Below are 72,089 nucleotides of genomic sequence, written 5' to 3'. Positions count from 1 at the left end.
CTTACTTCGGGCACCTTTTCAACCCCTAAAACGACTATCCGAACGTCTACAGTATCCTTGATGTATTGGGCCTACATTATTGTACGCAGAAAAAAATATCAGGTTCTATATAAAATATTGACGTTTCGGAGTCTTGACACACGACTAATCGTTGGTCAAAGTATGGAAAAAACACTAAGTTTTTTCAAACAAAACTTACTATTGGGCACCTTTTCAACCCTAAAACGACTATCCGAACGTCTACGTATCCTTGATGTATTGGGCCTACATTATTGTACGCAGAAAAAAATATCAGGTTCTATATAAAATATTGACGTTTCGGAGTCTTGACACACGACTAATCGTTGGTCAAAGTATGGAAAAAACACTAAGTTTTTTCAAACAAAACTTACTATTCGGGCACCTTTTCAACCCTAAAACGACTATCCGAACGTCTACGTATCCTTGATGTATTGGGCCTACATTATTGTACGCAGAAAAAAATATCAGGTTCTATATAAAATATTGACGTTTCGGAGTCTTGACACACGACTAATCGTTGGTCAAAGTATGGAAAAAACACTAAGTTTTTTCAAACAAAACTTACTATTCGGGCACCTTTTCAACCCTAAAACGACTATCCGAACGTCTACGTATCCTTGATGTATTGGGCCTACATTATTGTACGCAGAAAAAAATATCAGGTTCTATATAAAATATTGACGTTTAGGAGTCTTGACACACGACTAATCGTTGGTCAAAGTATGGAAAAAACACTAAGTTTTTTCAAACAAAACTTACTTCGGGCACCTTTTCAACCCTAAAACGACTATCCGAACGTCTACGTATCCTTGATGTATTGGGCCTACATTATTGTACGCAGAAAAAAATATCAGGTTCTATATAAAATATTGACGTTTCGGAGTCTTGACACACGACTAATCGTTGGTCAAAGTATGGAAAAAACACTAAGTTTTTTCAAACAAAACTTACTTCGGGCACCTTTTCAACCCTAAAACGACTATCCGAACGTCTACGTATCCTTGATGTATTGGGCCTACATTATTGTACGACAGAAAAAAATATCAGGTTCTATATAAAATATTGACGTTTCGGAGTCTTGACACACGACTAATCGTTGGTCAAAGTATGGAAAAAACACTAAGTTTTTTCAAACAAAACTTACTATTCGGGCACCTTTTCAACCCCTAAAACGACTATCCGAACGTCTACGTATCCTTGATGTATTGGGCCTTACATTATTGTACGCAGAGAAAAATATCAGGTTCTATATAAAATATTGACGTTTCGGAGTCTTGACACACGACTAATCGTTGGTCAAAGTATGAAAAAACACTAAGTTTTTTCAAACAAAACTTACTTCGGGCACCTTTTCAACCCCTAAAACGACTATCCGAACGTCTACGTATCCTTGATGTATTGGGCTTACATTATTGTACACAGAAAAAAATATCAGGTTCTATATAAAATATTGACGTTTCGGAGTCTTGACACACGACTAATCGTTGGTCAAAGTATGGAAAAAACACTAAGTTTTTTCAAACAAAACTTACTTCTGGGCACCTTTTCAACCCTAAAACGACTATCCGAACGTCTACGTATCCTTGATGTATTGGGCTTACATTATTGTACGCAGAAAAAAATATCAGGTTCTATATAAAATATTGACGTTTCGGAGTCTTGACACACGACTAATCGTTGGTCAAATGTATGGAAAAAACACTAAGTTTTTTCAAACAAAACTTACTTCGGGCACCTGTTCAACCCCTAAAACGACTATCCGAACGTCTACGTATCCTTGATGTATTGGGCTTACATTATTGTACGCAGAAAAAAATATCAGGTTCTATATAAAATATTGACGTTTCGGAGTCTTGACACACGACTAATCGTTGGTCAAAGTATGGAAAAAACACTAAGTTTTTTCAAACAAAACTTACTATTCGGGCACCTTTTCAACCCCTAAAACGACTATCCGAACGTCTACGTATCCTTGATGTATTGGGCCTACATTATTGTACGCAGAAAAAAATATCAGGTTCTATATAAAATATTGACGTTTCGGAGTCTTGACACACGACTAATCGTTGGTCAAAGTATGGAAAAAACACTAAGTTTTTTAAAACAAAACTTACTTCGGGCACCTTTTCAACCCCTAAAACGACTATCCGAACGTCTACGTATCCTTGATGTATTGGCTTACATTATTGTACGCAGAAAAAAATATCAGGTTCTAAATAAAATATTGACGTTTCGGAGTCTTGACACACGACTAATCGTTGGTCAATGTATGGAAAAAACACTAAGTGTTTTCAAACAAAACTTACTTCGGGCACCTGTTCAACCCCTAAAACGACTATCCGAACGTCTACAGTATCCTTGATGTATTGGGCCTACATTATTGTACGCAGAAAAAAATATCAGGTTCTATATAAATATATTGACGTTTAGGAGTCTTGACACACGACTAATCGTTGGTCAAAGTATGGAAAAAACACTAAGTTTTTTCAAACAAAACTTACTATTGGGCACCTTTTCAACACCTAAAACGACTATCCGAACGTCTACGTATCCTTGATGTATTGGGCCTACATTATTGTACGCAGAAAAAAATATCAGGTTCTATATAAAATATTGACGTTTTGGAGTCTTGACACACGACTGATCGTTGGTCAAAGTATGGAAAAAACACTAAGTTTTTTCAAACAAAACTTACTATTGGGCACCTTTTCAACACCTAAAACGACTATCCGAACGTCTACGTATCCTTGATGTATTGGGCCTACATTATTGTACGCAGAAAAAAATATCAGGTTCTATATAAAATATTGACGTTTCGGAGTCTTGACACACGACTAATCGTTGGTCAAAGTATGGAAAAAACACTAAGTTTTTTCAAACAAAACTTACTATTGGGCACCTTTTCAATCCATAAAACGACTATCCGAACGTCTACGTATCCTTGATGTATTGGGCTTACATTATTGTACACAGAAAAAAATATCAGGTTCTATATAAAATATTGACGTTTCGGAGTCTTGACACACGACTAATCGTTGGTCAAAGTATGGAAAAAACACTAAGTTTTTTCAAACAAAACTTACTTCGGGCACCTTTTCAACCCCTAAAACGACTATCCGAACGTCTACGTATCCTTGATGTATTGGGCCTACATTATTGTACGCAGAAAAAAATATCAGGTTCTATATAAAATATTGACGTTTCGGAGTCTTGACACACGACTAATCGTTGGTCAAAGTATGGAAAAAACACTAAGTTTTTTCAAACAAAACTTACTATTCGGGCACCTTTTCAACCCTAAAACGACTATCCGAACGTCTACGTATCCTTGATGTATTGGGCCTACATTATTGTACGCAGAAAAAAATATCAGGTTCTATATAAAATATTGACGTTTCGGAGTCTTGACACACGACTAATCGTTGGTCAAAGTATGGAAAAAACACTAAGTTTTTTCAAACAAAACTTACTATTCGGGCACCTTTTCAACCCTAAAACGACTATCCGAACGTCTACGTATCCTTGATGTATTGGGCCTACATTATTGTACGCAGAAAAAAATATCAGGTTCTATATAAAATATTGACGTTTCGGAGTCTTGACACACGACTAATCGTTGGTCAAAGTATGGAAAAAACACTAAGTTTTTTCAAACAAAACTTACTATTGGGCACCTTTTCAACCCTAAAACGACTATCCGAACGTCTACGTATCCTTGATGTATTGGGCCTACATTATTGTACACAGAAAAAATATCAGGTTCTATATAAAATATTGACGTTTCGGAGTCTTGACACACGACTAATCGTTGGTCAAAGTATGGAAAAAACACTAAGTTTTTTCAAACAAAACTTACTTCGGGCACCTTTTCAACCCCTAAAACGACTATCCGAACGTCTACGTATCCTTGATGTATTGGGCTTACATTATTGTACGCAGAAAAAAATATCAGGTTCTATATAAAATATTGACGTTTCGGAGTCTTGACACACGACTAATCGTTGGTCAAAGTATGGAAAAAACACTAAGTTTTTTCAAACAAAACTTACTTCGGGCACCTTTTCAACCCCTAAAACGACTATCCGAACGTCTACGTATCCTTGATGTATTGGGCCTTACATTATTGTACACAGAAAAAATATCAGGTTCTATATAAAATATTGACGTTTCGGAGTCTTGACACACGACTAATCGTTGGTCAAAGTATGGAAAAAACACTAAGTTTTTTCAAACAAAACTTACTATTGGGCACCTTTTCAACCCCTAAAACGACTATCCGAACGTCTACGTATCCTTGATGTATTGGGCCTACATTATTGTACACAGAAAAAAATATCAGGTTCTATATAAAATATTGACGTTTCGGAGTCTTGACACACGACTAATCGTTGGTCAAAGTATGGAAAAAACACTAAGTTTTTTCAAACAAAACTTACTTCGGGCACCTTTTCAACCCCTAAAACGACTATCCGAACGTCTACGTATCCTTGATGTATTGGGCCTACATTATTGTACGCAGAAAAAAATATCAGGTTCTATATAAAATATTGACGTTTCGGAGTCTTGACACACGACTAATCGTTGGTCAAAGTATGGAAAAAACACTAAGTTTTTTCAAACAAAACTTACAATTGGGCATCTTTTCATTCCATAAAACGACTATCCGAACGCCTACGTATCCTTGATGTATTGGGCCTACATTATTGTACACAGAAAAAAATATCAGGTTCTATATAAAATATTGACGTTTCGGAGTCTTGACACACGACTAATCGTTGGTCAATGTATGGAAAAACACTAAGTTTTTTCAAACAAAACTTACTTCGGGCACCTGTTCAACCCCTAAAACGACTATCCGAACGTCTACGTATCCTTGATGTATTGGGCTTACATTATTGTACGCAGAGAAAAATATCAGGTTCTATATAAAATATTGACGTTTCGGAGTCTTGACACACGACTAATCGTTGGTCAAAGTATGGAAAAAACACTAATTTTTTTAAAACAAAACTTACTTCGGGCACCTTTTCAACCCCTAAAACGACTATCCGAACGTCTACGTATCCTTGATGTATTGGGCCTACATTATTGTACGCAGAAAAAAATATCAGGTTCTATATAAAATATTGACGTTTCGGAGTCTTGACACACGACTAATCGTTGGTCAAAGTATGGAAAAAACACTAAGTTTTTTCAAACAAAACTTACTATTGGGCACCTTTTCAACCCTAAAACGACTATCCGAACGTCTACGTATCCTTGATGTATTGGGCTTACATTATTGTACGCAGAAAAAAATATCAGGTTCTATATAAAATATTGACGTTTCGGAGTCTTGACACACGACTAATCGTTGGTCAAAGTATGGAAAAAACACTAAGTTTTTTCAAACAAAACTTACTATTGGGCACCTTTTCAATCTATAAAACGACTATCCGAACGTCTACGTATCCTTGAGGTATTGGGCCTACATTATTGTACACAGAAAAAAATATCAGGTTCTATATAAAATATTGACGTTTCGGAGTCTTGACACACGACTAATCGTTGGTCAATGTATGGAAAAACACTAAGTTTTTTCAAACAAAACTTACTTCGGGCACCTGTTCAACCCCTAAAACGACTATCCGAACGTCTACGTATCCTTGATGTATTGGGCTTACATTATTGTACGCAGAAAAAAATATCAGGTTCTACTATAATATATTGACGTTTTGGAGTCTTGACACACGACTAATCGTTGGTCAAAGTATGGAAAAAACACTAAGTTTTTTCAAACAAAACTTACTATTGGGCACCTTTTCAACACCTAAAACGACTATCCGAACGTCTACGTATCCTTGATGTATTGGGCCTACATTATTGTACGCAGAAAAAAATATCAGGTTCTATATAAAATATTGACTTCTCGGAGTCTTGACACACGACTAATCGTTGGTCAAAGTATGGAAAAAACACTAAGTTTTTTCAAACAAAACTTACTATTGGGCACCTTTTCAATCCATAAAACGACTATCCGAACGTCTACGTATCCTTGAGGTATTGGGCCTACATTATTGTACACAGAAAAAATATATCAGGTTCTATATAAAATATTGACGTTTTGGAGTCTTGACACACGACTAATCGTTGGTCAAAGTATGGAAAAAACACTAAGTTTTTTCAAACAAAACTTACTATTGGGCACCTTTTCAATCCCTAAAACGACTATCCGAACGTCTACGTATCCTTGAGGTATTGGGCCTACATTATTGTACACAGAAAAAATATCAGGTTCTATATAAAATATTGACGTTTCGGAGTCTTGACACACGACTAATCGTTGGTCAAAGTATGGAAAAAACACTAAGTTTTTTCAAACAAAACTTACTTCGGGCACCTTTTCAACCCCTAAAACGACTATCCGAACGTCTACGTATCCTTGATGTATTGGGCTTACATTATTGTACGCAGAAAAAAATATCAGGTTCTATATAAAATATTGACGTTTCGGAGTCTTGACACACGACTAATCGTTGGTCAAAGTATGGAAAAAACACTAAGTTTTTTCAAACAAAACTTACTATTGGGCACCTTTTCAATCCATAAAACGACTATCCGAACGTCTACGTATCCTTGAGGTATTGGGCCTACATTATTGTACACAGAAAAATATATCAGGTTCTATATAAAATATTGACGTTTTGGAGTATTGACACACGACTGATCGTTGGTCAAAGTATGGAAAAAACACTAAGTTTTTTCAAACAAAACTTACTATTGGGCACCTTTTCAATCCATAAAACGACTATCCGAACGTCTACGTATCCTTGAGGTATTGGGCCTACATTATTGTACACAGAAAAAATATCAGGTTCTATATAAAATATTGACGTTTTGGAGTCTTGACACACGACTGATCGTTGGTCAAAGTATGGAAAAAACACTAAGTTTTTTCAAACAAAACTTACTATTGGGCACCTTTTCAATCCATAAAACGACTATCCGAACGTCTACGTATCCTTGAGGTATTGGGCCTACATTATTGTACACAGAAAAAAATATCAGGTTCTATATAAAATATTGACGTTTTGGAGTCTTGACACACGACTAATCGTTGGTCAAAGTATGGAAAAAACACTAAGTTTTTTCAAACAAAACTTACTTCGGGCACCTTTTCAACCCCTAAAACGACTATCCGAACGTCTACGTATCCTTGATGTATTGGGCTTACATTATTGTACGCAGAAAAAAATATCAGGTTCTATATAAAATATTGACGTTTCGGAGTCTTGACACACGACTAATCGTTGGTCAATGTATGGAAAAACACTAAGTTTTTTCAAACAAAACTTACTTCGGGCACCTGTTCAACCCCTAAAACGACTATCCGAACGTCTACATATCCTTGATGTGTTGGGCTTACATTATTGTACGCAGAAAAAAATATCAGGTTCTACATAATATATTGACGTTTAGAAGTCTTGACACACGACTAATCGTTGTTCAAAGTATGGAAAAAACACTAAGTTTTTTCAAACAAAACTTACTATTGGGCACCTTTTCAACACCTAAAACGACTATCCGAACGTCTACGTATCCTTGATGTATTGGGCCTACATTATTGTACGCAGAAAAAAATATCAGGTTCTATATAAAATATTGACGTTTCGGAGTCTTGACACACGACTAATCGTTGGTCAAAGTATGGAAAAAACACTAAGTTTTTTCAAACAAAACTTACTTCGGGCACCTTTTCAACCCCTAAAACGACTATCCGAACGTCTACGTATCCTTGTGGTATTGGGCCTACATTATTGTACACAGAAAAAAATATCAGGTTCTATATAAAATATTGACGTTTCGGAGTCTTGACACACGACTAATCGTTGGTCAAATGTATGGAAAAACACTAAGTTTTTTCAAACAAAACTTACTTCGGGCACCTGTTCAACCCCTAAAACGACTATCCGAACGTCTACGTATCCTTGATGTATTGGGCTTACATTATTGTACGCAGAAAAAAATATCAGGTTCTATATAAAATATTGACGTTTCGGAGTCTTGACACACGACTAATCGTTGGTCAATGTATGGAAAAAACACTAAGTTTTTTCAAACAAAACTTACTTCGGGCACCTGTTCAACCCCTAAAACGACTATCCGAACGTCTACATATCCTTGATGTGTTGGGCTTACATTATTGTACGCAGAAAAAAATATCAGGTTCTACATAATATATTGACGTTTAGAAGTCTTGACACACGACTAATCGTTGTTCAAAGTATGGAAAAAACACTAAGTTTTTTCAAACAAAACTTACTATTGGGCACCTTTTCAACACCTAAAACGACTATCCGAACGTCTACGTATCCTTGATGTATTGGGCCTACATTATTGTACGCAGAAAAAAATATCAGGTTCTATATAAAATATTGACTTCTCGGAGTCTTGACACACGACTAATCGTTGGTCAAAGTATGGAAAAAACACTAAGTTTTTTCAAACAAAACTTACTATTGGGCACCTTTTCAATCCATAAAACGACTATCCGAACGTCTACGTATCCTTGAGGTATTGGGCCTACATTATTGTACACAGAAAAAATATCAGGTTCTATATAAAATATTGACGTTTCGGAGTCTTGACACACGACTAATCGTTGGTCAAAGTATGGAAAAAACACTAAGTTTTTTCAAACAAAACTTACTATTGGGCACCTTTTCAATCCATAAAACGACTATCCGAACGTCTACGTATCCTTGAGGTATTGGGCCTACATTATTGTACACAGAAAAATATATCAGGTTCTATATAAAATATTGACGTTTTGGAGTCTTGACACACGACTGATCGTTGGTCAAAGTATGGAAAAAACACTAAGTTTTTTCAAACAAAACTTACTTCGGGCACCTTTTCAACCCCTAAAACGACTATCCGAACGTCTACGTATCCTTGATGTATTGGGCTTACATTATTGTACGCAGAAAAAAATATCAGGTTCTATATAAAATATTGACGTCTCGGAGTCTTGACACACGACTAATCGTTGGTCAAAGTATGGAAAAAACACTAAGTTTTTTCAAACAAAACTTACTATTGGGCACCTTTTCAATCCATAAAACGACTATCCGAACGTCTACGTATCCTTGAGGTATTGGGCCTACATTATTGTACACAGAAAAATATATCAGGTTCTATATAAAATATTGACGTTTTGGAGTCTTGACACACGACTAATCGTTGGTCAAAGTATGGAAAAAACACTAAGTTTTTTCAAACAAAACTTACTATTGGGCACCTTTTCAATCGATAAAACGACTATCCGAACGTCTACGTATCCTTGAGGTATTGGGCCTACATTATTGTACACAGAAAAATATATCAGATTCTATATAAAATATTGACGTTTTGGAGTATTGACACACGACTGATCGTTGGTCAAAGTATGGAAAAAACACTAAGTTTTTTCAAACAAAACTTACTATTGGGCACCTTTTCAATCCATAAAACGACTATCCGAACGTCTACGTATCCTTGAGGTATTGGGCCTACATTATTGTACACAGAAAAAAATATCAGGTTCTATATAAAATATTGACGTTTTGGAGTCTTGACACACGACTGAATCGTTGGTCAAAGTATGAAAAAAACACTAAGTTTTTTCAAACAAAACTTAGTTCGGGCACCTTTTCAACCCCTAAAACGACTATCCGAACGTCTACGTATCCTTGATGTATTGGGCTTACATTATTGTACGCAGAAAAAAATATCAGGTTCTATATAAAATATTGACGTTTCGGAGTCTTGACACACGACTAATCGTTGGTCAATGTATGGAAAAACACTAAGTTTTTTCAAACAAAACTTACTTCGGGCACCTGTTCAACCCCTAAAACGACTATCCGAACGTCTACATATCCTTGATGTGTTGGGCTTACATTATTGTACACAAAAAAAATATCAGGTTCTATATAAAATATTGACGTTTTGGAGTCTTGACACACGACTAATCGTTGTTCAAAGTATGGAAAAAACACTAAGTTTTTTCAAACAAAACTTACTATTGGGCACCTTTTCAACACCTAAAACGACTATCCGAACGTCTACGTATCCTTGATGTATTGGGCCTACATTATTGTACGCAGAAAAAAATATCAGGTTCTATATAAAATATTGACGTTTCGGAGTCTTGACACACGACTAATCGTTGGTCAAAGTATGGAAAAAACACTAAGTTTTTTCAAACAAAACTTACTTCGGGCACCTTTTCAACCCCTAAAACGACTATCCGAACGTCTACGTATCCTTGTGGTATTGGGCCTACATTATTGTACACAGAAAAAAATATCAGGTTCTATATAAAATATTGACGTTTCGGAGTCTTGACACACGACTAATCGTTGGTCAAATGTATGGAAAAAACACTAAGTTTTTTCAAACAAAACTTACTTCGGGCACCTTTTCAACCCCTAAAACGACTATCCGAACGTCTACGTATCCTTGATGTATTGGGCTTACATTATTGTACGCAGAAAAAAATATCAGGTTCTATATAAAATATTGACGTTTCGGAGTCTTGACACACGACTAATCGTTGGTCAAAGTATGGAAAAAACACTAAGTTTTTTCAAACAAAACTTACTTCGGGCACCTTTTCAACCCCTAAAACGACTATCCGAACGTCTACGTATCCTTGATGTATTGGGCCTACATTATTGTACGCAGAAAAAAATATCAGGTTCTATATAAAATATTGACGTTTCGGAGTCTTGACACACGACTAATCGTTGGTCAAAGTATGGAAAAAACACTAAGTTTTTTCAAACAAAACTTACTTCGGGCACCTTTTCAACCCCTAAAACGACTATCCGAACGTCTACGTATCCTTGATGTATTGGGCCTACATTATTGTACGCAGAAAAAAATATCAGGTTCTATATAAAATATTGACGTTTCGGAGTCTTGACACACGACTAATCGTTGGTCAAAGTATGGAAAAAACACTAAGTTTTTTCAAACAAAACTTACTATTGGGCACCTTTTCAATCCATAAAACGACTATCCGAACGTCTACGTATCCTTGAGGTATTGGGCCTACATTATTGTACACAGAAAAAATATCAGGTTCTATATAAAATATTGACGTTTTGGAGTCTTGACACACGACTAATCGTTGGTCAATGTATGGAAAAAACACTAACTTTTTTCAAACAAAACATACTATTGGGCACCTTTTCAACCCCTAAAACGACTATCCGAACATCTACGTATCCTTGATGTATTGGGCTTACTTTATTGTACGCAGAAAAAAATATCAGGTTCTATATAAAATATTGACGTTTCGGAGTCTTGACACACGACTAATCGTTGGTCAATGTATGGAAAAACACTAAGTTTTTTCAAACAAAACTTACTTCGGGCACCTGTTCAACCCCTAAAACGACTATCCGAACGTCTACATATCCTTGATGTGTTGGGCTTACATTATTGTACGCAGAAAAAAATATCAGGTTCTACATAATATATTGACGTTTAGAAGTCTTGACACACGACTAATCGTTGTTCAAAGTATGGAAAAAACACTAAGTTTTTTCAAACAAAACTTACTATTAGGCACCTTTTCAACACCTAAAACGACTATCCGAACGTCTACGTATCCTTGATGTATTGGGCTTACATTATTGTACGCAGAAAAAAATATCAGGTTCTATATAAAATATTGACGTCTCGGAGTCTTGACACACGACTAATCGTTGGTCAAAGTATGGAAAAAACACTAAGTTTTTTCAAACAAAACTTACTATTGGGCACCTTTTCAATCCATAAAACGACTATCCGAACGTCTACGTATCCTTGAGGTATTGGGCCTACATTATTGTACACAGAAAAATATATCAGGTTCTATATAAAATATTGACGTTTTGGAGTCTTGACACACGACTGATCGTTGGTCAAAGTATGGAAAAAACACTAAGTTTTTTCAAACAAAACTTACTTCGGGCACCTTTTCAACCCCTAAAACGACTATCCGAACGTCTACGTATCCTTGATGTATTGGGCTTACATTATTGTACGCAGAAAAAAATATCAGGTTCTATATAAAATATTGACGTTTCGGAGTCTTGACACACGACTAATCGTTGGTCAAAGTATGGAAAAAACACTAAGTTTTTTCAAACAAAACTTACTATTGGGCACCTTTTCAACCCCTAAAACGACTATCCGAACGTCTACGTATCCTTGATGTATTGGGCTTACATTATTGTACGCAGAAAAAAATATCAGGTTCTATATAAAATATTGACGTTTCGGAGTCTTGACACACGACTAATCGTTGGTCAAAGTATGGAAAAAACACTAAGTTTTTTCAAACAAAACTTACTATTGGGCACCTTTTCAATCCATAAAACGACTATCCGAACGTCTACGTATCCTTGAGGTATTGGGCCTACATTATTGTACACAGAAAAATATATCAGGTTCTATATAAAATATTGACGTTTTGGAGTCTTGACACACGACTGATCGTTGGTCAAAGTATGGAAAAAACACTAAGTTTTTTCAAACAAAACTTACTTCGGGCACCTTTTCAACCCCTAAAACGACTATCCGAACGTCTACGTATCCTTGATGTATTGGGCTACATTATTGTACGCAGAAAAAAATATCAGGTTCTATATAAAATATTGACGTTTTGGAGTCTTGACACACGACTGATCGTTGGTCAAAGTATGGAAAAAACACTAAGTTTTTTCAAACAAAACTTACTATTGGGCACCTTTTCAACCCCTAAAACGACTATCCGAACGTCTACGTATCCTTGATGTATTGGGCTTACATTATTGTACGCAGAAAAAAATATCAGGTTCTATATAAAATATTGACGTCTCGGAGTCTTGACACACGACTAATTGTTGGTCAAAGTATGGAAAAAACACTAAGTTTTTTCAAACAAAACTTACTATTGGGCACCTTTTCAATCCATAAAACGACTATCCGAACGTCTACGTATCCTTGAGGTATTGGGCCTACATTATTGTACACAGAAAAATATATCAGGTTCTATATAAAATATTGACGTTTTGGAGTCTTGACACACGACTGATCGTTGGTCAATGTATGGAAAAACACTAAGTTTTTTCAAAAAACACTTACTTCGGGCACCTGTTCAACCCCTAAAACGACTATCCGAACGTCTACATATCCTTGATGTGTTGGTCTTACATTATTGTACGCAGAAACAAATATCAGGTTCTACATAATATATTGACGTTTAGAAGTCTTGACACACGACTAATCGTTGTTCAAAGTATGGAAAAAACACTAAGTTTTTTCAAACAAAACTTACTATTAGGCACCTTTTCAACACCTAAAACGACTATCCGAACGTCTACGTATCCTTGATGTATTGGGCCTACATTATTGTACGCAGAAAAGAATATCAGGTTCTATATAAAATATTGACGTTTTGGAGTCTTGACACACGACTAATCGTTGGTCAAAGTATGGAAAAAACACTAAGTTTTTTCAAACAAAACTTACATTGGGCACCTTTTCAACCCCTAAAACGAGTATCCGAACGTCTACGTATCCTTGATGTATTGGGCCTACATTATTGTACACAGAAAAAAATATCAGGTTCTATATAAAATATTGACGTCTCGGAGTCTTGCTTGCAAGATAGTCATCGATTAGGTGATTGTAGGCTTTGAGGCTGGTACCCCTCTCCCGTGTATTCTCTTCGGCATCACATCCTAGCCATTTCACTAGGAACTCTTGGTGATCTTTTCTTGAGGCATGTATGACACGGTCGTTGAGGATGGCTTCTACTACCCTATTCCCAGTTGCTTGTGGGCCTCGAATACTGGGTATTGTGAGGTGGCTGCGTGAAGGGTCTTCTGTGTCTTCTCGAAAAGGCTTCAAAAGACTGACATGGAACACAGGATGTATCTTCCACCAAGCTGGGGTATCCACCCGGTATGCTACCTTCCCAATGCGCCTCTCAATGGACAGAGGGCCAATGTATTTTTGCAACAGGCGGGGGTCATGGACCCCTGCAAATAGGTATCTTTTTGGGATCTTGACCATCACCTTGTCCCCAACCTGATATTCCACAAAGCGACGATTCTGATCAGCATGTCTCTTCATCCGTTTTTGTGCCTTCACTAGATAGCTCTGCACTATCTCTAGATTCTGCTTCCATTCTTTCGAGAAGCTGGCGGCTCGTGGAGATTTGGCCATGTTTGGCGCATTCACAGTGTGTGGGAGGAGCGGTTGCTGCCCGGTAACAATTTCAAAAGCGCTCTTGTTTGTGCTAGAGCTCTTTTGTGAGTTGAAACACAGTTGGGCCGCATCCAATAGCTTCACCCAATTCTTCTGCGAGCCAGTAACAAAGTGCCGCAAGTATTCCTCCAACATGCCATTGAACCGCTCCGTCTGACCATCGGATTGCGGCTGAAAACTCGAGCTGTGACTCAATTTAGACCCCAAACACTTAAAGAGCTGGGTCCAAAAGTTGCTGGTGAAGCGAGAGTCGCGGTCACTAACAATATCCTTGGGCAGACCCCAATATTTGACAACATGGGTGAAGAAGAGTCGAGCTGTCTCCTCTGCTGATATATACTTGGGTGCTGCAATAAAGGTGGCATACTTAGAAAACCGATCAACCACGACCAAGATAGTCGTGAGATCTCCAACCTTGGGTAAGCCAGTGATGAAATCCAATGAGACACTTTCCCAAGGCCTCTTTGGGACAGGCAATGGCTCCAACAGGCCCGCTTGTGTCAAGCGGTCAGACTTATCTTTCTGACATACTAGGCAAGTCTTCACATACTGAGCGACATCATCTGCCATCTGGGGCCAATAGTATGCACGGCGTAGCAATGCCATGGTACGTTCTTATCTTGGGTGGCCTGCCCATAGAGTATCGTGACATTCCATCAGGAGAGTTCTCCGCAAATCCCCTCCTTTAGGAACATAGAGGCGGTTTCCTTTTGCCTTCAGGAAACCATCCTCCATGTAAAACTGGCGAGTTTTTCCTTGACCTGCTAAGTCGACCAAATACTGTGCCGAAAGGTCCTTGGTGAGAAGATCCTGGATTTGATCTTTTATGGTAGTAGCCACCTTGCTCCCCCTAAGGGTGGCAAGCAGGTACACCGATGCTAGATCGGCCCTTCGACTCAGTGCATCCGCAACATGATTGGTCTTCCCACTTCGGTATTCCTGATTGAAGTGAAATTCTGCTAGAAGCTCCTGCCATCTGGCCTGGCGACCATTTAGGTTTGGCTGGGTCGTGAAGTGACTAACAGCCGTGTTATCTGTCTTCACCACGAATGGGGATCCCATAAGATATTGCTTCCAAAGGCGCAAGCAGTGGACGACAGCCAATAATTCCTTCTCGTGAGCTGCATAACGCCGCTCTGCATCCTTCAATTTCCGACTCTCGTAGGCCACTGGGTGCCCTTCTTGTAGCAAGACTCCGCCCAAGGCGTAGTCAGAGGCATCCGTCTCTACTTCAAAGGGTTTGGTCAGGTCAGGTAGGGCCAACACGGGGCTACTAGACATAGCCACTTTTAGTGAGTTGAAAGCGTCTGCTCTCTTTGGCGACCAGTCCCAAGGTGTGATCTTCTTGAGGAGTTCTGTCAGTGGTAATGCAATGAGGGAGTAGTTCTTGACGAACCGTCGATAAAAGTTGCATAGGCCGAGGAACGCCCTCAAGGCATGGACATCCTTGGGCGGTGGCCAATCTGTGACAGCCTTGATCTTTTGTTGGTCCATCTTGATGCAACCTTCTTCCACAACATACCCGAGGAAGTCAATCTGCTTTTGTGCAAAGGAGCATTTGGACAGCTTTACGTACAATTCATGCTCTCGCAACCGAGTTAGGACTTTCCTCAGGTGCTCCAGGTGTTCGCCTAACGTTTTGCTATACACCACAATGTCGTTCAGGTACACTACCACAAATTCGTCAATGTACTCTCAAAAGACCTGGTTCATTAGCGTGCAAAACGTGGCTGGAGCATTGGTCAAGCCGAACGGCATGACCAGGAAGTCGAATGAGCCATATCTAGTCACACATGTCGTCTTGGACTCATCTCCTTCAGCAATGCGTACTTGCCAATAACCTGTCTTCAGGTCTATTTTGGTGAACACTGTGGCGCCGCCCAGTCTATCAAATAAGTCTGCCATTAATGGTATGGGGTACTTGTTCTTCACGGTGATCTTGTTGAGAGCTCGATAGTTAACACAGAGCCTTAGGGTACCATCATGTTTCTTTTGGAATAGTACAGGCGACCCATAAGGCGATTTGGAGGGCACGATGATCCCCGTGTCCAGCATCTCCGTCAATTGTCTCCGAAGCTCGGTGAGCTCGGGTTGTGACATTCTGTAGGGTGCGCGGGCAGGTGGCTTCGCACCCGGCACCAGTTCAATTTCATGATCGACCGTCCGCCTAGGCGGGAGTCGCTTCGGCATGTCTTGTGGCATGACATCCTCAAACTCTTTCATGAGATCCTTCACAGGCGTTGGAATGGGGCCTGAAGAAGACTCAATCTCCTCAACGCAAAGGGTAGCCAGGAACGTGGGTTCTTGTCGATGGACCCCCTTCTTCAGCTGCAATGCAGAGCTATTTCTTGATGCCATCTTTATGGTTGTGCACGGAACAATGCAAGGTTTGGCCCCGTTTGCTCCCATTATCAGAAGCATGTTCGCATAGGGTTTGGGGATGATGTTAGTTTGCCTCATGAATTCCAACCCCACTATCAAATCAAATCGTCAATGATCACTACCCGCAAGTCGAACTTGCCTTCATAAGGACCCATCTTTACCGGCACTCCTTTGGCTATTCCACCCACCAATTGGGGTGGCGAGTTGATGGCTTTGACACGACCCTTACCCTTTCCAACAACTAGGCCAAGGCGTTCTACTTCTATGGTGGCTAGGTAGTTGTGCGTAGCACCTGTGTCTATCATGGCCTTAATAGGTTTGCCATTTACTCTCGAGTCGACAAACATCAGGGTCTTCTCCTTTCTGGGAGGAGGCCCATTGCCTGCCTTTGTCTTTCCCTTCTTGGCAGTTGAGCTTGGGTCTTTCTTTTTGCATATGCCGGCACTGGTGCCTTTTACAACGTCGGAAATAGAACAAACAAGTGCATTGAAGGCACCTATTGGTTCTATCTGATCCGCATCATCATCATCGTCCGTCCCATCATCCAGAATTTGATGGGCGTTCATTTGTGCCTGTGGGCATTCATTGTTCCAATGTGGTCCGCCGCAATGACGGCATCCTGAGGGGGGCTTCCGCCCCCGATCATTATTATGAGATGCAGCACTATTGCTGCCTGAGGAAGAACCTTTTGATTTGGTTGCACTACGATCTCCCCCACTTCTGCTGGGGCCAGCATTGTATGATTGGCTCCCTTTGAATCCCCCACGGGTTGGTGGTTGAGGTCTATCCTTTCGAGCATCCACTTGGTAGTCACTGAGGCATTCCGCAGCTTGGATGGCCTTGGGCAGGGAATCCACCCTCTGTCTTTGTATTTCCATGCGGGCATAGGGTTTCAAGCCTTCCATGAACGTGAAAAGTTTGTCCTTGCCGCCCATGTGCCTTATGTTCAACATGAGTGCGGAGAACTCGCGGACATAATCTCGGACTGACTTCGTTTGCCTGAGTTCCCGAAGTTTCCTCCATGCATTATACTCGACATTCTCGGGGAAGAACTGTAAGTGAATGGATGCTTTTAGTTCCTCCCATGTCTCAAGAGCATCCTCACCCGCCTTAATGGCTTCATATTTAACACGCCACCAAAGTTTGGCGTCGCCTTGTAAATACATGGCAGCAGTTGCGACCTTCTTGGGCTCTTCCAGTTCTCCCACAGCGTCGAAGTACTGTTCGATGTCAAAGATGAAATTTTCCACTTCTTTGGCATTTCGAGCGCCCTGGAAGGGCTTGGGTTCAGGAATCTTGAGTTTCTGGGGTGCCGGGGCAATGTTTGCCGCGCCCCCAATGGGATTGCCCCCTCCTCGGAGTAGGCCTTGTAAGGCAGCATTGACAATATTGAGCTGATTAGTCAAATTGTCGATGGTTACTTGCATGGCAGTCAGTCGATCTGCCTCCTGAGTCCTATGGGCTAGGTCCTCATCTCTTTGTGTGGCAGCCGCCTGTGCGGCTGCATCAGTGTCAGTAGCAATGTTTACAATGTCTTGCTCGGCCTGCCGCATCCTGCGGTCCAGGTCCTCCACCTTTTAAGTCACGGGTCGAAATCTGTTGACCGTCGTTTCCAAAATCAAGAGACGGTCTCCATGGTTCACCATGGTCAGAAAATGCTGACAATAGCAACGTGTTCCCTCGTCCGATGTCGAGCCTAAGCTCTGATACCAACTGTTACGCGGCGCCTTCATGAGACTTCTTGGAAGGGCGACGTAAGGCTAAGCAACCGATGATTCCAAAGTTGTTGTCCGCCAACCGGGGTCCCCTCCGCACGCTAGACGAGACTGGCAGTGCCGTGCGGGAAAACCAATGTCAAGAGCAATTGAGAGAATAGAAAAGTGAATTGAGAATGAGAAAGAAAGAGAGCTTGTTTGCATTAATGAAAATTGATTACAATGAGAGCAAGCGGTGTCAAATAAAACTTACTTCGGGCACCTTTTCAACCCCAAAAACGACTATCCGAACGTCTACGTATCCTTGATGTATTGGGCTTACATTATTGTACGCAGAAAAAAATATCTGGTTCTATATAAAATATTGACGTTTCGGAGTCTTGACACACGACTAATCGTTGGTCAATGTATGGAAAAACACTAAGTTTTTTCATACAAAACTTACTTCGGGCACCTGTTCAACCCCTAAAACGACTATCTGAACGTCTACATATCCTTGATGTGTTGGGCTTACATTATTGTACGCAGAAAAAAATATCAGGTTCTACATAAAATATTGACGTTTAGAAGTCTTGACACACGACTAATCGTTGTTCAAAGTATGGAAAAAACACTAAGTTTTTTCAAACAAAACTTACTATTGGGCACCTGTTCAACCAATAAAACGATTATCCGAACGTCTACGTATCCTTGATATATTGGGCCTACATTATTGTACGCAGAAAAAAATATCAGGTTCTATATAAAATATTGACGTCTCGGAGTCTTGACACACGACTAATCGTTGGTCAAAGTATGGAAAAAACACTATGTTTTTTCAAACAAAACTTACTATTGGGCACCTTTTCAATCCATAAAACGACTATCCGAACGTCTACGTATCCTTGAGGTATTGGGCCTACATTATTGTACGCAGAAAAAAATATCAGGTTTTATATAAAATATTGACGTTTCGGAGTCTTGACACACGACTAATCGTTGGTCAAAGTATGGAAAAAACACTAAGTATTTTCAAACAAAACTTACTTCGGGCACCTGTTCAACCAATAAAACGATTATTCGAACGTCTACGTATCCTTGATATATTGGCCTAAATTATTGTACGCAAAAAACAATATCAGGTTTTATATGAAATATTGACGTTTCGGAATCTTGACACACGACTAATCGTGGGTCAAAGTATTGAAAAAACACTAACTTTTTTCAAACAAAACTTACTTCGGGCACCCGTTCAACCCCTAAAACGACTATTCAAACGTCTACGTATCCTTGAGGTATTGGGCCTACATTATTGTACGCAGAAAAATATATCAGGTTCTATATAAAATATTAACGTTTCGGAGTCTTGACACACGACTAATCGTTGGTCAATAAATGAAAAAAACACTACGTTTTTCCCAACAAAACTTACTTCGGGCACCTGTACAACCCCTAAAACGACTATCCGAATGTCTACGAATCCTTGACGTATTGGGCCTACATTATTGTATGCAGAAAAAAATATCAGGTTCAATATAACATATTGACATTTCGGAGTCTTGACACACGACTAATCATAGGTCAAAGTATGGAAAAAACACTAAATATTTTCAAACAAAACTTACTTCGGGCACCTGTTCAACCAATAAAACGATTATCCGAACGTCTACGTATCCATGATATATTGGCCCTACATTATTGTACGCAGAAAAAAATATCAGGTTTTATATGAAATATTGACGTTTCGGAGTCTTGACACACGACTAATCGTTGGTCAATAAATGAAAAAAACACTACGTTTTTCCAAACAAAACTTACTTCGGGCACCTGTACAACCCCTAAAACGATTATCCGAATGTCTACGAATCCTTGACGTATTGGGCCTACATTATTGTATGCAGAAAAAAATATCAGGTTCAATATAACATATTGACATTTCGGAGTCTTGACACACGACTAATCGTAGGTCAAAGTATGGAAAAAACACTAAGTATTTTCAAACAAAACTTACTTCGGGCACCTGTTCAACCAATAAAACTATTATCCGAACGTCTACGTATCCATGATATATTGGCCCTACATTATTGTACGCAGAAAAAAATATCAGGTTTTATATGAAATATTGACGTTTCTGTAGCAGGGCTGCATTGACACTGGGTGCTGGGCAAGCGTTGGGGCACGGCCAGCGCAGGGGCGCGCACGAGGGACATTGATGGGGTGACGATAGGCAGAAGCAACCTTGTCACTTGGGGCGTCCGAGACCACGGGGCCGTCCATGGCGCTGGGCGCTGAGAAGCTTGCCATGGCGCCGTGGGGCGCGCCCAAGGGGTCATGGGGCATGGCTGGAAAGCCTCCCATGACAATCCGAACGTCTACATTTCCTTGATGTGTTGGGCTTACATTATTGTACGCAGAAAAAAATATCAGGTTCTACATAATATATTGACGTTTAGAAGTCTTGACACACGACTAATCGTTGCTCAAAGTATGGAAAAAACACTAAATATTTTCAAACAAAACTACTTCGGGCACCAGTTCAACCCCTAAAACGATTATCCGAACGTCTACATATCCTTGATGTATTGGGCATACATTATTGTAAGCAGAAAAAAATATCAGGTTCTATATAAAATATTGACATTTCGAAGTCTTGACACACGACTAATCGTGGGTCAAAGTATGGAAAAAACACTAAGTATTTTCAAACAAAACTTACTTCGGGCGCCTTTTCAACCCCTAAAACGACTATCCGAACGTCTACGTATCCTTGATGTATTGGGCTTACATTATTGTACGCAGAAAAAAATATCAGGTTCTATATAAAATATTGACGTTTCGGAGTCTTGACACAAGACTAATCGTTGGTCAATGTATGGAAAAACACTAAGTTTTTTCAAACAAAACTTACTTCGGGCACCTGTTCAACCCCTAAAACGACTATCCGAACGTCTACATATCCTTGATGTGTTGGGCTTACATTATTGTACGCAGAAAAAAATATCAGGTTCTACATAATATATTGACGTTTAGAAGTCTTGACACACGACTAATCGTTGTTCAAAGTATGGAAAAAACACTAAGTTTTTTCAAACAAAACTTACTATTGGGCACCTTTTCAACACCTAAAACGACTATCCGAACGTCTACGTATCCTTGATGTATTGGGCCTACATTATTGTACGCAGAAAAAAATATCAGGTTCTATATAAAATATTGACGTCTCGGAGTCTTGACACACGACTAATCGTTGGTCAAAGTATGGAAAAAACACTATGTTTTTTCAAACAAAACTTACTATTGGGCACCTTTTCAATCCATAAAACGACTATCCGAACGTCTACGTATCCTTGAGGTATTGGGCCTACATTATTGTACACAGAAAAAAATATCAGGTTCCATATAAAATATTGACGTTTTGGAGTCTTGACACACGACTGATCGTTGGTCAAAGTATGGAAAAAACACTAAGTTTTTTCAAACAAAACTTACTTCGGGCACCTTTTCAACCCCTAAAACGACTATCCGAACGTCTACGTATCCTTGATGTATTGGGCTTACATTATTGTACGCAGAAAAAAATATCTGGTTCTATATAAAATATTGACGTTTCGGAGTCTTGACACACGACTAATCGTTGGTCAATGTATGGAAAAATACTAAGTTCTTTCAAACAAAACTTACTTCGGGCACCTGTTCAACCCCTAAAACGACTATCTGAACGTCTACATATCCTTGATGTGTTGGCTTACATTATTGTACGCAGAAAAAAATATCAGGTTCTACATAATATATTGACGTTTAGAAGTCTTGACACACGACTAATCGTTGCTCAAAGTATGGAAAAAACACTAAATATTTTCAAACAAAACTACTTCGGGCACCAGTTCAACCCCAAAAATGATTATCCGAACGTCTACATATCCTTGATGTATTGGGCATACATTATTGTACGCAGAAAAAAATATCAGGTTCTATATAAAATATTGACATTTCGAAGTCTTGACACACGACTAATCGTGGGTCAAAGTATGGAAAAAACACTAAGTTTTTTCAAACAAAACTTACTTCGGGCGCCTTTTCACCCCCTAAAACGACTATCCAAACGTCTACGTATCCTTGATGTATTGGGCTTACATTATTGTACGCAGAAAAAAATATCAGGTTTTATATGAAATATTGACGTTTCGGAATCTTGACACACGACTAATCGTGGGTCAAAGTATGGAAAAAACACTAACCTTTTTCAAACAAAACTACTTCGGGCACCAGTTCAACCCCTAAAACGATTATCCGAACGTCTACATATCCTTGATGTATTGGGCATACATTATTGTACGCAGAAAAAAATATCAGGTTCTATATAAAATATTGACATTTCGAAGTCTTGACACACGACTAATCGTGGGTCAAAGTATGGAAAAAACACTAAGTTTTTTCAAACAAAACTTACTTCGGGCGCCTTTTCAACCCCTAAAACGACTATCCGAACGTCTACGTATCCTTGATGTGTTGGGCTTACATTATTGTACGCAGAAAAAAATATCAGGTTCTACATAATATATTGACGTTTAGAAGTCTTGACACACGACTAATCGTTGTTCAAAGTATGGAAAAAACACTAAGTTTTTTCAAACAAAACTTACTGTTGGGCACCTTTTCAACACCTAAAACGACTATCCGAACGTCTACGTATCCTTGACGTATTGGGCCTACATTATTGTAGGCAGAAACAAATATCAGGTTCTATATAAAATATTGACGTCTCGGAGTCTTGACACACGACTAATCGTTGGTCAAAGTATGGAAAAAACACTAAGTTTTTTCAAACAAAACTTACTATTGGGCACCTTTTCAATCCATAAAACGACTATCCGAACGTCTACGTATCCTTGAGGTATTGGGCCTACGTTATTGTACACAGAAAAAAATATCAGGTTCCATATAAAATATTGACGTTTTGGAGTCTTGACACACGACTGATCGTTGGTCAAAGTATGGAAAAAACACTAAGTTTTTTCAAACAAAACTTACTTCGGGCACCTTTTCAACCCCTAAAACGACTATCCGAACGTCTACGTATCCTTGATGTATTGGGCTTACATTATTGTACGCAGAAAAAAATATATGGTTCTATATAAAATATTGACGTTTCGGAGTCTTGACACACGACTAATCGTTGGTCAATGTATGGAAAAACACTATGTTTTTTCAAACAAAACTTACTTCGGGCACCTGTTCAACCCCTAGAATGACTATCTGAACGTCTACATATCCTTGATGTGTTGGGCTTACATTATTGTACGCAGAAAAAAATATCAGGTTCTACATAATATATTGACGTTTAGAAGTCTTGACACACGACTAATCGTTGTTCAAAGTATGGAAAAAACACTAAGTGTTTTCAAACAAAACTTACTATTGGGCACCTGTTCAACCAATAAAACGATTATCCGAACGTCTACGTATCCTTGATATATTGGCCCTACATTATTGTACGCAGAAAAAAATATCAGGTTTTATATAAAATATTGACGGTTCGGAGTCTTGACACACGACTAATCGTTGGTCAAAGTATGGAAAAAACACTAAGTATTTTCAAACAAAACTTACTTCGAGCACCTGTTCAACCAATAAAACGATTATTCGAACGTCTACGTATCCTTGATATATTGGCCTAAATTATTGTACGCAGAAAAAAATATCAGGTTTTATATGAAATATTGACGTTTCGGAATCTTGACACACGACTAATCGTGGGTCAAAGTATTGAAAAAACACTAACTTTTTTGAAACAAAACTTACTTCGGGCACGCGTTCAACCCCTAAAACGACTATTCAAACGTCTACGTATCCTTGAGGTATTGGGCCTACAATATTGTACGCAGAAAAAAATATCAGGTTCTATATAAAATATTAACTTTTCGGAGTCTTGACACACGACTAATCGTTGGTCAATAAATGAAAAAAACACTACGTTTTTCCAAACAAAACTTACTTCGGGCACCTGTACAACCCCTAAAACGACTATCCGAATGTCTACGAATCCTTGACGTATTGGGCCTACATTATTGTATGCAGAAAAAAATATCAGGTTCAATATAACATATTGACATTTCGGAGTATTGACACACGACTAATCGTAGGTCAAAGTATGGAAAAAACACTAAGTATTTTCAAACAAAACTTACTTCGGGCACCTGTTCAACCAATAAAACGATTATCCGAACGTCTACGTATCCATGATATATTGGCCCTACATTATTGTACGCAGAAAAAAATATCAGGTTTTATATGAAATATTGACGTTTCGGAATCTTGACACACGACTAATCGTGGGTCAAAGTATGGAAAAAACACTAACTTTTTTCAAACAAAACTACTTCGGGCACCAGTTCAACCCCTAAAACGATTATCCGAACGTCTACATATCCTTGATGTATTGGGCATACATTATTGTACGCAGAAAAAAATATCAGGTTCTATATAAAATATTGACATTTCGAAGTCTTGACACACGACTAATCGTGGGTCAAAGTATGGAAAAAACACTAAGTTTTTTCAAACAAAACTTACTTCGGGCGCCTTTTCAACCCCTAAAACGACTATCCGAACGTCTACGTATCCTTGATGTATTGGGCTTACATTATTGTACGCAGAAAAAAATATCAGGTTCTATATAAAATATTGACGTTTCGGAGTCTTGACACACGACTAATCGTTGGTCAATGTATGGAAAAACACTAAGTTTTTTCAAACAAAACTTACTTCGGGCACCTGTTCAACCCCTAAAACGACTATCCGAACGTCTACATATCCTTGATGTGTTGGGCTTACATTATTGTACGCATAAAAAAATATCAGGTTCTACATAATATATTGACGTTTAGAAGTCTTGACACACGACTAATCGTTGTTCAAAGTATGGAAAAAACACTTAAGTTTTTTCAAACAAAACTTACTTCGGGCGCCTTTTCAACCCCAAAAACGACTATCCGAACGTCTACGTATCCTTGATGTATTGGGCTTACATTATTGTACGCAGAAAAAAATATCAGGTTTTATATGAAATATTGACGTTTCGGAATCTTGACACACGACTAATCGTGGGTCAAAGTATGGAAAAAACACTAACTTTTTTCAAACAAAACTACTTCGGGCACCAGTTCAACCCCTAAAACGATTATCCGAACGTCTACATATCCTTGATGTATTGGGCATACATTATTGTACGCAGAAAAAAATATCAGGTTCTATATAAAATATTGACATTTCGAAGTCTTGACACACGACTAATCGTGGGTCAAAGTATGGAAAAAACACTAAGTTTTTTCAAACAAAACTTACTTCGGGCGCCTTTTCAACCCCTAAAACGACTATCCGAACGTCTACGTATCCTTGATGTGTTGGGCTTACATTATTGTACGCAGAAAAAAATATCAGGTTCTACATAATATATTGACGTTTAGAAGTCTTGACACACGACTAATCGTTGTTCAAAGTATGGAAAAAACACTAAGTTTTTTCAAACAAAACTTACTGTTGGGCACCTTTTCAACACCTAAAACGACTATCCGAACGTCTACGTATCCTTGACGTATTGGGCCTACATTATTGTAGGCAGAAACAAATATCAGGTTCTATATAAAATATTGACGTCTCGGAGTCTTGACACACGACTAATCGTTGGTCAAAGTATGGAAAAAACACTAAGTTTTTTCAAACAAAACTTACTATTGGGCACCTTTTCAATCCATAAAACGACTATCCGAACGTCTACGTATCCTTGAGGTATTGGGCCTACATTATTGTACACAGAAAAAAATATCAGGTTCCATATAAAATATTGACGTTTTGGAGTCTTGACACACGACTGATCGTTGGTCAAAGTATGGAAAAAACACTAAGTTTTTTCAAACAAAACTTACTTCGGGCACCTTTTCAACCCCTAAAACGACTATCCGAACGTCTACGTATCCTTGATGTATTGGGCTTACATTATTGTACGCAGAAAAAAATATATGGTTCTATATAAAATATTGACGTTTCGTAGTCTTGACACACGACTAATCGTTGGTCAATGTATGGAAAAACACTATGTTTTTTCAAACAAAACTTACTTCGGGCACCTGTTCAACCCCTAGAATGACTATCTGAACGTCTACATATCCTTGATGTGTTGGGCTTACATTATTGTACGCAGAAAAAAATATCAGGTTCTACATAATATATTGGCGTTTAGAAGTCTTGACACACGACTAATCGTTGTTCAAAGTATGGAAAAAACACTAAGTTTTTTCAAACAAAACTTACTATTGGGCACCTGTTCAACCAATAAAACGATTATCCGAACGTCTACGTATCCTTGATATATTGGCCCTACATTATTGTACGCAGAAAAAAATATCAGGTTTTATATAAAATATTGACGGTTCGGAGTCTTGACACACGACTAATCGTTGGTCAAAGTATGGAAAAAACACTAAGTATTTTCAAACAAAACTTACTATTGGGCACCTGTTCAACCAATAAAACGATTATTCGAACGTCTACGTATCCTTGAGGTATTGGGCCTACATTATTGTACGCAGAAAAAAATATCATGTTCTATATAAAATATTGACGTTTCGGAGGCTTGACACACGACTAATCATTGGGCAAAGTATGGAAAATAACACTAAGTGTTGCAAAAAATAAAGTCGGTCAATTTTATTTATTTTTTGGTACTGTTTCTATAACGCAGTAAAATACTGCGTTATAGAAAAAAAAAATTGGTACTGTTTCTATAACGCAGTATTTTACTGTGTTATAGAATTATTATTTTTTTATATAACGCAGTAAAATACTGCGCTAAAGCAGTTAACGGCTCCGTCTCCGTGAACTGCATTAGCGCAGTAAAATACTGCGCTAAAGGTAGTTTTGTATCTATTTTTTTTGTTGGGGTATTTTGGTTCAAAATGATTTTTTGGGGGGCATTTTGGTTCCGGTCTCATTGTACGCGGGGTATTGGATTATTTCCTCCCAAGATAGAATGAGTATACCTATTATCGGAATATGGTACCTCAAGCACCAATAACTTCACTGAACTTGAAGACAATCACGAACCACACAAAGACTCTACTTTAATTGTAAGAAGAATATAGAAGAAAATTTCAACAAATTCGTATTTATAGCCACGATTTGGAGTTTAAGTAGTGTGAAAAATGTCCATTTGAAAATGTTGCCTTTATGTAAAAGACCATGTGTTTTTTGGAAGGAAAAATACGAGTATCAATCAATCAAATTATTTGGTCAAAGTTGAAGCCGAGCGAGCCATGGCGACGACGCGAGACTTGTCTTCTTCTCAATCATTTAAGAGCCAAAAGTTGTGCTTCTGTATATAAGCAAAATCTTTCCTCTTTTTAATCAATGAGAGATAAAGTTTCGATCCAAAAAGAATTTTGTTTAAATTTTTATTTCCCCCCATTTCTCATTTATACTAAGCCTAAACCCAGCAATTTTTACCTTGAGAAAGAAATAAGAACACGAAAATAAGCGAAATAAGTCAACAAAAAATGCATGAGAGATGTACCACGTGCTGTCTTATTTGCCAGACTGTTGACATGAAATCTAGCAATAGCTTTTTTTATGTTTAATAGTGTATCACTTTACTGCAAGGAAACAAAGATGAATAAATCGAATTGAAGTCCTAAGCTATTGACATACTATTTCCTTGGATGAGTACGACACGATACGTTTAGTTGTATTATTACTTGAGAAGGTTATCCAAGCTATCCATATCTGTCAAGGACAACGATTTCCTAGGATAAGCGTTACGACACATTTAGTATACACATGCTAAACTGTTCTACTGTCACCAGAAATACATGTATAACGAATTTAACTGAATCAACAATTTATAGAACGAATTTAACTGAATCAACAATTTATAGATCGAATTATGCTTATGTCTGTAAATAAAATTTTAAGAATGTTATATATAATATATTAATCATAGTTTAAGTTCACATCAACTCTAAACCCCTCTTTGGATGGTTGTTTCCCGTGGTTCATTATTGTATTATTTTCTATAAAATCATGTTTGTTTTCATTGTTCTTAAATATGTTGTATGGTGTTTGTAACCTATTTCGTAATTCCGTGGTTATATAACCATGAAAAAGTCAATATTTATAATCACGGATTTGGTAATTTTTGCATGACTACGTATTTCATTTCCTCATTATACCCAACCCCACCCACGCACCTCCAAACCCCCACCCCCCCCCCCCCCCAACCAACCCCCACCTCCACCACCCACCACCTATTTCCTCATTATTCTTTATCTTAGTATTTTATTAATATATATAAACTACTAGTTTGTAATTAAGGGTTAAGGATGTTTTAGCAAACTTAGATGTTATTATACAATACCTTACCGTTAAATCAAATAATAAAAAAGTTATTAAATAAAAACAAACGATACAGTCTATTCAAACATTGTATTCATTACAATATATTATGATACTATACAATACGATATTGTACATTACGGGACCATGGTCCATGGGTAACAACCATCCAAACAGAGTGGAACTTTTGAATTAGCTTTTTGAAACGATCACCCACGGGCACGGCTAACACCAAACTACTCGTGAAAGACATGCACATTGATTGGTTTATGTTGGATTCCCTAAAAGGTGACCCATGTTTTGACAATTGCCTCCCAATAGTGGCGGATCCAGGATTTAGATTTTATGGGTTCAATATTAAGAATTTTAGTATTGAACACTCATTATATTTGTTATCAATCTGTATTACGAAACAGTAACTTAGCAATATTTCCAGAAATCAGTAACTTTACAAAATCAGAAAGTATAAACCAATGTAAAACAGAATCTGGAAAAATAATCAGAAAGAGTATACGAAAATATTTTTAAGGAACAGAAAATCCAGCCCACTGAATGCACAGTGTGTCCTTAAGGAAATTATTCCCTTCAAGTACCCGAGGTTGAATGTGGAATATTTCCTCCCAAGATAGAAGGATTTCACTCACCGATGTGTTGGTACCAAAAACTCCGATGTCAGGCGAACCACTTAACGGCAGTATATCACACAAAAGTAAACTTTTAAGAGAGTAGAAGAATAGAAAAATATCAGAAAATTCGTAAGTAATAATCTGAATATTAACTGGAATTTATAACCATTAATGCACTGGTTGGGAAGAGGTTTGCAGCTTTTCAGAAAGGTTTGCAACCTTTCAGAAAATATTCGTTTTAAAAATAAAACGGAGGGAAATTTAAATTAATCCGGGAATGAAACGGGTCGCGGGTCAGACACGCGGATCCGGGTCACTAACTGGTCAGGATCTGGAAATAATTAATTAAATTAAAATTAAAGGAATTTTGGTCCAAAAAGATTATCAATCAAATCATTTGACCAAATCCAAATCATCCAAAGCCAAAGCCGAAGCCGAAGCCGAGCGACGACGACGGCGCGAGGGGAGACCCTCTTCTTGACCCTTTTAGCAACAAGAAGGAGTGCTTCTACTTTTAAGTATGAGAACTTTTCTTTCCACCACCTATGAGGGCAAATGCTTATTTCATAAAGCAAAAGGGGACAACTCATTTTCCCTCCACTTCTTTTCCCTCTATTTCCCATTCAACCTATGTATTAAACCCAACAATACTTTAAAAGTTATGGTTTCATATCTACTATATATACAATTTTTAATAATTTTTTACATATAAATTTATACTCCGTGTCCAATATTGGGGTTTCAATTGAACGCCCACTTAATAGGCTAGATTCGCCCCTGCCTCCTAATATCACTTTTATTTTATTTTTAGGACTAGAATATCACTCAACTATCATCATTTTCCTCAAAAAATACTAAACATTACAAAACCTCTTTCTCTCCCAATTGGCATGCCATGTCACGTTAAAATTTTATTTTTTACTAATAAACTTATGAAATACTTTCAAAGACCTCCCTCCAAATTTGTCTGTATGACACTTAGTTCCCTTTACACTAGCCTCCCTTATTTTGATTATTTTGTAACCAAACTAATTTTAAATACTAAAATTTACATACCCTTTGTAACCTTATTTATAATGTTTAACCTTTTGATAATAATAGCTTCTCATTGATCGTAAGATTTTTCCTAATTTATAAATATCTAATTTTATAGGTAAAGTGCTAGTTTTTTTTTTTGTTGTGCTTGAAAATTTTAATCTCAAATGCTAAAACATGAAATTAAACAACTGTGATATGAAAATTGATTCAAAAAGCTTGGGCTTCATATTGCTTCATTGATTATTTTTAAAGTCTCACGTTGTATATGCAATTTCTAACCCTTTTTCGTAGATGTGATTATGCTCCTTCTACCAAAACAATTAGTTTAAAAGTTATTGCAGTTATACAACTATAAGAATTTAAAAAGTGGATTATTCATCTCACCCTATAAATAGTAAAAGCGAGATGTGCTCATTTTAGCCTAAATATTGTTATTAATAACATGATTATAAGAACAAAGCGAAATATTACCGTAACACTAGAATGTAGAATTTGTCATAGTGATATTACATTAACACTAGAATTTAGGATTTATTATTTAGATATAAGATAGTTTAAAATTTTTTAGCCTAACTATTAAAATAATACCTAACAATTTTAGGGGAGAAAGCTATTATGAAATATTGTTCCCATAATTAAGTTATAAAAGGGTAAATTTGAAATATATAGATTTTTTTATTATTTAAACAAGTTTGGTTACAAAAATCGAAATAAGAGAGGTTAGCGTAAATATCTCAAACCACAAGGGAACTAAGTGTTATCAAGATAAATTTGGAGGGAGGTATTTAAAATTATTTCATAAATTAATTTTAAAAAAATTAATGTGATATGACATGCCAACTAGAAGAGAAGAAGGGTTTTGTAATGTTTAGTATTTTTTTAAGAAAAATGATAATAATTAAGTAATATTATAGTGCTAAAAGAAATAAAAGTGATATTAGGAACCACTTGTCAAACATAAATCACCCATTAACTCGTTTACGTTGCGTGCTTGCGTTTGCGTATTGAATGCAACGAGAACTACCAGCCAAAGCTCATTAGCTGCACATCATTATCCAAAATTTGTATTCATATCCACGTGACAGTATTTCCTCTCAAATTATTTTTCTTTTTTTGGTAAACAATGTTAGTTTATGCGGTCTAAACTAATTTTGAGGTTAGCTCATTGTAATGGCATGCTGAAATTAATTTATAAATAATAAATTATGCGTTTAGACAAAAGTGCTGAAATTAATAATAAATAGTTAATAGGAGTGGTAAAAAGATGTTGATAAATTGTTTTTTTTTATTATTAAAATGACAAACACACCCTTACTTTTTTTTTTTTGCTACCCAATATAATAAACTGAAAACCATTTTTGTAAAGAAAAGATGAACGATGAATACAAAGTAAAGAGAAAGATTGAAATTTTATTTTGAAAAAAAATTGAGAATTGAAAAATATTAAGGATAAAATATTTTAAAATTTGGTCAACCAAATTGCTTATAAGCTGAACAATCATAAATTGAGATCACTAACTTATGACTTTTTGGCTGAGTTTGACTTATAAATACTTGACTTGATAGAAGTTCAACTGTTCAAGTGTTTACCAAACGTGTACCATGAATCGATTTAACCAACTTATAAGCTTAGCCAAACACCCTATTATTTATATTTGGATTTATTCAAATAGAGATAATTTTTTCCCGAGTAGTTTCTTCCTTGAAAAAAATTTCTTTTCTTTCTTGAATTAAATCCACAAAACATAAAGTAATTGGAAGAGACGCGTGAAACTATTCTTGTCCACGTGTTAACTCCATCTTCATTCCAATACCAAAATCCTTCACTTCAAATTCAAATTTTTCTGCCAAAAAATATGTACTAATACCGGTTCAGTTCACTTCATATATTCAGGGGCGGAATTATAGGGGTGTAAGGCAGTGGCGGATCTAGGATTTTCATTCAGGGTGTTCGGAAAAAAGAAGAAGCTAAATATACATTGTAATTTTTTGCTGAGGGTGTTCAAAAGTTAATATATGCACATAAATACAGAAAATTTACCCTATATATACACTGTAATTTTTTGCCGAGGGTGTTCGGGTGAACACCCTCGGCTATTGGTGCATCCGCCCCTGGTGTAAGGGGTGTCAATCGAACCCCCTTCATCGGAAAATTGCACTATATATATGAGGTTAATGTTTTAATTCATGTATAAATATTAATGTTGCATTCCCTGAAAATTTTGGAAAACTCAGCCCAGCGGTTGAGGTGCCTATTATTGAGTCTATGGTTGTGAGTTCGATTCTTTATAACAACATTTTTTAACCATTTTTCATCCAATCTCTTTTTCTTGAACTCCCTTATCAAATGTAGCAGAAGCAGTTTTTCAGAGACTAAAAAAATAGTTTTTGCCCAAAAACACTATTTTGAAAAACACTTTTGAGAAAAATATAGTTAGAAGCACTTTTTAAAAACTTTGCCACACTAATTATTGTTCAAAAGTATTTTTTAAATTAATAGGCCAAACAGAAATTACTTTTAGTCAAAAATACTTTTTTGAAAAGCATTTAAAAAAAAATATATTGTTCAAAATAAATTTATTTTAAAAGCTTGACCAAACAGACTATTAATCTTCATTCCAATACAAAAATCCCACTTCAAATTTTAGCACCCCAGAATCTATTTAAACTATAAACTACTCATAACATCTTAACATTATATTTCTGTCACAAAAAAAAAAAAAAAAAAGTCTAAAATACCATCAAACAAACAGGCAGGGGCAAAGAAATTCTCATCACCACCACCGCCACCTCAACCGCTACCTTCAAGCCAGTGGGATTCAAGAATTTCACTAACTTATATTTTTAGTTGAGTTTGACTTAATAAGCAGTTCAACTATTTACTATTGAAATGTTTGCCAAACACGTAAAATAAATTAATTCGATCAACGTATAACTTATTTGTTGAAATAGAGATTAGCTTTTCCCGAGTAATTTCCTCCTTGAAAAAGAAATTCTTTTCCTCCATGAATTAAATCCACAAAACATAAAATAATTAGAAGAGACGTAGGAAACCATTATTGTACACGTGTCAACTCTATCTTCATTCCAAGACCAAAAATCCTTTAACTTCAAATTTTTACCACCCCAGAATCTCTTTAAAAAACATATATCCTAAATTCCTAATACCCGTTCAGTTCACTTCAGAACACAAAAAGAGAAAATAAAAACAGACTAAAACACCATCACACAAACAACGATGGGCAAAGATACCTTCAAGCTAGTTGGATTCAAGAACTTCACTCGTATCAATCCCTGTTCAGATTTCTTCTCCGTTAAACGTTTCCATCACATTGAATTTTGGTGTGGTGATGCTACAAATACAGCTCGTCGTTTTTCTTGGTCACTTGGAATGCCAATTGCAGCTAAATCTGACCTTTCAACTGGTAACTCTGTTCATGCTACTTATCTCCTCCGTTCCGTTTCTGGTGGGCTCCAGTTCGTCTTCACTGCTCCTTATTCGCCTTCTATTTCAACGCCGTCATCTGCAGCCATCCCAAGTTTCTCTACATCCACTCACAGGTAAGAGGTGTCAGAACGGCACGTTGAGGATTAGGCTGAATTTGGCGGCTAAAATAGGCTGAGTTAATAAAAGTTAATAAATGAGTAGGTTATTAACCCGTTCAAAAATTACTCGGGGTTACATGGTTGGACTGAAACTAACTTTTAATTGCTTTATTTGTCTATAATTTTGTAGCCTAATAAATTTACTCTCTCCCTGTCAACTCGTGTGACACACTTTCTATTTTGTTTTTCACATTTACAATCAAACACTTATTTTAGACCATAAGTGTTAATTGTTTTTTGTAAAATTCTGCACCTAGTTAAATAATATCATATAAATTGAGACGGAGTGTAATGTTTTTCTTTATCATGAATATATATAAAATTGGGTTGATTTATAGTCAAAATTAATTATATCCTTTATTTTAATTTATGTGAATTTATTTTTTTAGTTCGTGCCAAAATGAACGACTTCTTTTCCAATTTGAAAACAAATTCAATTTATGAAATGATTTACAGTTACACAATATTCAAGATGTATTTTGAACCATAAGTTTTAAAAATCTTCACTCTTCCTTAAATGTCGTGTCCAGTTAAATAAGTTCACATAAATTAAAATAGAGGAGTATATACTTTCCTTAAGAACTTATTGACCGTGTCACATAAAATTTATACGGCTATAAATCATTAGATAAAGATAAATAATTAAAATATTATTTTAATTTTTCTGAAATAGGCTGAGCTTTGATTTTAACTAATTTGACACGTCTGCCGACAGGGATTTCACGGCAACTCACGGACTCGGTGTCCGTGCACTTGCTTTGGAAGTGAAGAATGCCTACACGGCGTTCTCCGCTAGTGTTTCACGTGGAGCGAAACCACGGTATGAACCTGTAACGATTGATGAACACGTGGCTGTGGCGGAAGTCCACCTATACGGCGACGTCGTTTTGCGGTTTGTGAGTTATCTTAAAGATGCGGACAGCCTCGTTTTCCTCCCAGGTTTGGTGAATTTATCTTTTCTGACCCTCCCAACGTGCTGTCCACTTTTATTACTCTACTGTATTCGATATGGAGTTTACAGAAAAAATGTATTCGCTCCGTACAATTTAGGGGACACTTTGATATCTTTTTATATATTTTTTAAATATTTTGAATTATCAATTATTGTGGCTTATAATATTTTTTACTTAATTTTTAAATATGAAAATTTTATTTCAAGAAATTTCAAGATTCCACGTCCAAATTTAAAATCAGAAATAAACTATTTGACTCTTCAAATTCAAACTGATCCACATAAATTGGGAAAAGGGATTTTTCCGTCCCAATTTATATGACATCGGTATGATTTTGAGAATCAAATGAGTTTTTCTTGACCGAGAGTTTTTTCATAATTGAATTTTTAATTGTTGTGACTTAATAGTACTTTTTTACTTTTCGAAATATATAACTTTTATTTTGTAAAACTTAAAGATTTTATCTCCAAATTCATGGTCAAATTAAAAAGTTTGACTCGCAAAATTCGAACAGTGCCATTGATATACATCGGGACAAAGGAAGTACTACTATATTAGATGTGGAATTTAACTTATATACATCGTATGTTTTATATAAAGAATATTTATATTGTCAGTGTATTTTAACTTATTTTAACTCGTAACTTGTTAAAATACTTCAGTTAACTTATTTGTTATTCCATCTGTCCCATTTTATCTTGAAACACTTTTCTTTTAGTTCCAAAAAATATTCATCTTTCTATTTAGAAATAATATAACTTAAACTTTCTATAATAAAATGATTTATAGCAACACAAATATCATTGACATATTTTCAGATACACGTTTCAAAAATCAATCTTTCGTTGAAGCAGAGGAAGAGGGAGTATTTAACGTAATGAATTTTAAGTTATAAATCTCCCTTATTATGAATGATTGTGTGCATGTATCTTTTAAATGATATTGAAAAAATTATTTTATGTTGTTTGTCTATCAGAGACGGATCCAGGATTTAAAGGTTCGGGGTGCCACACCGTTCAAATAGGGTAAACGGGTCGGTTTCTTCAAAATTGAGTTACGGTTCGGGTCATTTATCTATTTCGATTAATATAGACAAATCGAACGAATATGCAGATATCGGTTAACGATGCCTAAGCGGCCCTTTTGTTTTTTTTTTTTTTGTAGGAGTAAGAGGCCTTATCCTCTAAAACTTTGAGAAAAATAAAGATTTTGTACGTTAAAAATCTGAACCTCTATAAACCATCTAATACCGTTATCTCAATAGATTCATACTCTATTTTCCTGGTGTATTCTTGTAGATATATAGTGTAGAAAGAGTTAAAATTGTAGCTTCAACCCACTCATCTTCCATAAGCGCGAACGTTGCGGAAAGATCAAAGCAACCTTTAAATTTGAAAACTCTTAACATAATAGTATTCATCATTTTAAAACTTGAATTTGTTTTAAAATTTTGAAATTTACGATTTACATATATATTTTTTAATATTTATGTGACATTTTAAAATTAGTACTCATTGATATAGGATACGCACTCAATGCACGCATAAAGAGATTAATACTTAAAGAAAGAGGAAGTAAAAAGAGCCAAGAATTAATTAAAGCATAAAAGAGTTAATTTGGATTAACAAAGAATAGCAAGTTAAAAGAATTAAAGATACAAAAACTGAAAAAGTGTAGAGCTGAAGCGTGCACAAGGAAAAAAAAAACATGCAAAATGGTACTGCACGCAGGTTCGACCATCAGTCGCAAGAGTGGCAGGTTATGGCAAATGCCCTTTGCCAGTGGCACTTTTCACTCTTTTGTTCTTGGGGGTGGCAAGACTTATATATATTTCATTTCTTATACATATCCACATATATATACCAAGTTTCAGTCGAGCGGTCCGGGTGCCGTGGCATCCCCATCCATCCACATAAATCTGCCTCTGCTGTCTATTACCATGCAATACGTTAAAGTACTTTTTCTTTTTCCTGTTGATGAGTGATAGTAAGACATAATTTGTTTCCTCAATCCATTTACAGAGCACTTTTATCTATTTATGTTTGCTTTAATAAATCGACTTATCAATCACATTCGTTTATTTGTTTTTGTTGGCTTGTTCATTTATTTATGTCCGGAGCACATTATGCCTGATATATTTTGTACCAAGTAGGTGAAATTATTTATTTTCATGAATGGTGGTAAGAATTGTTCCTGTTTTAATTCATTTGAACTGCCTTATCTAAAAGCATAAGTAGCTAGAGATGAACACTTCTATTTATTTATCAATATGTACTACAGGTTTCGAGGCCATGGATGAAACGGCATCCTACAAGGAACTAGATTATGGGATTCGCCAGCTTGACCACGCCGTTGGGAATGTGCCAGAGCTGGGACCTGTAGTGGATTACATCAAGCGCTTTACTGGGTTTCATGAATTCGCTGAGTTCACAGCTGAAGATGTTGGGACTGCTGAGAGCGGATTGAACTCGGTGGTGTTGGCAAACAATGACGAAACTGTGTTGCTTCCGCTGAATGAGCCGGTGTATGGAACCAAAAGGAAGAGTCAAATTCAGACTTACTTAGAGCATAATGAAGGGGCAGGAGTGCAACATTTAGCTTTGGTTACAGAGGATATATTCAGAACTTTGAAGGAAATGAGGCAAAGGAGCGGAGTTGGGGGATTTGAATTCATGCCTTCGCCTCCACCTACTTATTATAAGAATTTGAAGAGTAGGGCTGGGGATGTACTCAGTGACGAACAAATCCAGGCATGCAAAGATTTGGGAATCTTGGTGGATAGGGATGATCAGGGGACTTTGCTTCAGATATTCACCAAGCCTGTGGGAGACAGGTATGCTATCACTCTTTTTTACCTCGACTCTTATTAAATTACCTATCAAGTATCAACTAGACTATCTTAATGCATTTTAATAATCTTAAGTTATAGATACTGACAGCTAAATAAATTTTTCATGTAAGGTTAGCTGGTTGTTGTAGGTTGAGTACTCGTTTTTCTGGTTATTCATCCAAGTCTACTATGAAAAGCACCTGCAGGTGGTCTTTAAGTTTATATTGTGGGTGTTATAAATTTTGAGCAATGTTATATTTATGTTGCTAAATAACTTATTCTCCGTTTTTGTAAAACAAATCTGCTAATGAGAAATATCTAATCCTAGATTGTTTCTGGGAGTGTTGGTTTCTTTTGTCGTGACTATTAAGCATAATTTGAAGATCGAATTTCAAGATTAGTGAGGTTGTTTGCTTGAAAGCCGATAGAAATTTTTGTTAAGCACCAAAATATTAGCTGAAGAGGTGTTGCAGAATGGATTTACTTTGGAAGTATTCTATCATTTTAGGGACTCGGTATGGAGTGACTGGTGTCTAATAGAAACTTGTGGTTGGTCTCGTGATGTTATAGCTGCTTCTCCTAATGGAGAATGCCCACAGGAACCTTAGTAGAGCTGAGTGTTTGGAGTTTCGAAACCTGGAGCATGAGAAATTGATTCTTGTTGTAGAAAGTGTCGAGAGTTGAGTGTCCGCAGAATAGTTAAGTTCATATATGTTTAGGTCAAGCGGAAAGAATTAGGGTTTAGGAGTTGGTGTATATTGATTCATTAAGAAATATGGTGAAGAGATCTCTGAAAATGTGGGTGAGCCAGTAGCGGTAAGGCATCAAACAGCAACGCTTAACTGTAGGGGAACTAGAAGCTGCCATTACATTTCCTGCCAGTTTCTGTCACTGGCCTATTTGACCAGCCTCATTGTGATTTAGGTGCTCAGATTCTCTATTTTGGACGAAGGTCGGTAAATCCAGTCAATATGTTCCTTAGGAGTTATTCTCATAAAAAACGTTCTTTAGGAGTTCTATTTATTTTTTATTTTTTTTAAGGAAAGGCGCTTTGCTAGAGAGACGAAAAGCTGTTTTAAAGAAGGATTACACCAGAGGGAGTAAATCGGAGTCTGTACCGTGGCAGGGTACTATTTTACCACTAAACCACTGGTGGGGTTCAGCAGAAACTTGTGTGCATTCTCAGGTTTGTTACGTTCCTTGCAGCAGTTTGGTGATGGTGTTGGTTAACTATAATAGATCTTTGTGTTAGTTTTTTTCTAGCATATCATGAACAGTAACTCACCTTTCCATGATAAGGACATTCTTCACGCAACTCCAAGTAGGTCAATCTCATGTTGACTTCTAAAAAAAAGAATCATGTGAAACACGCAGTAGTATAATCTCTTTCCTTGTTATTCACATAGTGTGTGGTAACTAGGAATGTTTGCACCACTTTGCTTTTTCGCCCATTTCTTGCTTCATAGCTGTTTTGTTCATGTTCATGGAGTCACTCCTAATTCTTGGGATTCCTACAGAATCACTTTCTGGTATCAATGATCTATCTGCACTGTTTTTGCTCAAACTATTGGGTAACTAAACAAACTATACAGTGGATCTTGTTCTTTCTTTCATTACATAGTATATTGGATGCCCGTTATTTTGGCGTCTTTTGTGCATCTTATTTTCTTTTTATTTCGTTGCATGTCGTCTTTCCGCATCTAACACTGAATTGTATGCTTCAAAATGAGCTCTATTACTGCTTTGAGATGTCAACGTTGAGAAGTCGCCGAGAAGGGTGGGGGATGTGTTTTTTTTTTTGGGGGGGCGGGGGGTTAATGGAAAGAGGTTTTTGATGCCATTTGCAAAACTCGTTTTCTGCTCTAACCAGATAACTGTCTGTGGTCCTCTCTCCCTCCAAAAAATAATATAACAACTTAACCAAGTGGAGATTCCACCTCCTTGAAACTATACTATTGCTTTAGGACCACAGTGACCAAAAATGTGGATTGCCGAGTGGTTTAGCCGTTTAGATTCCCTATTTGCAGATTATTAGGGAAGCATTTTCATTGAAGAAGGCTAAGTCGTCAACACTCTAATATTAAAACTATTTACTCATTTTTAATGTACCATTTTGTGTCACCACCTCCTTGCCTTTAACTTTAATGTCAGCTAAATTATCTATGCTAAGATCATGCTTCTCGGTCCTCAGCAAAGTAAACTGCTTCAAAATGCTAATCTGGTTTCCATTATAAATTTCTTATCTTCATTGAATCATGCTTATGCATGAAACTCCAGAAGCACTACCCCATTAGGTTCAGCTTTCTTTCAGTCTGTTGACTAAAATTCATTTTGTGGCTATCTGGAATTTTCCACTCTTAAAGAGGCACAGGTGAGAATGATTCTTCTAGCTGCCTATGTGCAAATAAAACAAAGATAGTGCTGAGAGACTGAAAGAACTCTTTAACATTTTGGCTGCATTCACAAGAAAAAAAGAACTTTTGAAAAGTAAGTTTGTTAAGGGATGGGGAAAACGATTCAGGGACTTGCTCACATAGAGTAATAACAGGTCAACATTTGCTACAGTAATGTAGGGAATAGCATTTATCATCATGTAGCTTAATTTAGTTGTTAGGAAAAAGACAAGGAATTGGCTGGCTCGTTCTCGTTGGCGTGGAAAATGAAAAAAACAGGAAAAAGAAAAGAACAAGAACTTTGTTTTCATGCCAGAAACCTCATTTTAGTACCTCCCCTAATGGTTCAGTAAAGCTTGTAGACTATTACAAAACTTTGGTTTCGAGTTGGACGTGGTAGCAGTTCATATGAAGATGCACCAAAAGGACTTATACCTACACCTAGAAAAGCTACGAAGATAACGAATAAAACTAAATATTGCTTCCAGTAAAACTTCTCTTTGCTGCTGACCTATGTGGTAATCACTGAACTTTTGCAACTTTTGTGTAGTAAAAAAGATAAGTTTTGACAATTATTGTAATTGCTTTCTGCAGGCCAACAATATTTATTGAAATTATTCAGAGAATCGGTTGCATGCTCAAAGATGAAAATGGACAAGTTTATCAGAAGGGCGGATGTGGAGGCTTCGGTAAGGGAAACTTCTCAGAGCTCTTTAGATCGATCGAGGAATATGAGAAAATGCTTGAAGCCAAACATGTTAATCAAGTAGCTGCTGCTTGAATATATAAGCATTAGCTTTCCTTTTCCCCTGCCTAATTGACATCGTGGTCATGGGCGTCTAGACACAGTATTAGTACCTTAGTTTCCATTTGATGTCTATTACTAATGAAAATAGCTTCTGTATATAAGTTTATCTGACATGCTCTCATGTAAAGAGTTGCTAAAGTATGGAAGGACCAAAAATCAAGTAATTTAAGTGTAAGGGGATATGATTGTACTAGTGGAAGAAAGTATACTGTTGATCATAAGTTCTGTAAAAGATCCTTATCGGTTTCCTTAATCTGTTTCTCGTGTCATTTTCTGGAAAAGAATACTTGATTCTTTAACTAAAGCACTCCTTTTGAGTTTCTTGGTTGATAGAGGCACTTGAGAAAAATATATGGCAGGCGATTTTCTTTTTTAGTATCTGTTGATTGACCTAGTTATTTAGTATTTGCGATATGTTAGGAGGTAACATGTATCCAGTAGTTTACTAAAGTTCGTGGAGATTGATTAAGGTATTATTGTTATAAAAAGATATTAAGAAACTATTTTTAAAGAATTCTCCATACAGTCAAATCTCTTTGTAATAGCATCGTTGGATCCGCAATGTTTTGGCTGTTATAGGCAAAAAGGATTCACATTTTATTTGTTATTGTTATAAAATATAACAAAATTATTTAATTTTAAATTCCAAAGATATGCATACTTCACTACTAAACATTTAAAAGTTAATACAATTTCAATATATTCATAACTGAATAATACAATTTCAATAAATTCATAACTGAATATTTAAAGTTTTAATCTCTAAGGCAGACATTTTGAATCTATGTGAAAATTAAGTCCTTTTAAGATTGATGCAAGAAATTTATAATTGTAGCTTATTTCATGGAGGTCAATCTCTTAATGGTGATATAACACTTGAATTAACGAAGATTTGCGTCCATAACTTTCAGCAAACGGGTATCCAATTGCTTTCCCTTGAAGGAAATCTAAGAGTTGAACTGTTGAATCTTCTATTCCAATCCAAGTAACAATCGGTTTAGGTTCTTCGTTAGCACTTTCATTGTATCAACTCAAATATTTGGTCAAAATCTCTATGCTTATTATTGGTAACCATAGATATTCTATTTTTATAAATATGGTTAATTATTATGAGCCCGTTAGATTGGCTTATAAGTTGGTCAAACCAGCTTAAGCCATTTTTAAATTATTTAGGTGTTTGACAAAAATAGAAAACAGCTTAAAATAAATCAAAACTAAGAAGTTGTTCAACCCCAACTTAATTTTTTTTTTGTTTAAAAGCCATTTTGGTTTGACCAACAACTTTACCCTTTTATCCCTTATATTTTCTGTTAATTCCAATATTACCCTTACTTCTAAAAATCCTTTAAGCACTTTTATCCAAACACATAACTGCTTATTTATAAAATAATTTTCAGCACTTAAAAAATACTTTAAGCACTTATGCTTAAAAGCCACTTTTTTCCAGCTAATCCAAACGGGCTCTATATTACAAAAAACAAAAATGAAAAGAAGAAATAGTTGTTATATGAGGGGTAATTTTACAAACAACGTACTGTTGTAAAGTTGGTCATTGCTGTTATAGGTAAAATATTGTTATAGAGAAGTAAAATACAACATCAAAAATTGGTTCCAAGAAATCATAATTGTTATAGAGAGGTGTTATTATATACAGATGTTGTTTTTAGAGTGGTCTGACTGTATAAGGAAAATAAAAATGATAGACACAACTTCTTCTTTTTTTTTAAATTTCCAGGATAAGTGTCCTGGGGTGTTGTATATCATTTTATGCAAACACAAAAGAAGGGGAGGGCTAGACCATACCCCTGATATACAAACACAGATTGCAAGGCAATCTAGCAAAAAGGAGAATGTTAAAACTAGTTAGCTATACATTCTCTAATATACATTAGACCTATACACTTTAGCTCACAAAAACATTAGCTTTGTCATATCTTATCCTCATGCTAGGCATTTGACTCTTGTCTAAGTAGTAAGCACCAAAGGCCCCTCTTGGCATCTGTTGAAGGTTATGACTCAATGATGGATTCTCCTTAGATGATGCAAATTTAGCCAGAAAATTAGCAGTTTGGTTACCCTCTCTGTAGCAATGTTTGAAAGTAATCTCCATTTGATCCCCTATATTCATAGTCTCCTCAATGATATCCTTTATAGTAAGATTGTTAGAGGTCCTGTTTGTTAACATTTCCACAATCATCAATGAATCAGACTCTATATAGCTTTGTCTGTATCCATTGTTTTTGATCCATTGAGCAGCATATCTGATTGCCATAGCTTCTATCATATTATGACTTGCACCTTGAACTGGGATTGCAAAGGCAAAAATCATGCTTCCAGCCTCATCTCTAGCTATTCCCCCGATTCCAGCTCTGTTGCCATGATTGTTGTAGCTCCCATCAGTGTTAACTTTTATTTTCCCAGTTGGCATGCTCCATGTTACTTGTGTAATATTTGCTCTTGGTTTAAGCTTCTCCACTACTTCACACAGTTGAAGCCAAGGCAACTCCATTTTGAAGTTTGGGAATGCTTTGTCCATTGCTGCTTTGAGATACCAAATCACCTCTTGTTGCATTCTCCTAATGTAGAATTTTTTCTGATCTCCATATCTGCAAGAGCATCTGTTTATCCACATTATCCAACATATGATAACTGGGATAACATGAATTATCATCTTGTGCATTTCATTTTTGCTCCGGGTTTGCCACCATTCATGTAGAAAAGCTCTAACAAGTTGGACTTGATAACTGATTCCAAGAGGTTGTCCAAAATATTTCCACAGAAATAGAGCAGGCTCACTTTCGATGAAAAAATGTTGGATAGTCTCTGGTTGAGCATTTGAACAGCATAAGCAGTCAACTGGCATGTCCACAAACCTGCAAACAGAGTTGTTAGTGAATGGTAGCTTGCTTTTAATCAATCTCTAGGTAAGAAATGAAAATTTAAAAGGGATGTTTTTGTGCCAGGCCCTGTTGATTAACAGGTCCTTCTTTCTATGAGTTCTTATCCCATTCCAGGCTTCTTTGTTGGAAAAAACTCCATCTGCAGCCAGCTTCCACATTAAGTAGTCTTTTTTGTGTTGTGATCCAATCTTGATACTGGCAATGTGATGTAGCAGCCAACCAGTAACTATGTGTCCCAAGCTTTGCAAATCCCATTCATTATCAATAATGAAGTTTCTTACTCTTGTTCTAATAGAGTGTACATAATCCGGGCAGTAAGTAACAATAGCTCCATAACCAGTCCAATTGTCCCACCAAAAGCTGATATGACCATTTTGAATTTTCCAGATCATGTGTGGCTCAGCATCACTTCTAATTTTAGTCAAAGTTTTCCAAATGTGAGAATTCCCAGACACCTAGACTTTAGCGACAGGATGTGCTCTTATGTAGTACTTAGCCTTTGTGAATCTAGCCCACAAAGAGTCTTGACACCTAAATCTCCACCATTTCTTGATATCTAGAGATTTACAAATGTCAGTCATATTTCTGATGCCCACTCCACCTTCATCTTTAGGAAAACACAAGTTCTCCCAAGAACTCCAGTGGTATCTTCTTTTATCATTGCTTGACCCCCAAAAGAATCTAGCAAAATGCTTCTCCATTAAGGAAATGGTGCTTTTGGGGGGACTAAGGGCAGTTAAGGTATAGATAGGTAAAGATTGGAGCACACTCTTGATCAACACCAGCTTTCCCCCATGAGACAGCATACTGTTTTGCCATTCATTCAGTCTTTTAATGACTTTGGATAGCATTTTTTCAAAGTATTCCACCTTTTTCCTTCCAATATAGATGGGGCACCCCAAGTATTCAAATGGGAACTGTTTGTCAAGAAAACCAGTTGCTTCTCTAATCTTATTAATTCTACTTGGACCAGTGCCTGGAGCAGTTAGGAAAAAACACTTGGCTTTGTTCATTTTCTGCCCCGAGCATCTATTGTACCACCGAATTTGCTTCATAATCATCTTGATGGCCTTGGTGTTTCCACTCTTAAAAATGACAATATCATCTGCATAAGACAAATGGTTAATGACAGGACCTGTATCTAACATAGCAAAAGGCAAGAAATGTTCACTATGAATCAAACTGTTAAGAAGCCTAGCTAAAACTTCTGCGCCAATGATAAATAGAGATGGAGAAAGAGGATCTCCCTGTTTCAGGCCTTGAGATGATGTGAAAAATCCATGTCTTTTGCCATTGATTATGATAGAATACCAAACGTTGGACACAATGCCCATGATCATATTGGTAACAGCATCCGAGAAACCAAACTTTTTGAGCACTGCTTTGATGAAGGACCAAGACATTCTGTCATAAGCTTTTGCCATATCCAGCTTGATCACCACATTAACCCCTTTGTTCTTACACTTGATATTTTGCACAATCTCTTGAGTTAACTGGACATTTTCTGTTATCGGTCTTCCTTTCAAGAAGCCACTTTGATTTTCAGAGATCATAAGGGGCAGTAAAGGATTCAATCTCCTGGAAATGAGCTTGGTGATAATCTTGCTCGAGAAATTACTGAGACTTATAGGTCTGAACTCTGTAAAATTACTAGGGCCTTCTACTTTAGGGATTAGCACAAGAAGGGTATGTGAAAAGAATTTGGTCATTTTTCCTTTCATGAAGAAAAACTGAACAAATTCTACCACTTCCCTCTTGATTATATCCCAACAGCAATGGTAGAATTTTCCAGTATATCCATCAGGCCCAGCAGCACTGTCAGTGCTCATGTTAAAAACAGTCTCCTTAATTTCATCTTCTTCAGGACATTTAATAAAAAAACTGTTGTCTTCATCACTGATACACTCCGGGATGCGATTCAAAATTTGAGGGTCTACAAAGGCCTTCTTTAAATTAAAAAGCTTCTCAAAGTGGTTAACAGCATTTCTAGCAATTCTGTCTTCTCCAGAAATCCAGTTTCCTTTCTTATTCATGATTCTTTGAATATTCAATTTTCTTCTTCTTTCTCTAATGGCAGCATGAAAGTACTTGGTGTTGCTATCCCCATCTTCAAACCATCTAATATGAGACTTTTGTTTCAACATGTTGTCTTGTTTATTAAGCCAGCAAACATATTCAGCATGACCTCTATTAAGATCCTCTCTACTATTTTCAGACCTTGCAGCCAAGTCCATCTCTTCATAAAGTACAATGTGAGGTAAAGGGCCTCCTCTGTTTTTTTTTTTTTTTGTTTGTTTTGGTTTCTCTTTTTTTTTTTCTTTTTTTCTTTCAATAAACGACTTTATTTTATTAATGCACGAACAGTTTCAAAAAGTTAAATGATGCAGCAGCATCAGTTACAACCCAACTAAGGAAACTAGAAACCCAAATAACTTTACGAAACAACGAATTAGAAAACTTAGCTAAATTGTAGCTAAATTGTCAACAACGCTTGATTAAAAGATTTTAACTCTCTAAATCCTATTCCCCCTTTAGATTTTTCTAAATAAAGTTTCTCCCATTTTTCAAAATGCATTTTCCTTCTATCCTCATCATGCCCCCACCAAAAATTAGAGAAAATAGTCGTGATCTCCTTACACAAATTATCCATAAATTGAAAACATGATAAAGCACAAGAAGGAATGACAGATTTCAGCATCACTTCTTTCCTGCAGGGTTTAAAAAATTATTTTTCCAATCTTTTATTTTAGCCTTCACTCTATCTTTAATAAAATCTAACAGTTTTTTCTTCAATCGTCCAACTACTGCAGGTAAGCCCAAGTATGACCCTAAGTTATTTCTTTGTAATCGTCCTAGTTCCACAATAATTTCATCTTTCTCAAGTTCAGAAGTATTTTTACTAAAGAATATAGCAGACTTGGCAAAATTAACCCTTTGACCCAAACATTCTTCAAAAGTTCTTAAAATTTCAGATATTTTAGCGGCATTCTGAGCATTTGCATTACAAAAAATAAATGAATCATCAGCGAAAAATATATGGTTAACTGTAGGTCCACCTCTGATTAAACGTAAACTTTGTATATCCCCTAGTACTTCTGCTTGATTTAGAATTCTTGAAAGACCTTCCGCACATAGTAAGATCAAATAAGGAGATAGAGGATCCCCTTGCCTTAATCCTCTAGTAGGTTTCACCTCTCCTGCTATATCCCCATTAATTTTAAACCTATATGTCGGAATAGTAACACATTTCATCATCCAAGTGACAAAATTCTCGTGAAGGTCCATTTTAAGAAGTAATTTTTGGATATAAAACCACTCTACACGATCATACGCTTTGGCCATATCTAGTTTAACAGCCATTTACTTTTGTTTCCCTCATCTTTTATTGTTCAAAAGATGTATAAATTCATGAGCTAGAACGACATTATCCACAATTTGTCTTTTCCCAATAAAAGTAGATTGATTCGGAGAAATGATTTTGGGAAGGTAAGTTTTGAGTCTTGCAGCTATGATCTTAGCAATAATTTTATACACCGTAGAACATAAGCTTATGGGTCTAAACTGACTAATGTCACTAGGATTTTTTACTTTAGGAATCAAAGTTATAAGAGTTTGATTCCAAGAAGGTAGTAAATATCCTAAACGAAAAAACTTTTAACAACTTCACAAATATCACCGGACACAATATTCCAATATTTTTGAAAGAAAAAAGGAGTCATACCATCCACCCCTGGTGTTTTTAGTGGATGCATACCAAATACAACTTGTTTAATTTCATCATCCGTGACATCTCTAATAAGCCTATCGTTAACGGAGTTATTAACTAAAGGAGGAATTAAACTCAGAATGGGATCAAAGTTAGTAGGTCTAGAGGTAGTGAATAAATGTTTGTAGAATCTCTCTACTTCCTTCAAAATATCACTATGCTCTGTGACCCACTGATTGTCGTCCAATTAAAGCCCTTTAATATTATTACATTTGAGTCTCTAGATGGTTTCAAATGAAAAAATAAAAGTGTTTTTATCACCTTCCTGAAGCCACAGAGCTCTAGATTTTGCTTCGAGTAAGCTTCTTCATCCTTGTACGCCTGTCCTAGTTATTTCCGAAGCATTTTCAACTTATTTAGATTAAGCCCCCTAGAATCATTCTTAAGATCCGCAATTCTATCCTTAATGCCTTGAATTGTTTTTCTTTGAATTTCCTTTTCCCCGCGAAGCCAAGCTAGTAATGAGACTCGACAGTTCTTTAATTTAAAGCTAACTTTGGATTGTTCAAACCCTCCCATATATCTATTCCACGAACGCGCTATAGTCACATTCACTTCTTCCTTTTCACTCCATCTTTTTGTCGAAATAAAACCTTTTCTTCTTTCTTATAAGACTAAGTTCTTTATTCATTAGCAAAGTAGTATGTCTATTTCTAAATGAAGGATATTTGCCTGATTAAATTCTAATCTCCAATCCGAGGAACCTATTGCTATATCAAGTATTTATTGAATAATACCATCATTTTCTTTACAGCACCACCAAGTCCAAAATTTTCCATTAAAGCGTAAATCTAATGCTCCGACACCCCATAAAAAGTCTCTAAAATCTCTAAAAGATGTAATCTCTCTAATCCTATCCCCTGACTTCTTAGAATTATCAATGATATCGTCGAAATCTCCCGCCATTACCCAAAGTGATCCCAACTACTCCATTTAACATTAAGTTCTTGCAATTGAGTTCTACGAGTAGCTTTATCAGTACTTAAATAGACAAAGACACACTAATATTTATAATCAGATACCACATCATGAATATAAGGTTCAATATAGAAAGAGGATGGATGAAATTGACATACCTGAAAATTGTCGTTCCAAAATAAACACAGTCCTCTAGCTAGTCCTATCGGATCCACAACAATAGAATGCGCCATGTTTAGCTGCCTCTGAACTCCTGACACCGTTCGTTCTCGATTCTTTGTTTCACATAAAAATATCATACTCGGGGAGTGGTTACGTATTGTCTCCTTCAAAAGGGGAATTGTCAAGGACCCCCCAAGCCTCAACAATTCCACACCATAGCCCTCATTGTAGAGAGGGAAGCCATTCAGGGCTAGCCTCCCGCTCCACCACAATGTTATTCTTTTTTGTATTCATATCAGTACTCAACTAAGTAACACTTTTTCGTTTATCTCCTCTATTTTGTATACCTTCCTCTATAATAGCAAACTCACTAATATTTTCATTAAACACCTTTTGTTCTGTATTCTTATTCAAAACCGTCAGAAACATCAACTAGTCTAGCCATTCGTTTCCAATTTTTCTTTTTCTTTCCTTCATTATTTTTATCAATCATTGGTTGATATAGATTTATATTTTCATTTAAAGGTTCAATTGTTAAAGTGTAAGAAGAAGCTTCAAAATAAGACTCGAGATTAGTAGTACATACCTGGTCATTTTTCCCTTGTATGTTAGTGATTGCTTCATGAACTTCCATCTGATTAGCGATTGTGGTAGTCGCATTCATGCCTTCTTGCAACTCCTTCTTGTTAGTCTGGTCTTTGTCCTTTTTCTTCCTCAGTATGTCGTTACAACTAGTTTTATCAGGTTGCAGTTGTAAGTGCATATCTTTTTCCTGCAAGCTAATATCAAAACAATGTGTTGAAGTCGTTTTAATGCCACCAGAAGTTCCCACGCCCGTGTCATTCCAACCATCAACAACTTCCTTCCCTCGCGAACCATAATTGGTTACTTCCATAGGCTGCGTTTGGTTTCAATCCTCTATGTTTGCTGCATTGTCATGTTTCTCAGTCAACCCATAGCTCTCTTACCTTCATATTCCCCTGTACCAGTCTACTGGTTAGTTTCATCAGCTCCCTCTTCCGGATTTATCAAACTGTTTCTATTTTCGACCACTTTTCTCCCCTCAACCAATTTAGGGTTATTATTTCACGTTGTAGAAAGCCCTTCAGTGGTATTTATCTCTTGGCGCCTTTGGTATTTTGAGGAAAGCACCAAAGCTGTCAAGTAGCTGAAGAAACCCCGTCATAAACCACATGAAAGCCTCCATGAGCAAGAATAACGCTGATAGGGCCGCTTGTTCACTTTATCAGTCAAAACTTCCTTTAACTTAGCTCAAAGACCCAAATTTCCATTTTTCCATTCTCGAACTTTGTTTCACAGCTGATCCTCATGTATTTGAACTGACTCCGCTCGAATTCCCTGATTTTAATTATAATCACACTCATGAACGCATTGATTGATTCCACAAATTTCCTCATAGGCACCACAATCCTTTAGTTGTAGCCGCAATCCAATGCCAAACTTATACTGGTGAAATACTCTAATTCTACTTATTTTTTTCCTCACCTTCTAAAGTCATCTTAGCACCAAAAATCCATAGAAAACATGTTTTCACACACCGCAAGCCTAAATCATGACTCCCTTTGACCAGAATAGACTTTGTGCTTGTTCTGAGCCAATTCTAAGCATTTCCATAAAAACTGACCTTATCCAAGGCCGATTGCGCTAATTAAATCTGTTAGTTTCATTTCATCGAGCTGAAGCTACTGAGTCATAACCCATAGTCCAATTCCTCTTAAATCTTCAAAAAACATATTGTGCGCATCACCCTAATGATTACTTCATTAAGACTTCCCATAACCATTTGAACCTTCTCAATACATCACCAAGTTCTGCATAACCCATTAGAACTTTCCGAATAGCTACCATCAGTAAAATATCATCAAGTCCACTTGCAAACTCCAATAAAGCCCAGTAACCCCATCATACCTCTGTTCTGAACCGTAAATCTATCAAATCTTTGAAGATGGGTTAATATAATAAAAATAATTCTTCCTGGTAATGCATCCATTAGCTACCCGACATTACATGAATAATTCTGACCCAGTGTAAAGTGCACAACCCCCCGAATGTCACTAATAATCACCCAAACTAGCTCCAAACCCTCACAAAACCAATTATGACTAATTCTCGGATCTCTTCACGTTATGACAAAATTACAAGAGCAAACAAAGAAATAAACTTGAGTACACAAGTGGGTAATGTTGATTCACAAAATAAATAAAAATGTAAATAAAATGATTTGGCTGAATAACTGTGAAAGTACAAACGGGTTGAGAGATAGAGAGGGTCTGGCCGGTTTTGGATATGAAAGCATAAAATAAAATAATGGACATAAGATCCCACTTTTTTGGTCTTGTATAAGTGCGTTTGCGTGGGACAAATTTTAACATGGTTTCTTTACCTGGTCATTACAAAAGGGGTAAAAAATACGAAAAACAAGTTCGGGGATAATAGGACTTGCGCATAGTTCAGGTGTGTAATTGATAAATTTCACTATAGTTCAAATGTGTTGTTATGCCTATAAAAAAGGTACGGTGAATAACATGTTGCATGTGGGTATGTATCAAACAAATAGAAACTACATAACAATTGTTCACTCGATGAGAATTGACTGTACTTGGTACCTTTCACGTCTCATCCCTTTTTGGGACGTGACATATAGGTATGCCAAAATAAAACATCTTTGAAAGATTAAAATCCATAAGTAATAAAAAAAATAGATAAAGCTATAAGCTAAGCATTAACAATAAAAACTAGTAAATCTAATGAGGTAATTTCACAATCATGCTAAGATAGAAAATTATTAGTATTGCAACTATACTAAGTTACTTCACGAGCCATCAAAAATATCAATGTGAAAAATAAATACGGAAAAGAGCCTAAAATATGCACGATCCAAATTGTGGGTCGAGCGGGCGTCCACACTAACCCCCTGGTGGGCGAACCCTCCCCTTCCTTTATTTTATTTAAAAGAAACATGTGGACATTATGACAATTACTAAAGCAGTCTCAATATATGAATACTAAATATGTGCGGATATACAAGACATAATCCCAAAAGATCTGGTCTGAAACACAGTACAAGAGCCACTAACATAAGCAAGTCTAAGGAATACTAAATCTCAAAATACATAACAAAATCTGTCTACGAAATCAAGATAGATGGATAGCAGAAGAGGGGATCCAGGGCTTCGGATCTAGCAAGGCTTACCCTAAAATCTCATGTGTGAAGGCCTCAGGATCACTCGCGAGGCGGAGACGTGAAACCTGTAACAAACTCTGCACTCAAGGAAATAGTACAACAAGGGTAGCATCAGTACAACACTAGTACTGATAGATATCATAGCCCAACAACAATTAGTTCACATATATAAAAGACAGAAACGAACAGGTAGACAGATAAGCAATCAACACATAGCAACAATAATCAAGAATATTCCACCAAACAGTAGTTGCAAATAATTCAAGTGTTCAAGTCATGAGCGTAGGTAGAGTCACTAAACTACAGCTCTGTCAAGTCCATAATCGAATCTTCATCACAACAACAGTTGAACAATCAATACCTTGAATCAGAAATAGAATTGCCATATACTGATGTAGGATGAAATGTAATGATATGCAATGTAAATGCAATGCACTTGCCAACCTTTAGTACCGTACACACATGCTAAGGAAAAAGTCTCAGAGCCATGACCCAAGGGGGACCCATGAAGTCTATGTACTGCTCGTCCCGGCAAATGACCTCGGGCATCGAGCACACTGTCATTCCTGGCAAGAGACCTCGGGCAACGTACACCTATTCTGCTCCGATAACAACCTCAGATCACGAACTCTCTCATATCTCTCTTTTACGCTCTCCAGCAAAAACCTCAAAGGCTACACTCTCTCACTTATCATCATTTCGAGCCACAGTTCATATCATATAAACATATGGAATAAGAATGTATGCCATGCATGATATCAATCATCAACAGTAAATCACATCAAAATCTCATCCGTACTAGTCATAAACACACATCACAATTTCAGCCCTTTTCATTATCTTTCCTTTTTTCGATGATAAGTGAGACATCAAGAGGGAGATGAATGCAAACACATATCAAAAAAATATCACATAGGCGACAAGCCCATGTATCACAAATATACCATATACGGTGACAAGCCCACATAACAGCTGATGGAACGAACCTAATTGGATTTCACCTCCATACCATGCCCGAAGACCTATCATGCTTTCCCCATCAATAACTACTTCTACATCTGATTCACTAATCGAAGTCTAACCATGAGGTAAGCCGTAACCTACCTCAATGACGAGCAAGAGCCACGAACTATCCAACACGAGCCTTCCCTTTGAGAAGAGCTTCCAAACGGTCGAAGTCTAATCAACAAATTAATCTATGTTAGGAATCGAATCTAACGATACCCACATTACTATAATAAGATCTGAATCGAAATTAACCCTTTAAAAGGAAACCTCGGGCCCACAAGGGTAAAAGCGGAATTCCCAATTGAAAAAGTTCAACCCCAAGCATAAGAAGCCCAAACAGTAATTATCAACACAAACTAGTCCCTAATTAGCATCAATTGCATCATTAATTGAAAACTGCCAAATTAAGAGAAATTCCCCAATTTTGCATAATCAAACCCCTAGAATTAAAGAGAGATTCAACTTAGCAACTAATTTCCCCAATGTTTAGAAGCTTAAAAATTAAGAAATCTTCCCATAAAATTCATTAGAATTACAATTGAAAAGGGTTCACAAAATCACTTAGGGTTATATATAACCTATCTTCCTCAACTTAAAAGAAGAAAACCACTAAAGATTCCACTGTTAAATCATAAATAAATCACAAAGGGAGCAATAGGAACTTACCTAAGGAAGAATTCACCCAAAAGCTCTGCAAATCGCCCACAGAAACACTCTTCAAGTTTAGAATTTGTGAATGGAAAGAATGGTTCAAAATTGGAGAAAATAAGAGATTTTATTAAGCAATTCTCGCATCCACGAGCACCTTGTTCGCAGATACGGACTCGCCTTCACGAAGAATGGCTTGCGCATACGGAGTCACTTGACATCTCACTTTCTCGCGTCTGTGGGCCAAGTCTCGCATGGGAGACCCGTAGAGGCGAACATACACCCGCGGAAGTGGGACACCAGAAACCAGCAAAATTTGGTTTTTCACCAAGGTTCATCCAAAATCCGACATGCATCCGAGACCTCTCGGACACAAACCAAATATGCAACCCAATGTAAAAACACGCTACGAACTCACCCGTGCCCTCGAAATTTCCAACAGAGGTCATCTTGACCCGGTCAACCCCCAAAAACCCAAAAATTAAGTTTCCAACCAAGGACCTAAAAAGCTCCCGAGTGCCTCGGGAACCGAACCAATCACCCTACCAAATTATAAATGACTCTCTGAACCTTATGGAATCAACAGAATTTCCAAAAAGGTTCGCTTACCCAAAAGTCAATTATGGGTCAACGATTTTTCACGGTTCAGTTTATGTCACCACTTTAGTCGATTTTTCAATTATTAAAATCAAATATAATATACATTTATTGGTTTGGCTTTTATCGGTTTTGGTTTGATTATTCGATTTTTAACCATACACAAATATATACTCCTTCCTTCCTTTTCTACTATTGTTTCTTCACATTAAACAAACAAATAAAGTATCAAAAATTTTATTATAAATGACTCTCTGAACCTTATGGAATCAACAGAATTTCCAAAAAGGTTCGCTTACCCAAAAGTCAATTATTGGTCAACGATTTTTCACGGTTCAGTTTATGTCACCACTTTAGTCGATTTTTCAATTATTAAAATCAAATATAATATACATTTATTGGTTTGGCTGTTATCGGTTTTGGTTTGATTATTCGATTTTTAACCATACACAAATATATACTCCTTCCTTCCTTTTCTACTATTGTTTCTTCACATTAAACAAACAAATAAAGTATCAAAAATTTTATTAGGTAAATTTAACATCATTTCATTATGATATACTCAGAACAAGTCAAATATATTTAACTATACATTGTCACGACCCAATTTAATAAGTCGTGAAGGCACTAACTCCCACCAAGTTAGTAAGCCATCCACCACCCGTTAGAACAATTTAATAAGGAATTAAGGCAGAAAAGAGATCATACAAGTCATTTTAGAGTCTTAACAAATCGATAGTCATAAAAACGTAATAAAGAGTTACAACCCCCAAAAATCACGAGACACAGGATTTTACTGTGGAAAATTCCTTGCTCAAGGGATTAAAAACCATGACCTACCCCTGCAGGATTTCAACTCCACTACATGAGCACTTTTAGGTCATAACTCTATCATAAGCTAGGAATTAACTCCCATAATCCCTCACCCGTAGTCCCTCCACACTTGCAATACTCCGATTGCAAGCACCTACACGTAGCTAACTCTAGCTTAGGACCACTAATACACTTAGACTAACTCTAGCCCAGTGTACCACTCAAGAGCTTGTGGAAACACACTTCCAACAAGCTGACTTTGAGACTTTTAAATCCCTACAAACAGCTTCTCAAACAAGAACAATAGGTTTACCATTTACTTACAAATGAAAAAAAAACTAAAGACAAACTAAGTGACTTTGATATCTTCAGAGTTAGCATCTGGTCCTTCAGTTTGTTTTCAGCTTTGTTAGTTGAAAACTTGGGAATCTTGTGACGGCTACATTTTTAAAGTGATTTTTATGTCTTCTAAGTGATACCCAATATGTTGGTACATATCAAATATATAGTGGGGAAAATATGAGATATGTGATGGGGACTTCTCAACCAAAGTTTGACCCAAGGCATGGGCTGCAACACTGCTGTTGTACGGTCCAACTTTACAGCTGTTTAAAGTTGTACCACTGAGTGCGTGCAGTATATTCAAAATCGATCACAGACCAAGTCTCTTGTCGGTTCCTCATTAGTTTGTCAATTATCAAAACATAGGATCATAGGGTACACCTTGTCAATTTCCCGCTTTCTGATGATGACAAACTTATAGACGATGTTCCCCCTAAGAACCAGCTTCCCACTTGTTCCCCCTGCGAAGCAAACTATCATTTTCAAGATACCTGCAACATGTTAGCAAAAATAAAAAAAATTCAATTGGAAAATCAGATCTCCACATTATCAGTACATATTTTGTTTGTTCAGTATTTTTCCCCCAGTATCTCTTCCCCCTTTGTTCAGTATTTCTCCTCCCCCCAGATCATCTTCTTCCTTTTCTTCCCCCTTTGAGCATCATTGAAAAGAGTTTAGATAACAAAATCAAATCAAGAAGTTCAATAACATAAACTCAGAGGCACTCGGGAAACGCAAAACAGATAATACGGGAATAATATGGCAAAAGAAAATGCACAAAATAGAGTGATAGCCAAATGAGAATACCAGGAAAATCAACAGCCAAACAATAGAACGTATAAGGATCAAATTGTCTTAAAGCCAAGACATATGCCAAAAAAAGAAGTGTAGAAAGGTATGAGATAAGAAACCGGTTAAGGAAGAAGTAGGAGAGGAAAAGAAGGGAACAAAGGTCTGTAAGAACTAGTTAATGTGCTCACTGCTGGTGCGCTGATCTTGCAGCATATGATCACGAAGAATATCAATCTTTTTATTGGATTCGCGCATTCAGAGCTTGTAGATGTGCAGTTTCAGCGCTGGTATCTTCTGAAGCACTAGAGAGGCCCGATTCCTGTGGGATGACACCAATGTTTCCTTGTAAGGTCATTATCTTGCATTTGGCAATGAGTCCTAGTGCACGTGCCATGTGACTGCGACCTGTGCTTTTCCGTGAGGAACGGGGTCTGGTAATTTGTGTTTTGGCAGCGCACAAGGTACTTCCATTCTTAGTTAGATTTACCTCCAGTTGCCTTTTCTGAGGCTGTACTCGCTCGAGAGTACTTGTCGCACCATCAGCACATGTAGAAGCGTCAAACGCTACATTCAGCACAATACCAATTGGAGATTTAGATTCCCTTCCATATAGACTAAGTCCCTTATTTGAATCTTGTGATAGGATGGCAACCTTAGACTCTATGCCACTGACAACACTTTTATCATGTCTCATAGCTTGTAAGGTTTTTGCCATGATATCCAGAACTTCAACTTCACTTTGTAGTAGATCTGATTCACTCATCCCCTGTTTAGAGAAACACCTATCTGACTGTGCAGACAAGTTGTCTATGTCTTTGTTAGAGACTGAATTACTTGGAGATGCAGTTCGATCTGTCATTTAGCTTTTTGGGTTGATTGAGCTGGAGGCAGTCAGGCAAGCTATGAATTGCTGGGAGTGGGACTTTTGCAGATTTGGAAGGAGTTGGAGATTTAAGGCTTTGAGGAGAGGGTAAACAAATCTTTCTTTGTGAGATTTGAGGATTGAGCCATAGAAGTTGTTAGGGACGACTGCTAGAGACAAGGAGAAATTTAGTGGGATTTCAGATTAGTGGGAGGAGAGAGAAATGAGAGGCATGTATTAATGGGAATATTTCAGTAGTTGAGTAGGATGTTACGTGGATGACTTGGCAATTGTAACAATTTCAAGAATTATACAATCATTCAGTAGGCTGCTAACCTGAACCTCAGAGACCGGGTCTCCGGGTTGTTTCATGATAGATTATGGTAGAAACTCTGAAATATACACTGTCTCGTACGCGAACTTTGCCTTCCAAGATTACTATGTGTGTACACCTATAACAGTGGAAAAATGAGTTAGATGCTTGTGGAAAAACACTTTATTACAGTGCAGCTCTTCCCTCTACATAGCCAAAAATATTTTGGCGGCTTAGTTAGGCTTGATCAAGCCCAGCTCCAAACAATTTCTTTCAAAATGCTCCCTACTCAACGCTTTTGTGAAGATGTCAGCAACTTGGTCCTCTGTCTTGCAGAACTCCACATGTATCAAACCTTTTTCAACATTAAATCTTAGAAAGTGATGTCTGACATCGGTGCATTTGGTTCGTTTATGGTGAACTAGATTCTTGGCTATGTTGAGTCCACTTGTATTGTCACATAGTAAGGGAACACAGTCAGTGAGAACACCAAAGTCTTCAAGTTGTTGCTTGATCCACAACAGTTGAGCAGAACAAGAAGCAGCAGCAACATATTCGACTTCGGCAGTTGAAAGAGCAACTGAGTTCTGTTTCTTCATACCCCAAGATATCATACACGAACCTAGAAAACGAGCCATTCCGGATGTGCTTTTTCTGTCGACTAAGTAACTAGTTTAGTCAGCGTCTGCATATCCAACTAATGCAAAGTTGTCTCCTGTGGGATAGTAAATGACAAGGTCTGGTGTTCCTTAAAGATATCTCAGAATTCTCTTGGCAGCCTTCAAGTGATATTCCTTAGGACTTGATTGAAATCTAGCACATAGTCCGACACTAAATACAATATCAGGCCTGCTGACTGTTAGATACAGAAGAGATCCTATGATACCTCTGTATATTATCTCATTTATTGGATCACCAGATTCATCCATATCAAGTCGAGTGGCAGTAGCTATCGAAGTGTTGATAGGCTTGGCATTCTCCATTTCAAAACGTTTCAGCAACTCCTTGATGTATTTCTGTTGACTGATCATAGAACTTTTTGGAGTCTGCTTTACTTGCAAACCAAGGAAGAAGTTCAGCTCACCCATCATGCTCATCTCGAATTCACTTCCCATCAGCTTTGCAAAGTCCTTACACAGTGAATCATTTGTGGCTTCAAAGATGATGTCATCGACATACACTTGTTGTTACACCCCAGAAAAATTTCGTGTTACCGAGACTACAGATGACTTAGTATGGGCTCAGGGGAGAGTAAAGATATACAAGGATTAGGGATGAAAATTATTTCATATATGTATAAGAATAACATATAGACGACAGTGGAGGCCATATGGTGTAAGTTGGTTAATACGTTACTTGACAAATAGCCCTCGTAACCGTAAGTTAAGGTGGGGCCCACATGTCGGGATTTTATAAAGGGCATATGACAGGTTATATGAATAGTACATAGGAAGTTTAGCAAGTCTTAAGGGGGACACTTAAGCCAAATATGAGCATAAGCACTCCAAAAGGATGATTTAAGGATACATTTTCGGGTGATCTAGCTTTACGAGGCCAACACACCATTATACGTTGCGAATTTGGTAACACACAAAAAATGAAAGTTGTAGATGATTGAAATACCTTTCCAACCATAGTTCGTGGGCCTTCATGCGACATGCATAAAAAGTTATAGACATTTTAAGGAGGAAAGGTCAAACTGGCAGTGGGCTCGGCCCAACCCAACTCTAAGTCGGGTCAGGCCCACTTCCTTGGCTATTTAAGGAAAATTTTCGCCCATTATCTTCCTCATTGCATGCCAAAAGATCTGGAATATTTTAGAGAGAGAGAGTGAGGAGAGTTAGAGAGATAAATCAAGGGTTCGATCAAGTTCGAGGCCCCGAATCCCGAGGCTCGTGAAGGATAAAGTGTAATACGAGTTGTCGTCATCGTTTCAAGCTAAATATTGAGCTTGGGGGATGATATTTTCGTGGTTGAGCTGCTACTAAGGTATGTATTATTTTCTCATCTTTGTTATTGAGATGATTACGTGGAGATTTAATGGATTAAAGTGTTAGAAATATAGTTATAATTATCGTATACCGAATATTAAGGCGTTGTGGTTTAAGGGTTGTTTTAGATGGAATTGTAAGATGAGTTTAGTCATACTATTGTTGTAAATTGTTAGATTTGTTATTGTTGTTGGTTATTAGCTTAATTTGGAATTGTTGGGTTGGTAGGATTATAGGGGAGATGTTGTCCAAATCCCGTTAGGCGACAGAATAAATGATTAGTTAGAATAATCTTGTTGGCCTAGTCTTAATCCCTATATTGTTGATGGTATTTTAGTTGACTAAGCTCGGGAAGGGACTCGAGGATTATCTTGAGGCATAAATAAGGTATGTAAGGCTAACCCTTCTTTCATATTTTGGCATGATCCCTTTTATATGACTCCTAAAGAACGTAAAACATAAGTACTCTATTCTTAGTTGGATTTGGAGTCGATATCCAATGTCTTGTTTCGTTCATGCTATACTCTTGTTGATAATTCAAAGGAAGCTTCTGCGATACATTATACTTACATGTTCACTACAAAGCAAATGGTAAATGAAGGAAACTCTAAAACTTGTTCTCAAAATCTCTCCAAAGGGAGTTGTAATAGAAACCACTCTGAAAGGGGTGCAACGTTTTGTAACTTCATTACATACTCATACTGCATATCATATGTATTGTTATTGTTCCACCTGATCAGCTGGATTATGATATTCTTAAGCCGGAAGCGGCTGCCCGAATGGGCACCCTAGCTAAGCCGGAAGCGGCTGCTCGAAGGGGCCATCATGACTACGCCGGAAGCGGCCGTCCGAAGGGACTAATGTGTTATTAGCCGGAAGCGGCTACGAGTAGGATATTCTATATTTATATTGTGTATGCTAGAATTTGTGTAAGGGACCATATGACATGGTTCAAAGTGTTGTTCCAGGTTGCTTTCTAAACTTGCTTACTGTTACGCTTTTCCTTGTTTTATGATTCAGTATTGCCTTACATATTCAGTACACATTCCGTACTGACCCCCTTTCTTCGGGGGCTGCGTTTCATGCCCGCAGGTTTAGGGACGCGGTTAAACGATCCAACCACCTAGGAGGAGTCAGCATTGAGAGTCAGATAGCTCCACTTGCTACGGAGACTGTTCCTATTTTGGTATAATTCTGTTTGTATACATTATGGGTACGACGGGGCCCTGTCCCATCACTTATGCACGGTCATACTCTTCTAGTAGTCTGCGGACAGCGTGGGTGTCATGGATACTGTTTGGCCTTGCCGGCCATTGTTTTGTTGTACAGAAGTATCGGCAGCCTCGTTGGCTTGCATTGTAATATGTTACGTATATATAAGTATGTTTTGGGATGTTTTGAGTTACAGATGGACTTTGGTATTCTATTTACAGCTTTCAAACTTAGTTAAATAGACCCTATTGAATGCCATGTTTGAGTACAAGTAACATAAGTTGGGTTATCGGGCATGTTAAGCCCGGTCACTCGTCATGGCCCTAGGTTAGGTCGTGACACTTGTACAATCAATAACTTCTTCCTCTCTTCTTCAGGAGTAGAGTGTTGTCAATCTTTCCTCTAATGAAACCTTTTTCAAGCAAAAATTTTGACAATCTTTCAGATCAAGCTCGAGGGCTTGTTTCAGACCATATAAAGCTTTGTCAAGTTTGAACACATATTCTGGATGTTCATGATTTTCGAAGTCAGGAGGTTTCTTGACAAACACTTTTTCCTTTAAATACCCATTCAGAAAGGCACTCTTGACATCCATTTCCAACAGTTTGAATTCCATATGGGATGCAAAAGCTATAAGAATCATGATTGCCTCCATTCTGGCCACTAGAGCAAATGTCTCATCGTAGTTTATTCCTTCTTCTTGATTTAGCATTGAACTACCAGTCTTGCCTTGTTTCTTGTGGTATTCCAAGCTTATCAAGCTTGTTACGGAACACCCATCTGGTGCCTATCACAGTTCTATCTGATGGCCGAGGGACCAAGTGCCATACTTTGTTTCTTTCGAATTGATGAAGCTCTTTTTGCATAGCAGCTATCCAGTCGGCATCCTTTAAGGCTTCTTTGATATTCTTAGACTCAATTTGAGATAGAAACTCTAAAAAAGTAAATAGGTTTCTTGCCTTATATCTGGTTTGAATGCCTGAGTTTAGAGGAGTAATTACATTGTGAAGAGGGTGAGCTCCTCTAAGATTCCATGTGGATGTTTGAAAAGTAGGAGTAGATGGACTAGCTTCTTCATTGTTTGATCCGTTGTTAGCATCCATTGATCCATTTCCACCACTTCCTTGATCGGCTTCAGAAGTTCCTGATACAACATCTATCACTCTATGCACAGCTTCTGGGGTAGTGATCTGAGAGGCAAGTTCCTCTGCTTCCTCTTGAGAATTATCAACATTTTCTTCATCGACTGGTTTGATTTGATTCACCAGCTCAGTCTTCCCACTGGAGATTTCAATGTCTTCATCTGGAACTTTTTGGAAAACTCCATCATCCTCTTCATCATGTGGAGCCCTGATATCCCCTTAAAAGCTAGACTCATTGAAAATTACATGCACACTTTCCTCCTCAGTTTGTGTCCTTTTGTTGTAGACTTTGTATGTTTTGCTATGACAAGAATACCCGAGGAAGATACCCTCATCACTTTTGGCATCAAATTTTCCCAGAGCTTCCTTGCCGTTGTTGAGTACAATGCATTTGAGGCCAGAAACTCTTAAGTAAGTCAACTTGAGCTTTCTTCCATTTAATAACTCGTATGGAGTTTTTTCAAGTAGAGACATGATCATGCATCTGTTTATTACATGACAAGCAGTGTTCACGGCTACTGCCCAGAAACTTTTGGACACCCCGCTAGCTATTAACATTGTTCTAGCCATATCTTCAAGAGTTCTGTTTTTTCGCTCTATCGCTCTACAACGCCATTTTGTTGAGGTGTTCTAATGAATAATTGAGAATTCACATTGACCATTTTCAATTAAATAGTTATGCAATCATTTTCATTATAGTTATTTATTAACCATTGAAATGAAAGTCTGATTTTCATTATAGTTATTCATTAATATATTTACTATTCAGGTTAATTTTTTAATTATATTCAAGGTCACTCCCACATTATATGGATGTTAATGCATGTGAAGGATTTTATGTTTAAAACTTTAAGTATATTAATACATTTTCCTTTTCGAGTTACATGATAAATTTGTTTCTATTTATATTGGTGTAGAACTTGATTTTGTTACCATGAAAGAATTGCAAGATTTTGGAATGAGCGAAAAAAAAAAGATTTTGGAATGCAACTAATGTTCCATCTGATTATACTCACAATGGTTAATCACTAATTGGTAAATTTTATTTAGCTTATTAAAAAAATTATCTCTTTTAATTTAAACTTTTAGATTCGTTAATGTTACTTAAAACTAATATTTTGAGTATCAAAAAAAAGATTTTGGAATGCAACTAATGTTCCATCTGATTATACTCACAATGGTTAATCACTAATTGGTAAATTTTATTTAGCTTATTAAAAAAATTATCTCTTTTAATTTAAACTTTTAGATTCGTTAATGTTACTTAAAACTAATATTTTGAGTATCAATTCAATTTAAATTTTCTGTTATAACTTTCAATATGAAGAAAAGATTACTTTCCATTGCAATATTTGGCTAGATTAAATTACCATTGTGAATAAATTTTCAATTTATATATACAAATACTCATGATATTTGATTTTTTTGTAAGTCACATTTCTTGAAAATAATTTTCAATAGATTTTATTGTATTCTAGCATGGAGGGTAAGCAGACTGCTGGACGCCAAAAAATTCCACTAGTGAAAATAGAAAACAAAGCTGACTAGAGAATGTAGCATATCGTTCAACTTCATTTTCTATTTTTACTAATGGAATTTTTTGGCGTCCAGCCGTCTTCTTACCCTCCATGCTAGAATACAATAAAATCTATTGACAATTGTTTTCAAGAAATGTGACTTACAAAAAAAAAAAATATCATGAGTATTTATTTATATACATAAATTGAAAATTTATTCATAATGTTAATTGAATCTAGCCAAATATTGCAATGGAAAGTAATCTTTTATTCATATTAAAAGTTATAGTAGAAATTTAAATTGAATTGATACTCAGAATATGAGTTTTAAGTAACATCAATGAATCTAAAATTTTAAATTAAAAGAGGTAAATTTTTTATTAAGCTAAATAAAGTTTACCAATTATTGATTAACCATTGTGAGTATAATTATATGGAACATTACTTGCATACCAAAATCTTTCAATTCTTTCATAGTAACTAAATCAAATTCTACATTTGCATAAATAGAAACAAATCTATCATGTAACTTGAAAAAAAAGTATTAATATTCTTAAAGTTTGAAACATAAATAGATCCTTCACATGGATTAACATCCATATAATTTGGAGTGACCTTGAATATACTTGAAAAATTAACTTGAATAGTAAATACTTCAATAAATAACTATAATGGAAATCAGACTTTCAATATGCATTTAGAGTAACTAAATCTAAAAGTTGACTTGAATTAGACCATATTTTAGTGTGCTTACTAAAACTTTAAAAATCTCTTTATGTTGGTTGATAATTGTAAAGATATCTTAATTAGATTGTTTTTAAAATTCTATGCAAAATGTTAAATTTATTGGATCTACAGATCGTATCTAATAAAAAAATCTATTACTAAACTTTTGATAGGATCTTAATCCTAGAATCGAAGTAAAATAAGCTAAAACTAATATTAAGTAGGTAAATACGAGACTTGTTAATATGTATATATGAATAAATAATTACAACAGAATGTAAGGACGCATTCACCTGAGATTAAGAAGATTCTGACCTTTCATGATGTGTAAAGGGAAAAAAAGCCAGTGAACTTGTTAGAGAATGTGACGTTGATGTCAGAATAGTTCTTTCTTCACTGACTGGTTTTTTTCTTTTGGTCCAACGACCAATGCAGTCGTTGATTGTTATATGAAGCCTACTGTAGAATTAAGTGAAAGTGCACAACTCGTTGCCCACATACACGGAACAATGTAAATCAAAGCAACGATAAGCTTAAAGAATTTGAGACAAGATAAAAATATTGCAATCAGTCAAAAAGCTTTTATTAGATCAAATCAGTGAGACTAGACAGATAGGTCGGTGGGTATCCATCGATGAAATCAGTGTAGATGAAGTAACCAAGTTTGAAGATATATGAATAACAATCAAAAATCAAGTAAATAAATTTAAAGATAAATAAATTGTGTTAATCGATAAAAATAAAGATATAAAACTTTTCAATGGAACCGATGTGGAAGCGAGGGGATAAACTATGTAATTTTGTGCTATTGAATAATGCGATTTGGGTTCATTCTTTAGAGGAAGACACAACTTTTATGGTTGCAGATACACGGCTAAACAATGATCAATTTGCGTACAGCTGTCCGTACAGCTAACCTATGATCAATTCGAGGACAACTGTATATATGCAGTATTAAAGTAAATATAATGTATCTAGTATCAGATTACAAATGTGTCAACATATTTATTTTTCATATTGATATTCTTGATTGGTAGTATAGTTGTTGTAACGATTTGTTTGGTCGTTTTAGGTTTTTATTGTTTTACCCCTGTTGACCCTTCCCCTAATTATTTTAGTGTGTTTTTGACTTGAGGGGATGGGTGGAGCGGTTCCCAAGGAAATCGGGTGAGTCGTGGTTGGTTTTAGAATTTTAGAACTTCTAAGTTGAATAAGTGAAGAAGTGTTGACCCATAGTTGACTTTTGAGTACATGAGTCTTTTTGAGAATTTCTTCGGTTCTATTAGGTGGGGAAGGTCGCTTCTAACTTGGTAGAGTGGTCGGTTCAGTTCCAGAGGGACTCGGGGGGTATTTTGGTCTTTTGTTTGAAATTCTAGTTTAAGGGTGTGGGGGGGTTGACCGGGTTAAGATAACCTCTTTTGGAAATCCCGAGGGTACGGGTGAGTTCTTAGCTTATTTTAAGAGTTGGTTTGCATGTTTGGTTTGAGTCCGGGGGGTCTCGGACGAGTTTCGGGCAACGGGTTGAAGTTGAGTGAAACTAGATTTTTCTGGTTTCTGGTGAAGCCACACCTGCGAGCTTCTGACCGCACCTGCGGGTCCGCATCTACAGATCTTGGTCCGCAGGCGCGGTGATGGGTAGGTCGGGGCAGGTCCACACCTGCGATGTATTTTCCGCAGGCGCGAGAGTGCACCGGCGACCAAGCTTGCACTTATGTTTTTGGAGTCCGGTAAGTGAAGACTGCCCCTGCGGAAATTCATTCGCAGGTGCGATCCTGCATTGTAATGGCCCGTTTGGTCGTTATTGCGCTTTGGACCCAGTTACCCCCGATGACGTTTCCCTGATTTTTAGTGTGATTTTGAAGAATATATAGCTTTAAAGTGAAAAATGTTTTACCAACAGTTGAATTTGGGTAAACGGACCTTTTTCAGAATTCCGTCAATTCCATTAGGTTCGAAGGGTCATTATGACTTGGTGAGGTGGCTGGTTCGATTCTTGAGGCTTCCGGGGGGATTTGGTACTTGATTGGAAACTTGACTTTAGCCGTTTGGGGATTGACGAGTCAAAGTGACCTCTGTTGGGAATTCGAGGTCACAAATGGGTTTGTAGCGTGTTTTTACTTGTGTTCGCATGTTTGGTTTGTATATGGGAGGTCTCGGATGGATGTCGGGATTATGGGTTAAACTTGGTGAAATTCATATTTTTCTGGTTTCTGGTGTCTTACCTCAGCGAGAATCTTTCGGCCTCTGCAGGCCCACCCAAGTGGGATTTGGCCCGCAAACGCTGGATCTACGCCAATTAATGAGATCCGCCTCAGCGGACAGTTCTCCGTCGAGACGGCATCGCGTAAGTGGACCTTTACTGTGGAAGAAAATAACGCTGAATCAAAATTATGTTTTTATTCCAACTCCGAAGCCATTATTTCCCATTCACTAAGTTCTTGACCTAAGAGCTCTAAGGGAGATTTGATGAGCAGTTGGGGTTGAATCTTCATAAGGGTGTAACGCCCCGCTTGGTCGTTATAGTCTTTCCGGCATTTTCAACCATTTCCTAAGCTTGGTTAACTTACTTTTGACCCCAGGGGACCGTTGATACACTTCCCGAGGTGTTTAAATTTGATCCGAGTGACTTTTTGTGAAATTTAGGCTTAAAGCGAAAAAGAGTTGACTCAAAGTTGACTTTTGAGTAAACAAACCTTTTTCAGAAATTCGTCAATTCTGAGAGGTCCAGATGGTCTTTTAGAACTTGTGTGTATATCTGGTTCAGTTCCCAATGCACTCGGGTGCATTTTGGGACTTGGGTTGGGATGTTGGAATTGAGGTATCGGGGGTTGACTCGGTTAACGAGACCTCCGTTGGGAATTTCGAGGCCACGAGTGCGTGCGTAGCGTGTTTTTATATGTGTCTGTGTTTGTGGTTTGTGAGCAGATGGCCTCGAGTATAGTCGAGATTTCGGATTGAGATTGTGATTATTTCGAGAAAAATCTGGGCTAGTGTCCGCCCAGGCGGAACTATTACCGCCAGAGCGGTGGTATTGGGCGCTATGGCGGCCCAGTGCTCTTGTTGCTCGACCGTCTCGGCGGTCTGAGTGGACGTTGGGGCGGCACCGCTGCCGCCATAACGGTATCGCGCTTGTTATATTCATTAATTGTGCATTACAAGCCCTTAGTATCTCATTTATTACTATTCCCAAAATTGAGCTTTGGGGAGAAATTCTAGAGGATTCTTAGTGGTAAGTCCTTCTAATCTCTTTGTATTTCATTATCCCTAACCATCTTAGAATAGTTTTTCCTTGTTAGTTCATTTTTAAAGGAAGATTAAAGTGGGTTAATGAATATTCTATCTAGGCTTCTAAATCATGATTTGTTGGCTGGGTTAGCTTCATTAAGCATTGAATTGATGATTAGAACCCTTATTTCATAACTTCTTCCTAATTAGAGGCTAATTTGTGGATGTAGAAGTTAGGGTTTATACCCAAATTTGAGAGTTTTGCCTAGAATCCGAATTAGAGTAAATTGTTGATTATTTTAGCTTGCTATTGATGGGAATTGATCACCTAGAGGTTTAATTTTAGTTGGGACCTTTAGATTCCTAATTTAACCCTTCATGTTCATAAACCATATTCCATAGGTTGGGATTTGGATTTGATAGAAGTAGGGTTGGTTTTGATGTTCTTCTTGATTCTAATTTCATGATTCGAATATGCTTAGACTTTGTTGATCTCGAGGCTCAGCGGAAAGGAAATGCGAAGGAGTGATTGTTGGTGTAATTGGTGTTCGGCCTTCCAGGTAGGTTATGGCTTACCCTATGGTGAGACTTCATTTAGCGAAGCATATATTTAGATGATATTGTTGGAGAAAGCATGTAAACCTTCGGGTATGAAGTTGCGTTGGATATTGTCTTAGGTTAGGCCCTGTTGTGTGATTGGGGTTAGCCACCCCGTTGTGTTGTGATTTGATTTGTTCTATTGTTGTTGGTTCGATGCCACTTTATGATAATAGATATTGGAGACTATTGATACATCTTGATCATGATATTGTAGTATCTTACTTGTTGACGTTTGATACGAGGATAGTGTTCTATATGAATTGTGTAGTCTTTTCATGATATTGTTGACGTACCCATGCTCGGTACTTGTGATATATGATCTGATCATTGATGTTGAACTCATACATTGCAAGCATTCTCATACTTCATGATATGTTGTTGATACATTGATCATACATGAGGAAACAATGTGATGAGCTGGGCTTAGTTTGGAGGAGAGTGACGTGAGGTCCGATATTCGATGGTTGTCCTAGAATTGTGGTTGTGTGTTAGCGGTATCCAGGTTGTCGTGGGACCGTGAGGTACATGGAATTCGCGAGTCCCCCATGGGTTGTACTGATAAAGATTCTCTATGGGAAAAGAACCAGAGTCTCGTTACTGTTGGGCAAAGATCCGGAACGAGTGGTACATGGACTTCGCGGGTCCCCAATGGGATGTGCTACTAAGACGTCGATACTTCCGTCCGGAGTACATGTGTACACAGCATTGCATTGCATTTTCATTCATACACTATTATATAGCATTGCACTATGGCTCATATTGTGATGATCAGGTGATTTACTTGTGTTATTTGGATTCGGATTGGATATATTGAGACTTGACACATTTGGGTTTAGATGCAACAACCTAGGTGATGACATGTACTTGATTCTGGCTTGTGTTTTGACTTATACTTGTCGATTTATTTGCTTATCTTACTTTATTGTCTGGATTATGTTAGCTAAACTTAGTTGGCCTATGATACCTACCAGTACTGTGATTTTGTACTGACCTGCACTTGTTGCATTCTTTTATGAATGTAGAATTCCAGGTTGGATCTACTTCTATTTCTCGTGGCTGATAGTCGCTCCGAGATTTGCTTAAAGTCTTCAGGGTGAGCATGAGACGTCCGCCGCCTTGAAGATTCTTCTTTATTTATTTCTTATTTTCCATTCTGACACATATTCAGACTTGATGTATTATTGATATTCCAGAATTGTATATTTCAAGCTAGATGCTCTTGTATGGATTAGACCAGACTCTGGGATGTATTCCTTATTTCCACACTATTTCTATATTATTATCGTCAGATTTACGTGATTTATTCTCTTCCGCTTATTGAATTATTTATTTACGTTTTTTACTATCATTGGGTTGAGGGTTCGCTTATCGAGGTGGGAAAGGTAAGTGCCCACACGACTTAGCTAAATTGGGTGGTGAAAAAGCGTAAGTTCCTTTACTTCTTTTTATTTTGATGGCATGATTATGAAGGAAATCTATGGTGGTTAAAGAGGCTAATTGGGAAAGATGAGTTCTTAGACCCTAGGTTAATCAATATCGACTCTCTTTTCAATCTTGTGGAGTTTTTATGTTATCTTCTTGTTTCATACCATTTAATCATTGGGAAAGTAATTCTTGGCTTGAATCTTCCTTATATCTCAATAATTAAAGTAATGGAAAGCTAGGGTTATACTTAAATTGGAGGTTTTTGATCTAATGATGAAATTGATGACTAATTAGCAATTGTGGAGTATTATTGAACTTTTAGAACGTTGGGTTACCATTTCCAATCTTGAATTTTCCATTTTGCCCTTGAGGTCCCTGTTTCCTCTTTTTAAGTTTGATTTTCGATTGGAATAAATCTATGATAATATGGGTATCGTTAGTCTCCTCTTCTAACTTAGATTACGATTTTGACTAGACTTTGATTATTCGGAAGCTCTTCGGAAGGGCAAGGCTCACGTTTGACGGTCTGTGGCACCCACTCGGCATTGAGTTAGGTTACGGCTTACTTTAGTTAGACTTTAATTAGTGAAACGTATGCATGCGTAGAATTGATGGGATAAAGAATGATTAGGTCATCGGACATAATGTTGGGATGGATATACTCTTAGGTTGGTATGACTTCTGATTATGTGGGCTTGTCACTGTTATTTTATTCATTGTGACTTATGGTGTACTTGTTATATTTGGAAGTGAAGTGATAGATTCACTATGGTGATTGAAACTAGATTGTTGATTCCATTTCCAAGGTTTGTGTGATTTATACAAGTCCTGATGTGGCTTATAGTGTTTATGACTTCCATAGCATGTTCATTGGCATTGACTGCATTGATTTAGCATTATTGCATTCACTCACTCATACATGATGGAAATGGTTCGAAAATGAATTGATGGAAGAAATATGGTACCGATGCTGAAAGATTTATGGCAACTATGAAAGAAAACGTGACACTTTTTGATGAAAGTATGATGTGAATCCATGATCTGAGGTCTGTTCTGAAGTGGATGGTATGTGAATCCGTAATTTGAGCTCTGTTCTGGGGCGGAAGGTACGTGTGCTTGTGATCCGAGGTCTGTTCCAGAGCGAGTGGTACATCGACGACATGGGTCCCCTAGGGGTCATGACTGCCGAGATGTCGAGATTCCGTCAGGAGCATGTGTGTACAGGTTGAGATATTGGCCATTGCATTGCATGACTTGCATAGCATTGCATTGCATATCATTACATTTCATCCACGGCATCATATGGCACTTTTATTATTGATTCTTGTCATTGATTGATGTATTCTTCTTGTGGTAAAGATCAATTAACTGACTTGACATCATTGTGGTTTAGTGGCCCCATCTAGGCTTATGATTTGAATAGTTGAGTTTCTATATGCCTTCTGATTCCTTGATTTTTGTGATGATCTGATATATGAGTATGCCTGATTTTAATCACATTTTACGTCGATTGAGTGGTATTGTTGGTTGTATTTCAATTTCAAAATAAGCAATAAAATTCCCACCAATCGAGCATTGACACGTCATAAAAATAAGCGTAGGAAAATTCATGCACACTTATCCTTGGCCATTGGATCATTTAGTTCAACAGTGCTCATGTTTTTCAGCCGTTAGATGTGTTGATCCAGCGGCCCACAAAGCTTTTTCCTCTTTAAAGAAAACACTTTTCAGAAATCCTAACCCTCTATTTGGATGGTTGTTTCCTGTGGTTCATTAATGTACAGTATGGTATGGTACAATATGGTGTTGCATTGTATTGTACTGTATTAATGAACACAATGTTTGGATAGACTATATCGTTTGTTGCGGTTTAATAACATTTGTATTGTTTGGTTTAGTTGTATGATATTGTATAATAACTTGTAAGTTACTAAAATACCCTTAACTGTTAATTAATAAAATTAGTTTATATACAGTATATCAATAAAACTCGGCAAAGGATAAAATAAGAACGTGAAAAAAAAAGTAGGTGGTGGTGAAGGTGGTCATTAAAAGAATGGTGAAGGGGTGGGTGGTGTGAGGTGGGTGGTTGTGGGATGAGGGTAGGGGTAGTGGGTGGTAGTGTGGGGATGAGTGGTTGTGGGGTGGGGTTGGTTAGTGGTGAGGTGTAGTGGCTAGGGGTGGTGGAGGGGTGGGGTAGTGGGTGGTAGTGTGGGGATGAGTGGTTGTAGGGTGGGGTTGGTTAGTGGTGAGGTGTAGTAGGTGGGGTTGGTGGAGAGGTGGGTGGTAGTGTAAGGGTGAGTGGTTGGGCGGTCGGATTGGGTGGTGGTGGGTGCGGGTGGTGAAGGGGTGGGTGATGTGAAGTGGGTGGTTATGGGATGAGGGTGGGGTAGTGGGTGGTCGAGTGGGGATAAGTGCTTGTGTGGTGGGGTTGAGTGGTGGTTGGGGTGGTGGATGGCAGGGTGGGGTAGTTAGGGATGGGGGTTATTGGTAGGGTGGGGTGAGTGGGTGGTAGGATGGGGGTGGGCTGGTGAAGGGTGGGGGTAGAATGGAGAAATGAAATACGTAACCACGAAAAAACCACCAAATCCGTGGTTACAAAAATTGAACTTTTTCATGGTTAAATAACCACGAAATTACAACGGGTTTACAACAACATACCACATAATTTTAAGAACAATGGATACAAACATGATTTCATAGAAAATCATACATTAATGAACCACGGGAAACAACCATCCAAACCGGGGGTAAAAGTTTTACTTCACCAAAATAGAAGCGCCGCGTACGCTCCTCTCTCCATCGTCACTTTTGCTTGAGCCCTGATGAGAATCTCGCTGTTGTTTCCCTTTTTACTCTACATCCTCTCCGCCCCTTCATGCCTTAATCGATGCAACGTGAAAGACCGTTATCCATCACGCTT

The 72,089-nt window shown here is 37.1% G+C and overlaps 3 protein-coding genes across 5 annotated transcripts; 1 reads left to right on the top strand and 2 right to left on the bottom strand.

Moving 5' to 3' along the window:
- The first annotated feature begins 33,528 nt into the window (after positions 1-33,528).
- On the top strand, positions 33,529-41,255 carry LOC132641019 (4-hydroxyphenylpyruvate dioxygenase-like). Of its 3 annotated transcripts, none has more exons than XM_060357870.1 (5): positions 33,529-33,973; positions 34,734-34,957; positions 37,252-37,804; positions 38,843-38,987; positions 40,789-40,870. In XM_060357870.1, exons 1-5 carry the CDS (start codon positions 33,651-33,653, stop codon positions 40,804-40,806), a joined length of 1,263 nt encoding a protein of 420 aa, XP_060213853.1. In that variant the 5' UTR covers positions 33,529-33,650; the 3' UTR covers positions 40,807-40,870. The 3 variants fall into 3 exon arrangements, 2 of the variants coding, with proteins under 2 accessions (XP_060213853.1, XP_060213852.1); XR_009582591.1 differs by having other exon boundaries at positions 33,534-33,973; positions 38,848-38,987; XM_060357869.1 differs by lacking the exon at positions 38,843-38,987 and having other exon boundaries at positions 33,542-33,973; positions 40,789-41,255.
- Positions 41,256-42,905: 1,650 nt separating this feature from the next.
- Positions 42,906-44,294, bottom strand: LOC132639531 (uncharacterized). The gene is made up of 2 exons (XM_060355974.1): positions 43,981-44,294; positions 42,906-43,875 (listed from the first exon to the last, which is right to left on the bottom strand). The coding sequence occupies exons 1-2, from the start codon at positions 44,292-44,294 to the stop codon at positions 42,906-42,908; spliced, it is 1,284 nt and encodes a 427-aa protein (XP_060211957.1).
- Positions 44,295-46,599: 2,305 nt separating this feature from the next.
- LOC132639530 (uncharacterized) lies at positions 46,600-47,262 on the bottom strand. The gene has a single exon (XM_060355973.1). The coding sequence runs from the start codon at positions 47,260-47,262 to the stop codon at positions 46,600-46,602; it is 663 nt and encodes a 220-aa protein (XP_060211956.1).
- Positions 47,263-72,089: the final 24,827 nt, after the last annotated feature.

The sequence above is a fragment of the Lycium barbarum genome, chromosome 5 (assembly GCF_019175385.1).
Source record: "Lycium barbarum isolate Lr01 chromosome 5, ASM1917538v2, whole genome shotgun sequence".
In the NCBI taxonomy this organism is placed as follows: Eukaryota; Viridiplantae; Streptophyta; class Magnoliopsida; order Solanales; family Solanaceae; genus Lycium; species Lycium barbarum.
The sequence above is the reverse complement of the archived record's forward strand: the minus strand, read 5'-3'. Positions and strand labels throughout refer to the sequence as shown.

Bases quoted from the DNA above. Each gene is read 5' to 3' on its own strand.
- LOC132641019 (XM_060357869.1), top strand. From the start codon at position 33,651: ATGGGCAAAGATACCTTCAAGCTAGTTGGATTCAAGAACTTCACTCGT. The intron at 34,958-37,251 runs GTTTGGTGAATT...TATGTACTACAG, and splicing joins CAGCCTCGTTTTCCTCCCAG to GTTTCGAGGCCATGGATGAA. The intron at 37,805-40,788 runs GTATGCTATCAC...TGCTTTCTGCAG, and splicing joins ACCAAGCCTGTGGGAGACAG to GCCAACAATATTTATTGAAA.
- LOC132639531 (XM_060355974.1), bottom strand. From the start codon at position 44,294: ATGATCTGGAAAATTCAAAATGGTCATATCAGCTTTTGGTGGGACAAT. The intron at 43,876-43,980 runs GTTAATCAACAG...CTCTGTTTGCAG, and splicing joins ACTCATAGAAAGAAGGACCT to GTTTGTGGACATGCCAGTTG.
- LOC132639530 (XM_060355973.1), bottom strand. From the start codon at position 47,262: ATGGCTGTTAAACTAGATATGGCCAAAGCGTATGATCGTGTAGAGTGG.